The sequence below is a fragment of the Primulina tabacum genome, chromosome 3 (assembly GCF_025594145.1).
Source record: "Primulina tabacum isolate GXHZ01 chromosome 3, ASM2559414v2, whole genome shotgun sequence".
NCBI lineage: Eukaryota > Viridiplantae > Streptophyta > Magnoliopsida > Lamiales > Gesneriaceae > Primulina > Primulina tabacum.
Window position 1 is genome coordinate 28,124,873 of NC_134552.1, and position 72,089 is coordinate 28,196,961.

The 72,089-nt window shown below is 38.7% G+C and overlaps 1 protein-coding gene across 1 annotated transcript; it reads right to left on the reverse strand.

Annotated features, from left to right (window-relative positions):
• Positions 1-5,106: 5,106 nt before the first annotated feature.
• Positions 5,107-9,563, reverse strand: LOC142538634 (uncharacterized). Its single transcript, XM_075643948.1, has 6 exons — positions 7,841-9,563; positions 7,582-7,675; positions 7,140-7,207; positions 6,954-7,019; positions 6,309-6,605; positions 5,107-5,966 (listed from the first exon to the last, which is right to left on the reverse strand). Exons 1-6 carry the CDS (start codon positions 9,561-9,563, stop codon positions 5,107-5,109), a joined length of 3,108 nt encoding a protein of 1,035 aa, XP_075500063.1.
• Positions 9,564-72,089: the final 62,526 nt, after the last annotated feature.

Sequence of the window (72,089 nt, forward strand, 5' to 3'; positions counted from 1 at the left end):
ATTATCAAAAGGATTAGCAACCAAATATAACAATTCTGTTTCGATCCTCCTCTGATCATCTTACTGCTGATCAAGAATCGGTTCTGATTCATTCTTAAGTCATACATGTTTCCAATCAAATCAGATATTCAGGTAAACATGTATTTTCTAAAGTAGTAAAACATACTGAAATGCTAGCGTGCAAGAGCAGGAAAGAAAACTCAATCTACTCCGCTCACTCTTTTCTAAGTCAGTCTAAGGAACCTACTGCTCTGATACCACCTGCTGTGGGAACCCGGACGCTAATTCATCTTCTTAATCATTATTAGGATCAAATGTAACAATTAAGTAAACTGGGTCATAAATTTTTTTTTTAATGTTGAACACTATATAAACAAGTGTACAATTTCTATAACAAAGTAGGCCCATCTTATTCAAATCACATGATCAAGTTAATATCTACAACATGATCCATAAGTACAAGTCTTGTACAAAAGTAATTCATAACAAACTACTGTTCATTACTATATATCAAGTGATGGAAATCAACTCTACTTCTAGGTCCGAATCTCCACGCTAATCTCAATCTCTCATCCTCTTCTCGACCCTGATCCTGTCCCATCTATTGTCATGCACACATACAAACACAACAATAGCCGGATAACTCCGGTGAGAAATATATTCCCAGTATAAATAACGTATACATGCAATCATATAAACAGATATAAAATCATGGAACAATTATCAATAACATGTATCATAATCTGAAAGACATGAATCGATATAAAACTGTAAATCAAAATCTTGACTCATAATCTCTGACTTGACTCTTCTCTAATCTTGGGATCCCGATCGAATAAGAACGCAACATTCTCCCACCTACTCTCCAAGCTAGATGGTGGTACGTTCTTATTCCAAGACTTTGGCATTCTATATTCAATCTCTACAATAGGAGTCGATCTACTCCTAAGCACATCGATATCACCAAATGTCCAGTGACTTGGCACCTCTGCCAATGACATGGCACATCTGTCATAGACTCAATACATGCTTTACTATAAATAAATAGACTAAGCATATCAATCTCATCAATTGCAAACATCAATGCAATATAATAAAGTATGTGGTTTTGGGAAACTCAAGTCGACTCTAACTCGAGTCGTATCTTCCCGGTTTAACATTGATTTATACCTTTCTTTTTGTAGATCAATCTGATCAATGAAATCAATATCGGTCTGGATCTGATCGTTCTTCGAAGTCGTCAATACCCACTCTGGAATGACATATTCGAGAAGTACAATATCAATATACAACCTAACCAATACTGGATATAATCAGAACTCAATCTAATTCTGTTTCGACGGCATAACAACACAATCTCGATATACCCAGCAATACAATATCAGCAGATACAAATCATAACTCTTAATCAATCAACAACATAATCTGATACCAAATCTGTATATTCTCAATCAAATCAAATCTGAAAATGATAACACTTTCATACGGTATCCGTTCTTCAATCTGATTTCGATTATACAATTACTACAATCTCGGAACAGATAATATCAGTCATATCATGATTTCTTCAATATCATATTTTCAAATCATAGCGAAACATAATAAAACTTGCGAACTTCTGAAGCTCTTATCGATAGAATCACAGTACTGAACTCGGATTGAAAATCAGACAAACGGATCTTTCGCAACTTGAATTCTAGTATTAAGATAACTTGAAGCTTTCCATGGGGTTTTTTCGGTTCTTTACCTCGACATCTAAATGGAATTGAATGAATTTTATTTATATATCATGCATGTTTCAAGCCATGTGGCTTAATCTTCAAGCTGCATTTCTCGCGCATTATGCGCGACCTTCCCCGCGCATATGCGCGAGAGCTACTGGCCTCGGCATTCTGAGTTCTTCTGCTCGCGCATGTCTTGGCACTTGACAATTCTACAGGCTCGCGCATATGCGCGAGGTTCTCTGCCCTGCTCGCGCATATGCGCGCCTCGTGTCGCGCATATGCGCGAGGTGTTCTGTCCTCGCACATATAACATGCTTCCTCACTCTTGTCTCGGTGCGGTCCTTCTAATCGCAACAATTCATAATCAATAATCGCAGATTAACAGAATAAAAATCTCGGGCATTACAACCAGATGAACATGAAGAGTGCATTTCTGAACGGTCAGTTGCAGGAAGAAGTATATGTTGAACAACCACCAGGTTTTGTTAATCACTCTCTTCCTGATCATGTTTATCATTTGAACAAAGCCTTATATGGTCTTAAACAAGCTCCAAGAGCTTAGTATGAAACTCTTTCAAAATTCCTAATTGATCATGATTTTACTGTTGGATCAACTGATAAGACTTTGTTCAAATTTTCAAAGAATGATCACATTTTACTTGTGCAAATATATGTTGATGATATATTTTTGGTGAACTAACCCCAAATTATGTGTGAAATTTGCCAAGTTAATGGAGGAAAAATTCGAGATGAGTATGATGGGTGAACTGACATTTTTCCTTGGTCTGCAAGTGAAGCAACTGAAACTGTATTTTATCAGTCAGACTAAATATACTAAGGAATTGCTTAAGAAATTTGGCATGGAAACATGTTCAGCTGCAAGTACTCCCATGAATTCATCAATCAAACTAGACAATGATCAAGGGGGTATATCAGTTGAGACGACACTTTACAAAGGTTTAATAGGTTCATTATTGTATCTAACTGCTATTCGTCCTGATATTGAATTTGTTGTTTGTATGTGTGCTAGATTTCAGGCAGATCCTAAGCAATCGCATTTTTCAGCTGCCAAACACATTTTAAAATATCTTAAAGGCACACAAAATGTGGGCTTATGGTATGTTAAGGATTTTTCTTTTAATTTAGTTGGATATTCAGATGCAGACTATGCAGGATGTAAGCTAGATCGTAAAAGCACCAGTGGATCATGTCAGTTTCTAGGAGACAGACTGATTTCATGGTTCAGCAAGAAGCAAACATCCATAGCAACTTCCACAACCGAAGCATAATTGTAACAACCCCCTCTCATGACATTGAAGTTTAAAAAGAAAAACATACGCGGAAGCATTTAAAATTACACAGGAAAGAACAATAAACCATTTACATCAAAAGCATTTTAAAAAATGATTTAACATAAACATTAACTTTTGTAGTATCCCAAAAGAAATCCACAAACTAACATAAGTTTTACCCCATAATTCATTTTACAAAATATGACAATATTTAAACTTCTCATGTTCACCCAAAATAGAATAAAAGTGACATGATCAAAAGTCTTTCCCATTGACTTTTATATGACTTCTTCCCCTTGGACGATCCGCTTCAATTCCTTTTGTCACCTGCATCACATGATATTAACTGGAATGAGATAAAACTCAGTAAGCAGAAAGCTATACGTAACAAGTACATATACATGTGGTTGGTTTGAAATATAGATATCGCAATGACAATAAACAATGAAGCAATGGCAATGGACGATAAATCAATAGCAATGAACAATGAATAATACCATCTTAAATGAACAATAGGTAGCAAAGCAATATAGATGGTATTTCATGGCATGAATTATAGAAAAGGAAATGATAGTTCTGTGACCTGTGGATAGTATCTCTTTGATATATAAATATATCAAAACTGTGAGAGATACTCATAATCATGTGATTGGCCAATGACATGCATGAGTTACGATCATTCCTTGGCTTTAATCATCGGAAACTTCATTGGGACATTTTAGCAAACACTTGGTAAGCAACAATAGAGTACTAGCTCCTTATCAATGGATTCAATGATATTCTTGGCTCAATGAACAAATAACAATACATACATCAATAATCTAACAATGGAAGGAGCTAGACATCAACAAACATGGGTTATATACATATATATCACGTGAGCATTAGAAGGAAAAGCTTCTACTTACAACCAATCCAACAATATGGTGGCTATGATAAACTTGAATGATTCCTACAAACATCAACACAATAATAACCAACAATCATCAACATTAATCTAAGAAATTCATCAACACCCTTCAATCATCCAAACCCTACTTAACTCCAAAATAATAGAACCCTTACCTGGTAACTTGAAGGAATAGGTAGAAATCACTAAGAATACAACTAAAATCCTTGCACTTGGTGTAGACATTGAAGGAGAGAAAACTAGAAAGAAAATGGCATGAATCGATTTTAAGGAAAAGGGAGAAGGTTAGAATGAAGTAGAAGCCTCTAAAATCATGTTATAAGCCTTCAATCCCTTAAAAACGTGTTTTAAAAAAAACAATTTCGCATGTCTAGCGCCGCGGCGCCACTAATTGGTGTTGCGGTGCCTGCTTTACGGCGCTGGGAGCGCCGCGGTGCTGCCTAGGAAGCGCCTAGGCGCCAGGGTTACGGCCCTGGCAGCGCTGCGGCGCTGCCACCTGCACTCCACAACAGTGCTCTTCGCACAACTCCAACAAAGATTGCTTCCGAAACGACTCTTTCCTTCATAATCTGGAAAAGTGGTAAACAAGAAAGTTGTAGCTCTATGTCTTGGCTTGCATCTCCAATTAGCCTCATGTCATTTGAAGGTCTGAGTAAAATGTTATGCTCAATCTCCCAACATGTGTCAATATAGAAGCAACTGATACACATGACACAATTCGGGCAACTTTTGGCTCGTCTCCACTAATGATTTGAACAAAACTCAAAACATGAAAGTTATAGCCTTATATCTTATCTTTCCAATGAAAGTGGCCTAACATCAATTGGATCAATATACAAAACATTATGCTAAAAACCACAACTACTGCCACATTTTTCATACCGTTTCTGCGCTTCAATTTCCTATTTGGCTTAAGATCAACTTTCTATTCTACCCATCCACTTCCATAATCATCACCAACTATGAACATGATTCCAAAACAATAACCATAAACAATGACCATATAACAATCATTCCAATAAACATATTTACAACCATCACAATATCCATAACCATAACCAATAATCATTTCCACCATAACCATTAAAATATTTAAAACCATATCTTATCACCATAAATCATAAATAACACTATAAACTATAACATGACAGAAAGGTCGGGATATTATAATCTCCCCTCCTTATAAAAATTTCGTCCCCGAAATTTGCTTACCGTCGAATAAAGTTGGATAACGATGTTTCATCTCCTCTTCCGGTTCCCATGTTGCCTCTTCAATAACATGATTCCTCCAAAGAACTTTGACAAGGCCAATTTCTTTATTTCTCAACACTTTAACTTTGCGATCAAGAATTTGAACCGGCATTTCCTCATAGCTTAGGTTAGGCAAAAGATCCAATGAATCATACCGAAGGACATGAGGTGGATTAGAAAGGTACTTACGTAGCATAGAAACATGAAATACGTTGTGAACTCGATCCAAGTCCGGTGGCAATGCAAGACGATAGGCTCGGTCTCCAATCTTCTCAAGAATTTCAAATGGCCCAATATATCGAGGACTTAACTTACCTTTCTTGCCAAATCGCATAACTCCCTTGAGAGAAGCTATCTTAATAAATACATGATCACCAACCTCGAATGCTAAAGGTTGTCGTCGAACATCGGCATAACTCTTCTGTCGAGACTGAGCGGTCCTCATTCGTTCTTGGATCAATGCCACAACATCTGCTGTTTGTTGAACCAACTCCGGGCCCAACATCTTCCTTTCACCTACCTCTTCCCAAAACAAAGGAGATCGGCATTTTCTTTCATATAAAGCTTCATAAGGTGCCATGCCTATAGAAGACTGGTAGCTGTTATTATACGTGAACTCCACCAAAGGCAACTTGGAATCCCAACTTCCCGGGAAATCAATCGTACAAGCCCTTAGCATATCTTCAAGAATTTGGATAACCCTTTCTGATTGACCGTCGCTTTGAGGATGGTAGGCGGTACTAAAAGCCAATTTCGTTCCCAAGGCTCTATGCAAACTCTTCCAAAATTCTGATGTAAACCTTGGATCACGATCTGAAACTATCGATACCGGTATTCCATGAAGTTTCACAATTTCCTGAATATAAGCCTCAGCATATTGATTCATAGAATACGTCATCTTGACAGAAAGAAAATGTGATGACTTGGTCAATCGATCCACGATCACCCAAATAGAATTGAAGCCTTTCTGCGTCCTTGGTAACCCAACAACAAAATCCATAGTTATGTACTCCCACTTCCATTGCGGTATAGGCAAAGATTGCAACAATCCCACCGGTCTTTGGTGCTCAATCTTAACCTGTTGACAGGTTAGACATTCAGAAACAAATAACATGATATCTTTCTTCATACCTGGCCACCAGTAAAGACGTCGAAGGTCTTGATACATCTTGGTACTACCAGGATGTACAGAATATGGCGCTGTATGAGCTTCAAGAAGTACATCTTTTCGAATGTCATCACCTATAGGAACACATATTCTACCTCGAAAGGTCAATAACCCATCACGATTCGACCCAAACTCTGAAACTCCTGTCAGATCACTTTTTCTCTTCAAATCTAATAACTGAGTGTCCAACTGTTGTTCCTTCAAAATTCGATCAAATAAGGTTGAGTGGAGAACTAGTGCAGATAATCGAGCAACTGTACCTGAAGATACCAAATTGATCTCATTTCTTTGCAAATCAAACAACAAAGGTTTAGAAATCATGGAACCCAATAATGAACTTGATTTGCGACTCAAAGCATCAGCAACCACATTAGCTTTACCAGGATGATAGCTAATGGTGCAATCATAATCCTTTACCAGTTCCAACCATCTCCGCTGCCGCATATTCAATTCCTTCTGCGAAAATAAATAACTCAAACTTTTGTGATCTGTAAATATTTCACATTTCTCACCATAAAGGTAGTGTCGCCAAATCTTTAAAGCAAAAACCACTGCCGCCAACTCCAAGTCATGAGTGGGATAATTTTTCTCGTATTCCTTCAACTGACGAGAAGCATATGCTATCACTTTTCCACGCTGCATCAGTACTGCACCTAACCCCTGCTTTGAAGCATCTGTATATACAAAAAATATTGAGTACCACAAGGAAGTACTAATACAGGGGCAGGCGTTAACTTATCTTTCAATGTTTGAAATGATCGTTGACACTCAATGGTCCATTCGAACTTTGTTGCCTTCCTTGTCAAACTCGTTAATGGCAAAGCTATCTTCGAAAAGTCTGCTATGAAACGTCTGTAATATCCTGCCAAACAAGGAAAACTATTTACCTCTGAAACTGTCTTTGGAATGGACCATTGCTTTATGGACTCAACTTTGGATGGATCAACAGATATTCCTTCTTTCGAAATGATGTGGCCCAAAAATGCCACCTGCTCCAACCAAAACTCACATTTCTTTAACTTGGCATACAATTGCTTATCCCTCAACAGCTGCAACACAATCCTTAAATGCTCACGATGAAGTTCTCGTGTCTTTGAGTAGATCAAGATGTCATCAATGAAAACAATGACAAAAGTATCCAAATACGGCTTAAAGATACGATTCATCAAATCCATAAAAACTGACGGAGCATTGGTTAGCCCAAACGACATCACCAAAAATTCATAATGGCCATACCTCGTTCTAAACGCAGTCTTTGGTATGTCCTCCTTTTTCACTTTCAGTTGATGGTAACCGGACCGAAGGTCAATCTTTGAAAATATTGCTGCTCCTTGCAATTGATCAAAGAGATCATCAATACGTGGCAAAGAATATATGTTCTTCACGGTTACCTTGTTGAGTTCTCGGTAGTCAATACATAATCGCAATGATCCATCTTTCTTCTTTACGAACAAAACTGAAGCTCCCCATGGTGAGGAACTAGGTCGGATAAAACCTTTATCTAATAGCTCCTGAAATTGAGTCTTCAATTCTTTCATTTCAGTAGGAGCCATTCTGTATGGAGCCTTGGAAATTGGAGCTGTACTTGGAATTAAATCAATAACAAACTCCACCTCTCGATCAGGTGGTAATCCAGGCACATCATCAGCAAACACGTCAGGATAATCCTGAACCACATCAATATCCTGTAATTGAAAATTACTTTCCTTTCGCACATCAACCACTGAAGCTAGGAAACCCATACAACCTTTGTGCAACAACTTATTAGCTTGAAGGCAAGAAATAATAGGAATACCAATCGAAAAGCCTAGACCAACAAACACATCACTATCGTAGTCATCGACCAAAAACTTCACCGTCTTACCCACACAATCAATGACCGCACGATAAGCAGATAACCAATCCATCCCCAAAATAACATCAAATACAACCATCAGAATAACAATAAAATCATCAAACAGTAATCTATTACCCACTTGTACGGGACATGCCTTGATAATATTAGTGGCACAAATTTCATCCCCAGAGGGCAACACAATATTGAAGTGTAATGGCATAACAGTAGGTTCAACAGATATAGAATGCATAAACATTTCAGACATAAAAGAATGGATTGCACCAGTGTCAATCAATGTAATTGCTTCTTTTCCGTAGACTAAAATATTACCTGATACCACCGAAGAATCAGGATTAACACTTTCCTTCGTCATAGCAAAAATTCTGCCTTGGACTTTTCCTTTGCCTGAGGAGAGAGGACATTTCAATGCCGTGCGCCCCATCTCCTTGCATCTAAAACATCGTCCACTACCCACCAAACACTCACCCTTGTGTGGCTTTCCACACTTAAAACATGCCTGTCGTTCAGTATCAGAAAAAGGTACAGGAGGTTTAGAGCGCTGCTCTATCTTACCCTTACCTTTGTGGCCACCACGAACATTTGCACTTGTACCTTGTCCTCTAGCTTGGAAAGTTTGTCTTCTTAATTGCCTCTCTTTCTCTATCTCTTGCTCATCATGCTCAGCTAGCAAGGCTCTCTCCACGATATCTTGATATGTGACCACCTTGGACATATGAACATCTCTTCGAATCTCTGGTTTCAAACCCCGAAGGAAATGTTCTCCTTTATCCTTATCGTTCTCAGCAATAAAAGGAACAAAAACACATCCTTCCTCAAACTTCAACGTATATTCAGTAACAGACAAAGCATCCTGTCTCAATTCCAGGAATTCCTTCACCTTCTTGGCTTTTACTTCGCTCGAGAAATATTTGGCGTAGAATAAATCTTTAAACTCGTTCCACTTTAATTCTTGAACATTAACTGTCACCTTGGTGGCTTCCCACCAGATACGAGCAGCTTTGACCAACATAAACACAGCACAACTTACCTTTTCTTGGTCAGTGAACTTCAAATATTCGAATATGGCTTCCAACGATTTGATCCATTCAAGAGCCACTAAGGGATCAGGGCCTCCAATAAAATCAGGAGGGTTCATACGTCTGAAACGATCATAAGCACCTTCAACAGAATTTTCCGTTCTGCCTTGACCTCTTCCTTGGCCACGACCCTGGGTCGTAGTTTGCATGCTCAATAACTGTTGAATTTGTTCGCCATGGACCTTTGCTTGCTCCTTCGATAACTTACTGAATTCATCTACCACTTTTGCAGTCTTATCGGGGGTCCTATCATCCCCTTCAATATTCTTTCTCTTGGGAGGCATATCCTACACAATTGCTCACTTTAACATAGATAGGAAGAAAGGATACATCAATGGCAATGAAATGGAATCAACTCTCAATGTTAAAATCAATAGATGCAGGATCGAAAACATACCGGATTGTCCTAGGTAGAAGAAGTCATATATGGTCCGAAGAACTTTCGCTCTGATACCAATTGTAACAACCCCCTCTCATGACATTGAAATTTAAAAACAAAAACATACGCGGAAGCATTTAAAATTACACGGGAAAGAACAATAAACCATTTACATCAAAAGCATTTTCAAAAATGATTTAACATAAACATTAACTTTTGTAGTATCCCGAAAGAAATCCACAAACTAACATAAGTTTTACCCCATAATTAATTTTACAAAATATGACAATATTTAAACTTCTCATGTTCACCCAAAATAGAATAAAAGTGACATGATCAAAAGTCTTTCCCATTGACTTTTATATGACTTCTTCCCATTGGACGATCCGCTTCAATTCTTTTTGTCACCTACATCACATGATATTAACTGGAATGAGATAAAACTCAGTAAGCAGAAAGCTATACGTAACAAGTACATATACATGTGGTTGGTTTGAAATATAGATATCGCAATGGCAATAAACAATGAAGCAATGGCAATGGACGATAAATCAATAGCAATGAACAATGAATAATACCATCTTAAATGAACAATAGGTAGCAAATCAATATAGATGGTATTTCATGGCATGAATTAAAGAAAATGAAATGATAGTTCTGTGACCTGTGACCTATGACCTGTGGATAGTATCTCTTTGATATATAAATATATCAAAATTGTGAGAGATACTCATAATCATGTGATTGGCCAATGACATGCATGAATTACTATCATTCCTTGGCTTTAATCATCGGAAACTTCATTGGGACATTTTAGCAAACACTTGGTAAGCAACAATAGAGTACTAGCTCCTTATCAATGGATTCAATGATATTCTTGGCTCAATGAACAAATAACAATACATACATCAATAATCTAACAATGGAAGGAGTTAGACATCAATAAACATGGCTTATATACATATATATCATGGGAGCATTAGAAGGAAAAGCTTCTACTTACAACCAATCCAACAATATGGTGGCTATGATAAACTTGAATGATTCCTACAAACATCAACACAATAATAACCAAAAATCATCAACATTACTCTAAGAAATTCATCAACACCCTTCAATCATGCAAACCCTACTTAACTCCAAAATAATAGAACCCTTACCTGGTAACTTGAAGGAATAGGTAGAAATCACTAAGAATACAACTAAAATCTTTGCACTTGGTGTAGAGATTGAAGGAGAGAAAACTAGAAAGAAAATGGCATGAATCGATTTTAAGGAAAAGGGAGAAGGTTAGAATGAAGTAGAAGCCTCTAGAATCATGTTATAAGCCTTCAATCCCTTAAAAACGTGTTTTTAAAAAAACAATTTCGCATGTCTAGCGCCGCGGCGCCACTAATTGGCGTTGCGGTGCCTCCTTTACGGCGCTGGGAGCGCCGCGGCGCTGCTTGGAAGCGCCTAGGCGCCAGGGTTACGGCCCTGGGCGCTGCCACCTGCACTCCACAACAGTGCTCTGCGCACAGCTCCAACAAAGATTGCTTCCGAAACGACTCTTCCCTTCATAATCTGGAAAAGTGGTAAACAAGAAAGTTGTAGCTCTATGTCTTGGCTTGCATCTCCAATTAGCCTCATATCATTTGAAGGTCTGAGTAAAAAGTTATGCTCAATCTCCCAACATGTGTCAATACAGAAGCAACGATACACATGACACACTTCGGGCAACTTTTGGCTCGTCTCTTCTAATGATTTGAACAAAACTCAAAACATGAAAATTATAGCCTTATATCTTATCTTTCCAATGAAAGTGGCCTAATATCAATTGGATCAATATACAAAACACTATGCTAAAAACCACAACTACTGCCACATTTTTCATACCGTTTCTGCGCTTCAATTTCCTATTTGGCTTAAGATCAACTTTCTATTCTACCCATCCACTTCCATAATCATCACCAACTATGAACATGATTCCAAAACAATAACCATTAACAATGACCATATAACAATCATTCCAATAAACATATTTACAACCATCACAATATCCATAACCGTAACCAATAATCATTTCCACCATAACCATTAAAATATTTAAAACCATATCTTATCACCATAAATCATAAATAACACTATAAACTATAACATGACAAAAAGGTCGGGATATTATAATAATACCTTTCTGTTGGAAGCTGCTGTGCACAACTGATCTGGATTCAGCAACAACTGAAGGACTATGAAGTCATTGCTAAAGAATCACAAATATTTTGTGATAATACAGGCACGGTTGCAATTACATACAATCCAGTTCTTCACTCTAGGACCAAGCATATCGATGTCAGGAATCACTTCATCATAGATCATGCTATGAAGAAAGCAATAAGGCTGGAATACATATCAGCTGAACAACAAGCAACTGACATCTTCACCAAACCTCTACCAGAGACTAATTTTTCTCATTTTCGCAATATTCTTGGTTTAGTTGATTTGCCTTAATTATATCAATGATATTGTTGTCATGTCAGTTGTTGTTAATTTTTATTCAGTTAGTCAAATATCAGTTATTAACTATTCAGATAGCCATCATCAGTTAGTTAATTTTTTATCAACTGATATCAGTTCATATGCAGATAAGGAAAGAACCATGAATCGAAACAACCATTTTATGATAAAATCTTTCACATATTACACGATTCAGTTCTCTTTCTATGACATCTAGCCAAGAGAACATCCAACTAGACAATGCTTTACAGGAAATTCTTATGTAGTCTTCCGAGAAGATAATTTTCTCAGTGCTCTCTGCTCTTGCATCAGCATCAACTCCAACAGACCTTCATCAATAGCAAGATCTGAAGTGTGGATCACATTAATGCGTTTCTTATACTTTATCTCGGTTGCCCTCTGTTTATCAGTAGCAACAAACCCATCTCGATGCATAGCTTGGAGGTCTTGAACTTTAGTCCAAGTGGACATGACTTTCTCAAGGACATAACTCTCCATAGCTTCCTTCTGTCTTTCCAGACGACGAAGTGCAACCAGAGAAGGAGGGTTGTTGAAACTGCTTGCTCTATACATTTGTGTTTAACTATTATTATCTAATGACTTTGCTCTTATTTATAGACAGAATATTATTGAAGAAATAGAAGAAGACGAAGAGACACTAGTCAACTAAAAGCCTTCAACTAATTCAGACTAAGCTTCTCTTACCCTTTCTTTTATTGATATGCATTTATTGAGGGGGAATATCGAATATAAAAATTTAACTGAGAAGACAATAGTCAGTTGGTCTTCAACTGAAATGACTCAGCTTACAATTGATCACTCAGTTGCTGACCTAACTGATCTTCTCCAATAAGTTAACTAAAAAATCGATAAATATTCCATAATAAGTGATGTGACTAATAATTACGCATTTAATCCATGTCTTTCAATGAATAGTGTTTCAAAACGTGGCCCCTCACAGTCAATTTAAATTTTACACGTGTTTTCATCACACGCACACTCGATTTTATTCAATTTTTTTTGGACTGACACGTGTCCATAAATTTGAACAGTCAAATACATATGTACTTATCCCCGCCTCACTTCAGTTTTCTTTTACGCGCATTTCAGTTTACAGAGCAAATCAATACACAAAACTTTCTCCCTCGCAGAAAACCAATCCCCCATAAATGACAAATCAAGTTCCGGCATGCATGTTGAATCCAATGGCTATCAAATTATTGTCTAGGACGAGGACATAAAGAATATGTTTCTCAAACTAGAGACTGTTGGACTCAAGACATTTCTGGGACTTTCTTCCCAAGAAATCTATCCAAAAGAGATTCAAGATCTCTATGCAAATCTATTAATTTCCGCTGATGGCAACTTCTCTATCAACGTCGACAATCAGTTGATGATAGTAGAAGAAGACTCCTTCAACAACTTCTTTCAACTACCAACTGATGGTCTGGCCAATATCTATGATGTGAAAACTTCTGATGTAGAGGAGATGCAAACTCTCCTATCAGCTGATGGACGGAAAATCAAAGTTTCCGATCCCAAAAAGGAACTGAAGCCAAAAATCCAGTTGCTGGCGGAGCCAAAGGGCTACTTGCCAAAGCTGGATCCTTTGCGGCTCTCACTCTAGAGAAATATCAAGTCATGACTGCTATCATGGCTGGGAAAAGACTGAATTGGAAATGTATCATCTTCACCCTTCTTAAAAACATGTTTCAGTCTTCAAAACAATGAAACGGATTTGCTGTGCCGCTCAGCTATCTGCTGAAAAGCAAGGGCTTAGTGGGTGACTTCTCTGAGAGGTCATCCAAATTCAAGATATTCAATGACAAGAGTGTTCAGCTGCCGAAGCTCAGGCTGGACATTTCGCCTGAAAAATTTATTAAGGTGAAAAAGGAGATTGGGACGAAGGAGGCTCACAACCAGTGAAAAAAGCCAAGAAGATAGATCAGAAGAAGACAATCAAATGAAAACTGATTGTCAGTGAAACTGGTTCTGAAAAGACTCATTCTCCTAAGATCGCCAATGTAACGTCCGAAAAAAAAAATCAACCTACGTAAACCACATGCATGCAAAATTATTTTAATTGCTTAATTGTTTTATTTAATTGATTTTAAATGTTAGCATGATGTTTATTATATGATTAAATGTATAATTGCATGATTAAATGATTATATGACATGTTTACATGAAATTAAGGATTTTACCCGAATATTCGATAATAGGCAGGGAAAAGGAGACCGGTGACGACCAAGACAATAATATGTATTTTTATTTAAATAATGGCAAGGCTTCCTAATATGATTTAAAAATGATTTAATTTTCCTAAAAATGTTGGAGTTCGAATTATTTTACGAGTCGAGCTCGATTTTTCCCGAGAAGCCGGTTTTGGGCAAACAAAGAGTTTTAAAATGATCAAAAATATTATTTTTGAGAAACTAATTTTATAAACTTTTATGTTTTAATTAATTAAGTGTTATTGGGCCCAATTTAATTATTTAAAGAAGGCCCAATGACCTTTAAACTTGCAAGCCCAAAACAAAGCTCATTAGCATGTTAATTTATTTACAAATAAGTCACTAGGCTTTGGAATCACCACAAATTCACACCCTAGCAGCCGTGAAACACACACACACAAACTTCAGATTTTTGAAAAATAGGAGGAAAGAAAAAGCCTGTGTTCTTCGTTGTCCGGTCGTCCAACGTCGCACCCTCGCCGAATATCTTATATTCGAGCGTTATAAATGCAAAGGCACGTTCCTAAACTCTTTTAAACACCATACAAATCATAATATGCTTGATTTAATTGTTTATGCATGAAAAATATGTGGGTTCGATTATTTTACGGTAAGTTGCGTATTTTCAAAGTTTCACGATTTTACGCTTGTTTTGAAAACGACTTTTGAATCCAATGGACACGCTGCCAATACATGATAAAATATGAAGGATTTATAGCCAAAACATGACATAATAATAGAGAAAACAAGGCTGGAATTGTCGGCTAAATATCAGAGATTGGGCCGAGAGTTTTTTTTTGAATAAGTGTTTGTATGCTTGTTGGGGTTCTAGTGGTTCGTTCCTTTTGCATGAGGCTTGGGGGCTGGCCAGGGCTGGTTGGGGGCTTGGCCAGGGTCAGGTTCGAAGGCTAGGTAGGGTCCTAGGGCGGCTAGGGTTCGAGCTTGGGGCTGGGGAAGGAGTCCACGCTGGTTGGGGCTCTTCTCGAAGAGTATTTCTGGTGGCCGATAATTTCAGGGTAGTGGCTCGCTAAGGGGCTGGGCTAGGTGGTCTAGACGGTGGCCAAGGATGGTCCAAGGAGGGTTAGGAAGGGCTGGGCTCGGTGGTGGCCCGGGTAGTAGCCTCCACATGAAGTTGACAGCAGCCGCGTAAGGAAGGGAGGGGGAGGCGCACAGCTTTTTCCTGATTCAAGGGGTTCGTTGCTTGGGTTCAGGGGCTGGACTAGGCTTAGGCGGGGTCTGGGCATGGTCCAGGGTCGGTGAGGGTCCGAGGTGATCGCTGGTTAAGTGGCTAGAGGAGTCCTAGGGTGGCTAGGAGTCTTGTAGCGTGAGTGGCAACCTTGTGCAGCTTCTGTTAACTTTGGGTGGTTCGTGCGTGAGTTTAAGAGGCTGGGCTTGGCTTGGTAGGGGCTGAGCGTTGTCCAAGGGTGGTCAGGGTTGTGTGGGCTCGGTGGTGGCTCGGCTGGAAATGGCCTAGACTAGATAGGAGTCCTATTGCACCAAGGAAACTCATACACACACACATGCAGAATTTAATGCTTCTGTCCAGGAGAGTTTGAGCGACTTAGGGGCTTGTCCTTTGGGTCAGGGTTGGTCCGGAGGGTGCCTAGGTGTGTTGGCTAGGGTTTGGCTTGAGGCGGCTCGGGTGTGGCTCTAGTAAATTTAGAGATGGCTCGGGTGGTTCGATAATGGGTCAATATTTCGAATTTAATAACAAAAATAGAACCATGGGTCCACGGGTGCGGTTCATGTCTCCTAAGGGTAGAATAAATACTAAAAATGTTATGTTTAAAATTTGGGATCAAAATAATGAGTTTTGGAATTTACGAGATTTAATCGCCGCACGAAATGTTAATTAACGAATTAATTGAAACGCCTAGTTTTAAGTTTTATAAAATTATGAAAAATTAGGTTTAAGCTTAAATAATTAATAAAAGTTTAAATTTTTAATTTGGGAATTTTATATTAAGGTTTGATTTAATTCGGGATTAAAACGCGTTAATGTCTTATTTAAAGATTAATTTATCGATTTAAGCAAAATAAAAATATGAGAAAATTTATGTAAGCTTAAATAATTATTTAGAATAATCCCATGTCATTAAAAGTGAGAAAAAGATAAATTTGAGAATTTTTACGTCCAGGGGCAAAACGGTCTTTTTAGACTTTGGAAAATACGAAAACGCTTGGCAGCGTCCCGAAGGATCATAACGCATGTTTAATGATATTATATGATTTAAAATGATGATTTTGATCATAATATGTATTTTTATGATTTATGTTAAAGCTGTGCAATTTATACTGTTTAAAATGCTATTTTTGGAAAGCTGCCGTATTTTATGATTTTAAAAGAAATGAAAAAATATTTTGAGGGATGTTAATTGACTGTGACAAAAGATATTATTTATGATATATGATTTTGTGGGGATAACGTGAGGGGAAAAGGCCACAGAGGGAACCCATTTACGGGAAAAGGCCCAGAGGGAACCCATGTTTGGGAAAAGGCCCCCGAGAGAACCCATATATGGGAAAAGGCCCCCAAGGGAATCCCAATGATCGTATTTCCATGGTGGAGCCTAGTGCACACCCCTATGGGCCATGTGGAGCTAAGACTGCAGTCGACCAAAGGATAAAGGCTAGTCACTTTCAAGGATCAAACTTCACCCAAAATGATATATGATTGAAAGTTTATGATAAAAATGATTTTTGTGATATATGATTTATGATGATGATTGAAGCTATTTTTAGAATGATTTATTTATGTTTAAAGTTATTTTAAAATGATTTTACTATTTATGATTTAATTATACTTAAATAATTTTTAATGGTTTATTTATGTTCAAAAGATTATTTTAAATAAAAATATGATTTTTAAATGCATGTGAATGTATATGTATTATTTGCTATCCATGTTTAGAACGTGTTGAGTTTTTAGACTCACTAGGTTTGTATGATGCAGGATTTGATGATTTTTGGAGGCGGTGACGATTGAGTCGATCGAGTGCAGCAGTACACACCCGAGGGCCTTTATGTTTCTGCACTAGCTTATTAGATTTATGATTTAAATATTTATGTTCATGATTTTTATTAGAGATATTTTTATGATTTATTTATTGTTAGTTGATCTTTTTAAAGTCAATTTAGGAAGTTTTGGTTAGGTGATGATTTAGGATTTTGTTTTATGTATTTGAGATTTAAATTGTTAAATTAATTTATTTAGTAATTTAGAATTTATCGTTTAAAAATTTGAAAAAAAAAATCTAGGTCATTTCAGCCAAGAAGCCCAGAACTCTGAAGACAAAAACAGCAATTGCTGTGGGCACCATCCCAATTGAGAGGCTGTTACTATCTAGAGCAGAACAGCCAATCCAAGCTACTCTGTTGAGGGCAGTATCAGTTACAGCTTTAACTGAAGAATAGTTACCTCAACATGTTGCTTCTCTCAAGAAGACTATCATCGAATCCGGTGATAATAAGAAACCTACTTGAGATAAAGCTCCACTAATCACTATCTCTGGCCCAACTTCATTGCCATTTGACAGATCTAAAGGGATAGTGATTATAGAAATGATTGATGAAACCAGATCAGGACTAAATATTCCTCATGTCCTGACTGACTCAAAGGGCAAAGAAAAGATGACAGAAGAGCCCAGACCCACACACAATCCAAACCCATATTGACCTCATCTCGAAAGATGTCAATGAATTTTCTGAGACTAAGCTTAAATCTTATGATGAATGGGTAAGGTTTAGGACTGAAGTGTTTGCCAGGAAATTGCAAAAGAAATCAGTTTTGAAGAAGTTTATTGACCTGGAAACCATAGTTCTAAAAATGGTCAAAGCAGCTTCAATGGTTCAAGCTTTGCAGAGGAAGAAGTACTTCTTTGATCAAGTACGAGCAAAGAAGTTAAGACAAATGGTTGTTCAGTTACGCCAAAACTATGATCCTACCAGTCCAACTACCTTTAATGATAAAGCAATTCATGATCAGCTGGATTCGGATCTTATTTCACTGCAGATGGAGATTAAGCATTGGGAACTAGATCAAGAACTGACCAATCCAGCAGATTCCCAAGATCTTTCATCAGACGAACTAGCTGAACAATCAGTTCAAACGCAAAAGCCATCCCAGGAACCAGTTGCTGAATCTTCTGAGCAAGTAACTGCTCCTTCTTCAAAGGATGCACAACCGTCAACTACTGCTCCTCAATCCTCAACTGTAGGACTTCAGCTTTATACTGATGCTGAATTGTCATTGGAAAACATTGACGAAGTTATTAAATCAGTTGCCTCTGATATTCAACAAACTACTACAGAAGCAGTTGTAGAACTATACGAATTTGATGAGCCAGTCTCACAAGCTATTTTTCAACAGACTGAAGAGCCAGTTCAGTCGACTGCCACGACTTAACAGACAGTTTTTACAGGAACTGAAGAGGCAGTACAGTCATTTGCCATAACTGAAAAAACATTAACTGAAGAGGTGCCAGCTAAACAGCCAACCACAGTTTCAGCTGAGCAACAAACTGAAGAACTTTTTTCTGAATCAGCTGAGCAACCAACTGAAGAACCAGCTACTATTTCAGCTGATCAACTAGCTTCAGAGCCTTCTAGTTCCACTGTTGTTCCGAATCTCTTTTCTTCTCGACAGCTTCAACAGGAAGCTATACCAGAGGATACTTCAGAAATGGTCAATCTTGAAACTAGAACAACTGACAGAGCGATGGTGATCTTCAATCAAGAGAACCAGAAGCTTCTGAGGCCATGTCTCCTGGTATCTCAATAGAAACTGAATATTTGTTTGAAGAAATTAAGGCTATTCAGACCAACCTTGTCGGTGTAATGACTTCCATTTCAGACATCAAGTCAACTCAATATTTACACACTATGAGGTTCGACTCTATAAAGGAGAATACCATGGGAAAACTACAGCAAATCCAAAAGGATGTAACATCATTATTTTTCCAAATGGAAGAACTTCGAAAAGACAGAGCGTTAGCTGAAGCTCACTTCCAAACTCAAGCCTTGGTTACAAGACGTCTTGATTTTTTGGAAAACACTGTCTCTAAAAGAATGGATTTGCTGCAAGAAATCCTGTTGAATGCAGTATCAACCCTCTCCTCGGAAGTTTGTATGTTACCCAAAAAAGTTGATGGGTTTGACAAAAAGGGGGAAGAAGAAGGAAAAGAAGATCAGCTTGAGCAATCTACAAAGTTGATCAAGAAGAAATAGAAGATTATTTGGCAGATTTTGAAGATTATTTTAGTCAGTTAGAAGATTCTTAATATTCTTTTATTCTTTCATTCTTTGTACGAATCTGTACATTGAAAGAGTTGTCAATAAAAGATTATTTTATCTACAATGAGTTCAGTTGATCAGTTCTTATTTTCTAAGTTTTGTCGAAAACCAAAAAGGGGGAAATTGTTGGAAACTGAAATTCGAAAGTTTGACAAAATGAGCGTTTAATAGATTGAACTAATTGATCAAGAAGACTGAAAGAAACTGATCTAAAATATGCAAACTATCAGTTGTTCATAACTGAATATTAGTGCGCAGTTACTCGAAGATAAATGACTGATCAGTTACTGCTAGCAAACTGAACTACGCAGACAAATGACTGATCAGTTGGAACTGATCAATTACTACAATCAGTTGTAAGCTTATCAGCTGATCCTTCAGCTATACACATCATCAGTCAAGGAAAAGGACGTTCAACCAATAACTACACAAAAGCTGACTGCAACAAGTAGTGGGATAGCCGCATGTCAGAAAAGTTGCAATGTACGATTTTCAGAAGAATGTTGACGTGGGAAACAACAGATAGAAAGTTTCAAATCGGATTTAATATTACCGTTGGAGGCAAAGCCTATAAATAGCAGAGAAGAGCAGATGAGAAATATACAACACTCAGAATCTCAACTCTGAATCTGAATCAACCAAATTGATATACCGTTACTCTGCTTAAATCTTTGTTCACTCTTATTGTATACATTCATAGCATTCAAGGCTATACTTCGAGTTTACAAGCAAAAACCATTATTGTTATAATACTTATTTTTGAAGAGATCAGTTGTGCTAAGTTATTTCAGTGTAGTTGAGTACTATAAATTGTTTTATAACTAAGAGTTTCAGTTTGGCATTGTTAAGTCAAAAACTGAAGTGGGTCTGTACAACTGTCTACATTGATCAAAGCCTTTTAGTGAATATCCTATCCTTGTGATAGAAGGGGTGACGTAGGAGTGTTTGAAATCTCCGAACATCCATAAAAACTTGTGTCTTCTTTATTTCAGTTTTTATTCTATCTATCAGTCAATTTATTTCCGCACTTTTATTGTTAACTGATCGATATTGACTTACAAGATTCCCGAGTATCAGTTTATCACTAAACTGACTCACCAGTCGAAAAGGTTGTGAAAATTGTTAGTGTTAATTCAGCTCCCCCCTTCTAAACACTCTTTCACCTTTAACTGATCCTATCAAGCATCCATAGAAACTTCCAAAACTGAAGCATAATATCTAGCTGCTGGAAGATGTTTGCTCAACTACTCTTGATTCAGCAACAACTGAAGGATTATGGAGTCATTGTAGAAGAATCACCAATCTTCAATGATAATACAAGCACGATTGCAATTACATACAATCCAGTTCTTCACTCCAAAACCAAACACATTGATGTCAGACATCACTTCATCATAGACCATGCTCTAAAGAAAGCTATAAGGTTGGAGTACATTTCAACTGAACAACAAACAACTAACATCTTCACTAAACCATTACCCGAGAATAAGTTTTCTTACTTTCGTAACATTCTTGGTTTAATTGATTTGTCCTAACATTAGTCGCATTATTATGTCAGCTAGTGGTGTTAGTTAGTAGTTATTCAGTTGTTTTTAACTATTTCTCAGTTAGTATCAGTTAGGATGCATAAGTAATTAAAGCAATAAAGAATAGACAAACATTAACTGAAATAAACCTTTATTGATTAGAACGACTAGCTATTACATTGTTTATTTCAATCTCTATTGAATCTATCTATGAGGTCATCCATGCGGATAACCTGCCAGTGGCATACTTCGTAAATTCATGGGAAAAAACAATTTTTTTTCAAAATCTTCTGCTCCTTGAGAAGCATCAGGTGAAAGACACCTTCATCTGCGAAGATGTCTGAAGCCTCAGTGACGTCAGGACGCAACATATATTTAGTTTCAGTTGCCACTCACTCTCTAGTGACAACGAGTTCTTCCTCTCGGGAGGATTGCAGCTCCTGGATTTTTGTCCAGGTTGACATTGTCTTTTCAAAGACAAGATCTTCAATCTTCAGCTTTTGAGCAGCTTCAATGGATAGCTTAAACTCCTCAGCCAAATCTGGTTGTTGTGAACTACCTACTGCTTCCATTTGTTGGTGTGTTAATTTTTACTATTTGCTAAAATGTTTAACTTATATTATGACTAACCATTTCATTCTTATTTATATATAAGCTTCGAGTCATCTGAAGAGACACATTTGTTATCTCCGACGATTTAGCTTCCAAGGATAAGAATTCTCTTATTTATGCGATATGTTTAAGGCAAAATTGTTGACTTGACTTTATATTATTATTTTAGGTGAGTCAATATTGTTAGCCAACTGGTTTTCAGTTAGCTTGCGAAGAGAACATCGCATTAAAACTAATGAGTAGCAATGAACTAAAATAGAAATTTTATTGACAATATCTCTCTCCTATTACACGAGTTAATTCCATTTATACTTCATTTAGCCAATCAGATAACCAAATAGACATCTCCTCGGAAATTTTTCTAAAATCCTCTATGAAAACAATTTTTTTCCAGTACGCTATACTCTTTGATGAGCATTAGGTCGTACAGACCATCATCAGTTACTAGGTCAGAAATGTGAATGACATCCAGACGGCGCTTATACGTGATTTCAGTTGCCTTCTATTCATCAGTTGCAAATAATCTATCTCTTTGAATAGTCTATAGATCATGAACCTTTGTCCAGGTGGACGTTACTTTGTCAAAGACAAAGTCTTCAATATCCAGCTTCCATTTTTCCACAAATGACAGCCTTTCTGTAGGATTGGGCGTCTTGGAACTGCATGCTTTGTCCATTGATGATTGATTTATATTATCTATAAAAAATTTTCCGTGTCTGATAAATTTGATCTTATATATAGACAGGCTCTAATTGAAGAAACTAAAAAGATGAAGAGGCATCAGTCAAACGAATGCAATTCATCGAAGATGAGATTCTCTTACTCTCTTCACTTATATGCATCTATTGAGGGGGAATATCGATAATAAATTGGTTAAATGATAAGACAATAGTCAGTTGGTCTTCAACTGAACTGATTCAGTTTTCAACTGATCACTCAGTTATTGACCTAACTTATCTTATCCATAAGTTGACTAATTGGCGATTGAAATTTCATATTAAAATAATGGGACTGATAAGATTACGCATTTAATTATGTTTTTCATTGAATAATAATTGAATATGTGGCCCTATGTAGTCCAAGAACTTTCTATTCACGATTACACATGACGTACACACGTTTTTACATCAATTCATTTTGGACTGACACGTGTCCAAAAAAAAATTTCGAATAGTCACTAACATAAGAAATAAACCCGCTTCATTTCAGTTTCTTTACGAGCATTTCACTCTCGGAGCAAATCAAACACACGGAGTTTTTCTCCCTCGCCGATATCCAAACTTTCAGCAATGGCAAGCTAAATCTCTGCATACATCCTTAATGCTATTCCTATTGACTTCGACTCAGTCCTCTCTGTTAAGGACGAAGATGATCGAAGTGTCTTTCTAAAGCTTGAAGCGGCTGGAATAAAGAATTTTTTGTGGTTATCAACTCAAGAAATTTATCCCAAGGAGATTCAGGATATTTATGCTAATAGCTTCATTTCTGCTGACTGCAAAATCACAACAACCATCAACAACAAGTTGATGATCATTGAAGAAGACTCCTTCACCAATCTCTTCCAACTGCCTTCTGATGGCTTAGATCAATTTTTTGAAATGAAGACCTCTGATATTGAGGAGATGCAGACGTTGCTATCTGCTAATGGACGAAAAATCAAGGTTTTCGATCCAAAGAAGGAACTGAAGCCAGATATTCAGTTACTAGCTGATATGGTGGCCAAGGGTATACTCGGCAAGGAAGGCTCGTTTGCTGCCCTCACGATTGAAAAATTTCAGGTAATGACTGCCATCATGGCTGGATGGAGACTAAACTGGTCAGCTATCATTTTCACCATCTTCAAGAACATGTTTCAATCGTCCAAACAGTCCAAAGATTTTGCTGTGCCACTCAGTTACCTCCAGAAAAACAAAGGTTTGGTGGATGACTCTGCTGAAAAGTCATCCAAATTCAAGGTCTTCACTGCCAAGAATGTTCAGCAACCGAAAACCAAGATGGACATGTCTCCTGAGCAGTTTGTTAAAGTCAAGAAGGAGATTAGGATGCAACCAGCTCCCAAATCAGTCAAGAAGACCAAGGACTTGGCTTAGAAAAGGCAATCAAGAGGAAAATGATTGTTAGTCAAACTGAATTGGAGGAGAGTCCATCTCCGAAAATTATAAAGAAGCCAAGGTCCTAAAGTACCAAACCAACTGCTGCTGTGGAAGCTGTCCCAGCTGATAGATTAAAGTCAACTAGAGCTGAACAGCTTATAAGTGCTATACCAATCAGGGCAATTCCAGTTGTATCTCCAACCGAGCATCAACAACCTCCTCCAACTGCTCTCGTAAAAAAGTCTATCACCGAATCTGGTGAGAAACTTAAACAAGTTAGAGTGAAGGTACCACTGATCACTATTACCGGTCCAATTACACTACTTTTTGCAAGACCAAAGGGAGTGGTGATACGTGAGAGAGTGGATTCTACAGTTTCCGGGCTGAGCATTACTCATGCCCTTTCTGACCCAAAAGGTAAAGGCAAGATGATTGAAGAGCCTCGACCAACAACCCGATTCAGACTCATATTGATCTGATATGGGAAGAATTCAATGAGTTCTCTGAATTCAAGATGAAAACATACAATGAATGGGTCAGATTCAGAACTGAAGTGTTTGCCAATAGATTGCAGAATAAATAAGTTTTGGACAAATTCATCGCTTTGGAAACAATAGTCCTTAAGGTAGTTAAAGCTGCCTCAATCACTCAAGCGCTAGAGAGGAGGACTTACTTCTTTGATCTGATGCGTGCCAAAGAGCTAGCTCAAGTTATAGCTCAGCTATGCAAGAATTATGATTCTACCAGTCCAATTGCCTTCAATGACAAAGCAGTTTTTTATCAACTGGGCATGGATCTTTTATCATTGCAAATGAAGATCAAAGATTGGGAAATGGGACAAGAATTGGTGATTACAGCTACTTCCCAAATTCAATCTTCCGAAGAGTAGGCTAAACCTTCATCGCATCATTCAGAGCCATCCCAAGAAGCACATGATGTACAGTCCGAGCGAGCAATTGATCTTTCTTCCAAGGATGCTCAGCCTCCATCTTCTGTTCTTCCATCTTCTCCAGTAGGTCTTCAAATTTAAACTGATGCTGAGTTGTCACTGGCCAACGTTGATGAAGTAATACAATCAGTTGCCGCTAACATCTAGCTGAATGCTACAACTGATGAACTAGTTGAAGACCTGATCTATACTGAACAAACAGTCTCAGAGGCTGTAATTCGACAAGTCGTAGAACCAGTTGAGTTGCCTGCTAAACCTGAACAAGTGGTTCAAGTTGAAGATGATATGGCTCAGTTGCACTCAGAACCAACTGAAGAAGTGCCAAATGAAATATCAGCTGACAGACCAACTGAAGAGCCTACCAGCTCTACTGCTGCTCAGACTTCCACCCAATCTCAAAAACCTCAACAATAGGTAGTTGAAGAAATTATTCAAGAAATAGTTACAGCTGTGACCGAATCACCAAATAAGGCCTTGGTCATTTTCAATGAAGAAGACATAGAGAAAGAACCAAAATCGTTTGAAGCCTTGTCTCCTCAAATACCAATGGCTACTCATACTATAATATAAGATATTCAGTCCAGTCTACACAATTTAATTTCAACTATCTACGATATGAATTCAACTCAATTGCTGAACACTTTGAAGATTGATTCCATAAAGAAGAATACAATCAAAAGCCTACACCAAGTTACCAACGATATCACTTCCTTATTTCTTCAATTGGATAAATTGAAAAAGGACATAGTGACAGTTCCAGCACTTTTCATGACTCAAGACATGCTAATCAATAGAATAGATTTTATACAAACCATCATGACCAAGAGATTGGATCTGATGCAGGAACAGATGTTGAAAGCTATATCTATGGTCACCATAGAGGTCCGTACTTTATCCAGCAAGGTCGATGGGTTTGAAAAAAAAGGGGAAGAACAACTATCTAAGAAGAGATCCAGTCAACCAACTGATCAAGGATCAGCTGATAAAAGAGCAAAGAAATGAAGAAGTCCAGATCAGTTAAAAGACGACATCTTTATTCAGTTGAGAGTTTTGGCAGATTTTTCAGTCAATTATTTTTTATTCTTTGTATGAATCTGTACACTGAAAGAAGATTCATTATTCAGAAATTCTTATACTCTTTCATTCTTTTTACGAATCTTGTTAGAGTAGGTGCCCGTCGAGCCAAGTGTTGGCCGAGGGTTCACAATGAAACTCTATGTATAAACAATCTTTATTTTAATAATATTTGAAATTATTGTTTTGGCACATCTTTATCTGTATAACTATGCTAGTTGCATAGATAAAGTATTTGAATATACAAATAGTAGAAAGAATATGAGATGCTCATATGATGAGTATCATGAAACTCATATTTGCAATACTGTATATTCTAAACAGTTCCTAGTCGATTCACCCACCGCTAAGAAGGATATAGGCCGCTCGAGTTCGAGACTAGTATCTGCGATGTGAGTACCATGTTTCATTGGTAGGGGACATTGTGATGTCCGAACATGCAGATAGGTGCTCCTTGTAGAGTGCACTAAACAACCCTCCATAAAGGACTTTCCAAGTGGTTCTCACTTATCGAGGGGAAACGTCCTAGTGTATGGTTGTACACCATTAGTCCTTATGACCCGGGACAACATTGAGACTCTATATGCTAGCATTGCACTTTGACTTGTTTACCGACTCATATGGGGTCATCAGGTGGAAAGGTTGGGTGTTTTTTCGAAACATATAGGAGTCGATGCATTGTATTCGGGGATTCAACGCTTACCTTCGGGTATGGATATCCTATGTGATCACATGTATATGTAGTATGAAATCTCCGATCAGAGTATGACAGTAAATATGAAAGGGGTTTCATAGATTACACCATCGATGCAACTACGACATAACACATAGTATCGATTCTTTGACAGCTCTCGATATACCAATAGTTGTCGAATCGGTCAGGATATATGAGATGAAGAGACCGTACTGTACGCTAACCATACTTGAATGGTTCTTGCAGGCACTATCATTTGATACCTAGGGAATTATGTAAGCGATGCTACTAGGCGTTTAACATGATTGATTGGGTACTATCAGACTTGAGTTCTGACGTTCTTATTATCAAGGAGTTGATAACTAAGAATGGAGCAACTGGGGTATGCTCAAATAAGGACATGTTTTATAACGTACCGTACTTTTACTAATAAAATTTGCGGAAGAATTAATTTTTTTTTAAAATAAAACATGAGCATTAAAAATTCGATAAAATAAACTGTACATCTCAACAAAGATCTAAAATAGAGTTTGACAAAAGTATTTGAACATTTTCATAAAGACTTAAAAACATGGCGGTCCTCGGGTTTAGCCTTCCGCTCAGTCCAAGCCTGCTCGTTGGTCCCCACCTCCTGTCTCTTCATAAACATCCTCACCTGCATCGATCAAGTCTAGTGAGTCTAAAGACTCAACACTTATTGTAATGCCCGAGATTTTATTTATCGTAATCTGAGATTAATCTGAAATGATTATTGATTAATTAAGGTAAATATAGACGGAACGGATTAGACCGAGAAAAACGAGAAAAGACGCAAAAATTATGTGCGAGGGTGTGCCATTCGCGCACATGCGCGACGTGATGCGTGAGCTATGTGCGGAATGGGCAGAAGACCCCGCGCATATGCGCGGCATGAGGGCATGCATATGCGCGAGGCGTCCAGTAGCTAAAGTAAATTTCCAGAGAATGTGGCGCACATGCGCGGAAGACGAACGCGCATATGCGCGAGAAGCCAATCGCAATGTCCAGAGGACCTCGCGCATATGCGCCGAGTGAAGGCACGCATATGCGCGAGAACTGCCGAGATACACGCGCCTAGACTTTGTGTCTCGCGCATATGCGCCGATGGTGGTCGCGCATATGCGCGAGACGTGTAGCGTGAGGAAAGAGCCACCTAGCCTTCTCATGCATGATCTATATATATATTTACGAATCCTTCAGAATTTCAGAAAAGAAGAATCGAGAAAGGCTCTTGAGAACTTGTGAAAAATCCTTACGCCTTTATATTTCGATCCGTCCGTTTGATTTTGAATCTGACTTCAGTACTGTGTTCCTATCGACGCAGGCTACAACTGGACTTAAGTTTTGTTACGTTTAGACACGATTTGAAATTATGATATTGTCAGAACTGAATAAGAAATATATATGGTGTTTCTGATATAGTAGACATCGTATAATTGAAGTCAGATCGAAGAACAGACTGTGTATGTAATTGATATGATTTTCAGAACTGTTATGATAGAGATTGTACAGAATTGAGAGTATGATCTGTTATTGTTGAGAGTATGAATTATACCAATATTGATTATGAGTTCTGGTAGTATATCTGTGATGTTGAGATTGACGGGGTTATCGAGACTGCATTATTATTATACCGTCGAAATATCAGTAGATTGATATTGATCAGATTCAATATCGATTGAGATTGTATCGTACTTTGTTGACATTGATCAGACTATGTCTGGATTTGAGTATTGATCAGAACATGTCTTAAATTGAGTTGTACATTGATATTGTGCATATTTGACATTGTCATTGCCAGATTGGGTATGGAGCGATTGGAATGCGAGACTTCGTCTTCGTCAGACCGAGAAGACAAATGTATAAATCAATGTGAATCGGGAGATCGACTTAAGTCAGATTGGACTTGAGTTTCCCTAAATCACATACTTGTATGTTATTGCTTTTCATACCTTTGTATTATTTGAATGAATTTGCTTTGGTTATTGATTTATAGAACATCATAGTATAGAAAATAGCTATTGAGTGAGAGTCACTGACAGAAGGGTCAGATTAGGACAGAGTTGTTAATGGCCCATTGCACATTGTCAGAGTTAGAGTTTAGGTAGATATACCTAGTCTTTGGCAGAACAGCCAAGACACCGGATGTTTGGTCATATCGAAGTGTTTATGAGTAGAGCAACTCCTATCACAGATATTCGATATAGATAGAGCCAAAGTCCGTAAATAAGAACGTACCGCCACCACGATCGGGGAGTAGGTGGGAGATTGTTGAGTTCTTATTTAGATTGGGATCCCTAGATTAGAAATGAGTCGAGTCTGAGTCTGAGAGTCACAGAGTGTGATTCCTTATTTGATATTGAATTATGTTCCAGATTGCAGTACATATTTAAAGTATAATTGATAGTTGATATCGATTCATGTTTCTGATTTAGATACATGTTATGTATATCTGATTTATGCTTTTATATTGTTTATATGATTCCATGTATACTTGATTTATACTGGGAATTTAATTCTCACCGGAGTTATCCGGCTGTTGTCTTGTTTGTATGTGTGCATGACAACAGGTGGGACAGGATCAGGGTCAAGAAGAGAACGAGGCAGGACTAGTTAGCGTGGAGATCCGGGCTTAGAATTAAATTAGGTTTCAACACTGATATGTAGTTGAACCTAGTTGAATTATCGTAGACAATACAAGACTTGTATGTTTATGCTTAATATGTAATTCAGATTGATTTACATTACGTTTCCGCATTGTATTTAAAAAAAAAAAAATTTAGACCCTGTGTATTATAATCGATTGAATAAGTCCTAAGAATGATTAAAATTGAAATTAGCGTCCGGGTCCCCACACGTATAAACTGGGAATAACGAATAATACATAATAAAACCACATGCAGCTTAAAAATAGAACATACATACTTGAACTTGAAGTAACTTGAACATCCATACATATCATAGACGTGCCATAACGTAAAAACTTTCATAAACATGCTTGCATACTTGTACATACATAAAAATACATGGCTTCATCATTTTGCGTAGAGGATGTTTCAAAGCAAGTGACCCATAACATAATTCGCCTGATTAGACTAAACCACAGTACTGGGCTGACAGGGACGTATCCACTGCCACATACATGAGATTCCCGTTCATGCTCTAACGGGTGGATTGGTCCCCGTTCAGGCTTTAACGCTTTCCAATCCTGATCTAAACCCGTTCATGCTTTAACGGGGTGGAGAGGTACTCGGCCACGTTCACCGACTTCCAAATCCATTCATAATTTGGTCACAAGACATTTAGCATACCTCAAAAACTTGAAAATAATTACCTTGCACGTCACATACTTACTTGGCGTTGAGGGATTCGTTGGATTTCGTTTGGGGCCGCTGCTACACATACTAACATGAATTCTCATACTTAACTTGCATGACGTAGGTATTCGTGCTCACCTCGAATTCAATAAATAATTTACAGACATTCTAAAGCGCCCGGGAATTGACCTCATTAAAAATCTCGTGCTAACCCAAGACGTGAAACTCCAAGACGCAATAAAATTTTCCCAAAACAAGTACTACACGGACCCCATGCCCAGGTCCGGCTACGGGTCCGTGTAGGATCGCTAAAGGACCTACCGAAAAGATTGAAGGACACGGACCCTGTGCTAGGGTCCGTGTAGGGGTCCGGGTAGGTTCGCAAATTTGACACCGAAAAGAAACAAAGGCACGGACCCCATGCCTTGGTCCGTGTGGGGGTCCGTGTACTCTCGCAAAAAGGACAGTCAAGAAGAAACAAAGACACGGACCCCGTGCCAGGGTCCGTGTTCGGGTCCGTGTACTCTCGTTGGACGCGAACTCACGAAAATCATGTACATGCCATGCTTATCATTCTAGACTCGTTTGTACGGACCATGAACCGACACCTCGAGACTCATCCTAGCAAGCCATAACATCGAACCAAATTCGTACGAGCACCCAAAGCAACGGTTTCCACCCTACGACACATACAATTCAAAAACGTGGCAATTAACACCAAATCAATTCTTACGACTTCTAGTGCATTCGAGTACTTATCGACACTAAATGACATATCAAATAACATCCCAACATCATACTACGCATACCTAGGCGCAGCAACGATCACCCGTCGATCTCCAACGAAGCCTGCAACAATAAAATCTCAAGAACACATCAATACATAATTTTCTGAAAAATGAAGTTTGAGCAGTTCTATGAACGACGTCATAACTCACTCAATTTTCCTCCAAAAATTTCGAATTTACTGTCAAATCGAAGGTATCGGAAAGTTCTACAATTTGTGTTGAAAGTTTTCTGAAAAACGCGACCGAAACATCGCAGTATTTACAAATACAGCAAAAAAAATATTTTAGATCTTGAAATGGTTTCAAAAGTGTTCTAAATATAATTGCTCAAACTCCTACGCATCGCACATGTATCTTTACACATAAATAACAAGACAACGCATAATATGACGAGATCGATGCAGCAATAACATAATATACGTGCCTTTTGATGATTAAAAATATCGATATGACGATACCGACACGGGAAAGATTCGAGAGACGATCCGAGACGAACGTGGCACTGAATTCCTTGAAGATAACTAACGAAAATGTGCTAGGAACGAAGGGGAGGGGCGGCTGCTCTCTTGGGGAAGAACCCTAGGTTTCTCTCCTCTCAAAAATATAAAATTCTGAATAGTGAAGTGAGTGTGTGTGTTTAGGCGCTTTTTAGTGTGTGTAAAAGTGTGTTTGTGTGTGTGTAACGTGTGTGAGTGAGTAATTAGGGGAAAATTGCTTAATTAAATAATTAATCAAGCTATTTAAAAAATGCTAACTCCATTAACAAGTCAATAAAAGAAATAGTAAATCACTATCCACTCTTAATAAAATCCCTTTATAAAAAAAATAACACACACAAAATGCTAACTTTAAAAGTTTCAAACTCTTAAATCAATAAATAAATAAATTAGGCTTTAAAAATACTAAAAACTAAATAAATTGGTTAAAATGCCCCAACCTCAACTTAAAATAAAATACCACATTTAAAATCACCAAAATCGTCACCGGTCTCTTTTCTTCGATCCCGCCTCGAGTAATCGCCTGAAACATGAAACTTGAAAAAAAAAACATTTTAACGTGCATCACATAAACGTTAATAATTAAAATAATGCATTTAAATAAATCATGCATGGCTAAAACTCAATTTAAACTTAAATAAATGCTTTAATAATTAAATAAATGCAAGGGTTATACGTGTACTGAATTTGGGCACTACAGTTCCTCCCCCACTTATAAAAATTTCTTCCTCGAAATTAAACCTTACCAAACAACTCCGGGTAGCGAATCCTCATATCCGCCTCGGTCTCCCAAGTGGCTTCCTCTACTGATTGATTCAACCACTGGACTTTGTCCAGATTGGTCACCTTGTTCCGAAGTCTACGCTCCTGTCTGTCTAGGATCTGGATAGGTCTCTCCTCATAAGACAGGTCTGGAGCCAACTGTAACGGTTCATAGCTCAACACGTGTGAAGGATTAGCTAGGTACTTCCTCAGCATCGAGACGTGGAACACATTGTGTACCCCGGTCAGACTCGGCGGAAGGGCAACACGATAAGCTAGTGTCCCAACCCTGTCAAGGATCTCGAACGGCCCAATAAACCTTGGACTGAGCTTGCCTCTTTTCCCAAATCTCATAACACTTTTCATGGGTGCTATCTTTACAAAAACGTGGTCACCTACGGCAAACTCGAGGTCTCTCCTTCTCTTATCAGCATAGCTCTTCTGACGACTCTGGGCGGTCTTCATCCTGTCCCTAATTTTGACCACCACATCTGCAGTCTGCTGAACTATCTCCGGACCAAGTTCTGCTCTTTCAATGACTTCATCCCAATGAACCGGCGATCTGCACTTCCTTCCATACAATGCCTCGTAGGGAGCCATACCTATAGATGATTGGAAACTGTTGTTGTAGGTAAACTTCACTAGAGGTATCTTCGATTCCCAAGTCCCCTGGAAATTAATCATAGAGGCTCGCAATAAATCCTCCAAAATCTGAATCACTCGCTCAGACTGGCCATCTGTCTGCAGGTGAAAAGCGGTACTGAAAAGCAACTACGTCCCCATGGCTGCATGTAGACTCTTCCAGAAGGACGATGTAAATCTCGGGTACCATTCGAACACAATAGAAACTGGGATCCCATGCAATCGAACTATCTCCTTGATATAAAGCTCCGTGTACTGCGTCATGGAGAAAGTCGTCTTCACTGGCAAGAAGTGCCTGACTTAGTGAGTCGATCCACTATAACCCAGATAGAATTTGATCCCCTGACTGACCTTGGCAAACCAACCACAAAGTCCATTGTAGCATTCTCCCATTTCCACTCTGGGATGGGGAGTGGCTTAATCAATCCTGCTGGCCTCTGATGTTCTGCCTTCACCTGCTGACAAGTGAGGCATTCAGACACAAATCTGCGGATGTCTCGTTTCATCCCTGGCCACCAATACAAAATTTGCAGGTCTTTGTACGTCTTGGTACCTCCTGGGTGAATAGAATACAGAGATGCGTGTGCCTATGACAAGATATCTTCTCTGATCGAATCAACACTAGGCACCCATATTCTCCCTCTGTACCTCACAATACCATCAGACACTGTGTAGAGTACACTGCCCTTGGCTTCGTCTTTCAGCCTCCATTTCTGCAACTGCTCATCTGAAGGCTGTCCTCTACGGATTCGGTCTAGCAAATCGGATTTGACTGTCAGATTAGACAGCTTAGGAGCTCTGCCCTTAGGATAAACCTCTAACCCAAATCTTTGAATCTCTGACTGAAGAGATCTTTGTACTGACAACTGTGCTACGACTGCAACTTTACGGCTCAATGCATCTGCCACAACATTAGCTTTCCATGGATGGTAGCTAATTTCACAATCGTAGTCTTTCACCAATTCTAACCACTGTCTCTGTCTCATATTCAGCTCTTTCTGCGTGAAGAAATACTTGAGACTCTTGTGATCAGTGAATATCTGGCATTTCTCGTCGTACAAGTAATGTCTCCATATCTTCAAAGCAAAGACAACGGCGGCTAACTCAAGATCATGAGTCGGGTAGTTCTTCTCATGCACCTTCAACTGCTTGGAAGCATAAGCTATAACCCGACCATGCTGCATCAACACTGTGCCTATCCCGAGCTTAGATGCATCGGTGTATAACACAAAATCTCCTTGCCCTGATGACATGGCTAACACTGATAATGAAATAAGAGCTTGCTTCAAGGTATCAAAGCTCTTCTGACACTCATCACTCCACACAAATTTAGCATTCTTCTTTGTCAGTGAAGTGAGCGGCACTGCTATCGACGAAAACCCCTGAATAAACTTACGGTAGTAACCTGCTAAACCTAGAAAACTGCGGATCTCTGAAGCGTTCTTCGGTTCAACCCATTCTTTACTGCTGCTACCTTAGCTGGATCCACCTCGATACCACTACTAGGTACTATGTGACCCAAAAACGCTACCTTCTCCAACTAGAATTCACACTTACTAAATTTTGTAAACAACTTGTGTCTCTGCAAAATCTGCAACATTGTACTCAAATGCTCAACGTGCTCCTCATGGCTCTTCGAGTATATAAGAATGTCCTCAATGAACACTATGACAAACTGATCTAGGTAGGGCTGAAATACTCAGTTCATCAAGTCCATAAAAATAGCTGGAGCATTAGTCAGTCCAAACGGCATCACTAAAAACTCGTAATGTCCATATCTAGTCCTGAAGGTTTTCTTAGTTTTACTTTACTATGACCTCGAATTCTGACTTTTCTCACAATTTCCAATATTAGAAATGGAGATTCAAACTTATCGTATCTTACTTTCCTTATACTGTAGAACCCGTAAATCAGTAGACGTATAAGCCATGCATAATTCTAGATTTTTAAATTTAATTGACTTCATTGCATAATTATTTTAAATGCATTTATTTGAAGTTAATTATTCATTATTTCAGTTCAGTAGTTTGATTTTTAGCATTTCAGTTATTTCAGTGAGGCCGGACCGGAGTTGGAGTTTTGAGATAGAATTTAAGATTTGAGAAATATTTCCAGAAGTTAATTTAGCTAGCAAGTAAGTTCATTTAAGTTAAAAAGAAGTTTAAGGAATTATTTAAGTTAGTTGAGGATTTTAATTTAAATTATTGGAGGTGATTAAGAAATGAGCTCATTTAAGTTACTTAATTAAGGGGTTAGTTCACTAAATTAATTAAAAGATTAGTAAGGCTTTTAAGGGTTATTAAATTACTAGATAATCAATTTTCCCCCTACCATTTATCATGCATTTTTCGGCCACCCTTAGTGCTAGAAGATTCATTTTCCAACTCACCAACTTTGACCAATTCTTTGCATGTAATTAGTAGGATAATTCTAGGATTTTTGGGAGCACAATTTAATTAAATAAATGGACATATCCTAGTCTAGAATCAAGCTAAATTTCGGCCACCACCTCCTAGAAGCATCCACCAACTCATTTGATATCAATTCAAAATTCAAATTCAAAAGGGGAGTGGACTTGGTCTTGATATGATCCTTATATTGTGCACCCTTCTCCTCACCTTCATAACCACTCAATCCCTCTCCCTCTCCACCGAAATACCTCACCATTCAGATCCATTTTCAGTGTAGAAAAATCTTGAGTCTTAGCTAGAGGGAAGGCAAGAAAAATCGAGAACTAGAAAGAGCAAGAGAAGCGCTCCACCTCCTCCGTGCCGCGTCGTCGTTGTTTCGTTCGTTTTCTTTCAAAACGAAACCAGGCATGTCTAGATTTCTTTCAAACCTCAATCAAGTCATATTATCATTTATTTTTCAGTACATGATCATGTTTTAGCAAGCAAAAATCGAGAGCCATGTCAAAATATTTTGGAACACACATGCAGAATTTCGGCCCTTTCATGACAAGCTTCACGTTTTTCTGAGTTTTGTGGTTTCAGGTGATTGGTTCGATTCCAGGCTCCCAAGGCAGCTTGTATACATGTAGTAGGATGCATTAGGACCATGTTGGTCCATTCAAACCAGCCCCATGCTTGCTGGAAATTCAGAATGACAGCAAGTCCCTTAGGTGCAGAAAAATGTGGTTCGAAAATTCAGTTTCTTGTCAAGGGGTTGGATCTGATCTTGGCTGCCCCAAGGGCCTATAGCCATGGTTGGATCACTTCCCTAGCATGTCTAAGACGTGACTAAGTTGCCCTTTTGGTGGCTTGGTCCATGGTTCATCGGTTTTTAATCAAAACGTCACAACAGCCCCCTCCCCTCTCGGCCCTTCGGTTTTGACAGCACATGTACTTCGAGTTGGTTGGCTTGGTGTGGATCTTGGTTGGCCTATGGCCCTTAGCCACGGTTCATATCATGCTCCTAGATGTCTAGATCGTGCCATGGTCAATCAAATGGCCACTGGAACGACGCAAGACATCGATCATAGCATAAACACTACACACGCATGCACGTTGCTCTCGGTTGGACCCTTCGGTTAAGATTTGGTGTGATGCGGATTGTGGCTGGCCTAGGGCCCTTAGCCATGGTTCAAATTATTCCTTGGGACGTTGTGGAGAGGCTTTGGTCGGTGGTTCAAGCCCCAATGGCCAAAAGTCTCGCAAACGACGCGATGCAAGCTAGGTCGCAGCTGCTGGAAATTACAGCAAGTTGCTGTGTCGTTTAGAAGGCTTGTTTGAGTTCTTGGTTGGCTTTTAGCCCATGGCCTTGGACTGGACAGTGCCTCATTGAGTTAGGAAGGTCATGTTTTTGACCGTTTGTCATTTGGATCATTTTTGAGGTCGTACGAGAATTTACGGTGCAATGTGCCAAATTGACTCTCGAAAGAGCGTTTCGTGTTTTGGCCTCTATTCCACCTAGATTTCGACCCTATCATTTTAGGAGCATTATTTTATGATTTTTCAGCGTATTTTAATCATGACTATACGTCGGTTCGGTGTCGGTTCAGGTTGGTTCGGAGTCATGATTAAATGCGAAGTCATTAGGCGTCATAGTCGCATCTTTTGAACGTAAATTGCATAGTTGGTCATGTTTAAACTATTGCATATTTTTCATGGCACAGTTAGGTTGCAGCGAGCTTGGGAAGGATCCAATCCAATCCAGTTGGTAAAATTACAGGAATTTTCATTACGCCAGTTAATTATTTTACGTGCATTAAATAGAAAATGATTATTTTTGAGATTTATGCGATATGGCTTGTGGTTCATTCACTATGTGGGAGTGTTATTTTATACGGTCGCCAGTGACCGATCAGTTCAGTATGGTACCACCCGGTCGCCAGTGACCGGCCAGCTCAGTTCAGTTTCAGCCTCCCCGGTAGCCAGTTACCGATCAGTTCAGCTTAGTGCAGTGGCCACAGGCGTAAAACATAATCTCAACAGAAAATTTTATCAGTTATTTCAGTACAGGCTCCAAGGAGCAAATATTTTTACAGTGATTTCCAGTTCAGTTATGCACGTATTATAATTGCTCAGTACAGATTATTTTCAGTATGCCTCAGGACATGATATTTTATCACATGCATATTTTAAATTCAGATTTTTACTCGTTACCTGCGATTTATGCATGCTGAGTCTTTAGGCTCACTAGACTTGATTGTTGTAGGTACTGATGAGGCCAGGGCCGAGGGCGGGGACCAGTGAGCCAGCTTGGGTCGGCAGTAGTGGCACCCGAGGACCTCAGTGCAGCAGTTGTTATTTTCTTCGCAAACAATTTTTATCAGTTGTTGGATATTTTTAAATCGTTGTTGTTGGCAAAACTTTGATTTTCTTCCGCTGCAATATTTTGAAATATTGAACTTGATTCACCAGTGATTTTATGAATGAGGCCATTTAAGTTCTTTTAAAAAAAAAGAAAATTTTTAATTTTCCGCAAATTTTCAAGCAAGTAGTTCGAGGGCCTTCACATATACTATACCTGTAATGTTCATCGATCTATTACCTTAGCATTTATGCAGTTCAACCAAAAAAAATCTTAGCACAAAAAGTTACTGATCAACTTCTATCCGTGGTAATACACTCAAAAGTTAAACCTTATCTTAACCCCGTAATAATATTGACCTACGATCCTTGAATCGAATCTTTACCTTACGACACCAAACTTACGTAACTTAGCTATTTATAAGTACATCCCAAATAAAGATTGTTACTAATCTTAAATTTCGAGTAACGTTAATCCATAAAACCCCAAAATATACAATATCGATATTCTGCTTAGATAATAAAACCTTCCTAGCATCAAACACATGCTTAAACTATTTCCTTCCCAATTACATTATAGTTGAGGCCTAAGACACTTAAACCTTCCTCATTGGGACGAATTTCACAGTTTGACGTATCCTCAATACTTAATTCATTCTAACGTATAAAACTTAATAAGTTTCCCCCTGTTAATGATGGACTAATTCTAATAAATCAACTTCACTTATAACCCACATAATTCTAGAATCCTCATATAAAGATTTTAGATTTCTTACTCGATAAAAATCTTAATATTCGACCATTGGTAACCTATATTGAATACAACTACTTCCCTTTTGTTTTTATTCACCCAATATCCCCGTATGATCACCTATTTCATAAACTTGAAATTAAAACTTACACAACCCAAGTAGTCTTAGATAAACTAATTCCAGTACTCATATGCACTTAATCCTAAGTTTCTTAATGAATTACAAAGATTCCTCAAAACAAGGTGCATGATAGGGCCTCTTGCCACGCCTATTGACCTCAATGTCCATCTGGTCCTGCCTTGCCACCAAAGCTCTAGACACGACAACTGTATAAGTCGAAAGACCAGCAACCCTGACACCACGGTGCAAGATCGACCGCAAATAATCCATAAAATGCTTCAGATTATCCCGGGCATCGTTAACAATTAGGGGCACAAAGTAACACCCCCTCTCAAACTCCCTGACGAAGTCTGCCACGCTATTGTCTCCCTATCGCAGCGACATGAACTCCTTGGTCAGTCGGGATTGTACTTCTTCAGTGAAGTACTTGAAGTAGAAAACCTCCTTGAAGCCATGCCACGTCAGTATTTGTAAGTTCACTGACACTGACGCGCCTTCCCTCCAAAGCCTGGCGTCTCCAGTCAACAAGAAGGTGGCACATCTAACTCTGTCTGCATCCTGCAGCTCCATAAACGCAAAGATTACCTCGATAGACTTAATCCATCCTTCAGCTATCATCGGGTCAGTAGTCCCTGAGAACTCCTTAGGATTCATCCTCCTAAACCTTTCGTACACAGCTTAAAAATAGAACATACATACTTGACACTTGAACTTGAAGTAACTTGAACATCCATACATATCATAGACGTGTCATAACGTAAAAACTTTCATAAACATGCTTGCATACTTGTACATACGTAAACATACATGGCTTCATCATTTTGCGTAGAGGATATTTCAAAGCAAGTTACCCATAATATAATTCTCCTGATTAGACTAAACCACAGTACTGGGCTGACAGAGACGTATCCACTGCCACATACATGAGATCCCCATTCATTCTTTAACGGGTGGATTGGTCCCTGTTCATGCTTTAACGCTTTCCAATCCTGATCTAAACCCGTTCATGCTTGAACGGGATGGAGAGTTCCTCGGCCACGTTCACCGACTTCCAAATCCATTCATAATTTGGTCACAAGACATTTAGCATACCTCAAAAACTTGAAAATAATTACCTTGCACGTCACATACTTACTTGGCGTTGAGGGATTCTTTGGATTTCGTTTGGGGCCGCTGGTGCGCATAGTCACATGAATTCTCATACTTAACTTGCATAACTTAGACGTAGGTATTCGTGCTCACCTCGAATTCAATAAATAACTTACAGACATTCTAAAGCACCCAGGAATTGACCTCATTAAAAATCTCGTGCTAACCCAAGACGTGAAACTCCAAGACGCAATAAAATTTTCCCAAAACAAGTACTACACGGACCCCATGCCCAGGTCCGGCTACGGGTCCGTGTAGGATCGCTAAAGGACATACCGAAAAGATTGAAGGACACGGACCCCGTGCTAGGGTCTGTGTAGGGGTCCGGATAGGTTCGCAAATTTCACACCGAAAAGAAACAAAGGCACGGACCCCATGCCCTGGTCCGTGTGGGGGTCCGTGTACTCTCGTAAAAAGGACAGTCAAGAAGAAACAAAGACACGGACCCCGTGCCAGGGTCCGTGTTCGGGTCTGTGTACTCTCGTTGGACGCGAACTCACGAAAATCCTGTACATGCCATGCTTATCATTCTAGACTCGTTTGTACGGACCATGAACCGACACCTCGAGACTCATCCTAGCAAGCCATAACATCGAACCAAATTCATACGAGCGCCCAAAGCAACGGTTTCCACCCTACGACACATACAATTCAAAAACGTGGCAATTAACACCAAATCAATTCCTACGACTTCTAGTGCATTCGAGTACTTATCGACACTAAACGACATATCAAATAACATCCCAACATCATACTACGCATACCTAGGCACAGCAACGATCACCCGTCGATCTCCAACGAAGCCTGCAACAATAAAATCTCAAGAACACATCAATACATAATTTTCTGAAAAACGAAGTTTGAGCAGTTCCACGAAACACGTCATAACTCACTCAATTTTCCTCCAAAAATTTCGTATTTACTGTCAAATCGAAGGTATCGAAAAGTTCTACAATTTTTGTGTTGAATGTTTTCTCAAAAACACGACCGAAACATCGTTGTATTTACAAATACAGAAAAAACGAAATTTTAGATCTTGAAATGGTTTCAAAAGTGTTCTAAATATAATTGCTCAAACTCCTACGCATCTCACATGTATCTTTACACATAAATAACAACACAACGCATAATATGACTAGATCGATGCAGCAATAACATAATATACGTGCCTTTTGATGATTAGAAATATCGATATGACGATACCGACACGAGAAAGATTCGAGAGACGATCCGAGACGAACGTGGCACTGAATTCCTTGAAGATAACTAACGAAAATGTGCTCGGAACGAAGGGGAGGAGCGGCTGCTCTCTTGGGGAAGAACCCTAGGTTTCTCTCCTCTCAAAAATATAAAATTCTGAATAGTGAAGTGAGTGTGTGTGTTTAGGCGCTTTTTAGTGTGTGTAAAAGTGTGTTTGTGTGTGTGTAACGTGTGTGAGTGAGTAATTAGGGGAAAATTTATTAATTAAATAATTAATCAAGCTATTTAAAAAATGCTAACTCCATTAACAAGTCAATAAAAGAAATAGTAAATCACTATCCACTCTTAATAAAATCCCTTTATAAAAAAAATAACACACACAAAATGCTAACTTTAAAAGTTTCAAACTCTTAAATCAATAAATAAATTAATTAGGCTTTAAAAATACTAACAACTAAATAAAATGCCCCAACCTCAACTTAAAATAAAATACCACATTTAAAATCACCAAAATCGTCACCGGTCTCTTTTCCTCGATCCCGCCTCGAGTGATCGCCTGAAACATTAAACTTGAAAAAGAAACATTTTAACGTGCATCACATAAACGTAAATTATTAAAATAATGCATTTAAATAAATCATGCATGGCTAAAACTCAATTTAAACTTAAATAAATACTTTAATAATTAAATAAATGCAAGGGTTATACGTGTACTGAATTTGGGCACTACATGTTTTGTGGGGACCCGGACGCTAACTCATTTTCTTCAATCGATTCTACTAGGCGTTTAATATGATTGATTGGGTACTATCAGACTTGAGTTCTGACGTTCTTATTATCAAGGAGTTGATAAGTAAGAATGGAGCAACTGGGGTATGCTCAAATAAGAACATGTTTTGTGGAGACCCGGACGCTAACTCTTTTTCTTCAATCATTATTGGGATTAAATTGACCAATTAAATGCACTAGGTCGAAATTTTAATTTTATTTTTTAAAACTGAGCACCACATAACAAGTGTCCAAAATACTACAACAAGTTACTCCATTTTATTCGATTTACAAGATCAAGTTCAATATCTATAACATGATCAAAGATACAAAACTTGTTCAAAATAAAGTGTTGGAAACTAAATTTCAGTGATTTGACAAAACTAAGCATCAAATTTATTGGAATAACTGATCAAGTTACCAGGCTTCGCAAATCGACTATCACTTGCCTAACTGATGATTAATGTGCTTAATATTAAAGGCAACTGATACCAACACAACTGATTTACGCAACTGAATAAGTAGTCAACTGACTTATCAGTCATAAACCTATCAGTCGATATATTCAGCCGAAAACACTCAAGCTATTATCCTTCAGCTAATCTCTCAGTTGTACACGTCATCACTTGAGAACAAAAACCGACAAATAGTACAACAGACTGCAACTAGTAGTGGAACGCCGCATTTCAGAGATTGCAGTGTACGAATGTCAGAGAATATTGACGTGGCAATCAACAGATATATGAATTCAAACATTATTTAATATTACCGTTGAGAGGGAAGCCTATAAATAGGTGAAGAGGGCAGCTGAGAAGTATACGCAAACTACTATTCTATTCAAGCTTGCTGTTACTCTGCTAAAATCACAACTCGTATTCAAATATCGAAAGCTCACTCTTATCAGATTGATCAGTAGCAATCAAGGCTACATTTACGAGCTTGTTAGAACTTTGAAATCTTTGTTAGATTCATTTAGAAGTGTTAAATTTCAGTCACGAACTGTAAAAATCTTTGTGAACTAAGAGTTTCAGTTTTGGCAGTGTTAAGTCCAAACTGAAGTGGGTCAGTATAAATCTTGTATTCGATCAAAGTCTTTTAGTGGAAATCCTATCTTCGTGATAGAAGGGGTGACGTAGGAGTTATTCTATTCTCCGAAAATCCAGAAACAAACCATGTGTATTTTCATTTCAGTTATTACTTTCAGTTAGCTATTCTATCTCTCAGTCAGTTTACTTCCGCAACTATTTTTCTCAGTTAAACTGATTGTTATCGACTGATGAGATACCGAGCGTCAGTTTGTCACTAAACTGAACTCTATATTCGAAAAGAATACAAAATTCGTGAGTGTTTATTCAACCCCCCTTCTAAACACTTTTCACCTTATAACCGATCATTTCAAGTGATATCAGAGCGGTTGTATCTCGTCTCAGAACATTTCTACTCAAACTGATTATCATGGCATCCTTCAACAAGATCCCAATGTTTTCCAGAGAAGACTTCGATGATTGGAAAATTAGGATGCCGGCTCAGTTAGCTACACAAGACGATGATATGTGATACGTCATCACTGACGGACCAATGAAGATTCTGAAAGCCAACACAACAGTTGCAATCACCGATGGGGCACCTCATAGAATTGAAAAGCCCAGAGATGAATGGACTGCCGAGGATAAAAGAAAAGCAAATTTGGACAGTGTGGCAAAGGATATACTGTACAAAACGCTGGATAAAATAACTTTCAGCAAGATCAAAATGTGTAAGACAGCTAAAGAAATTTGGGAAAAGCTGATCCAGCTTTGTGAAGGAAATGAACAAACCAAAGAAAATAAACTTTCTGTTGCTGTTCAGAAGTTTGACAACATAAAGATGAGAGCTGGAGAATCGATGCATGAGTATGATGAAAGAGTCAGCTGTATCATCAATGAACTTAATGCACTTGGAAAAGTGTATACCAACAAAGAAGTTTCCTTAAAAGTGATCAGAGGTCTTCCCAAGGAGTGAGACGTTAAAACCATGGCAATGAGGGAATCCAAGGATCTAAACAAAGTTGAACTTCATGACCTATTTGCTGATCTGAAAACCTATGAGTTTGAGCTGCAAACTCGAGAAGGAGAACCTTCTGCTCTAGCAGCCACAACTATCTTATCTGCTGTTAGAACAGAACCAACTGGTTCAGTCGAGAAAGTTGCTGATCAACTGAGAAATGATGCTATGTCATTGTTCATCAAAAAATTTGGAAGGTTCATGAGGAAAAATCAAGGGAACTACCAGAAGCATTATCAGAGAAACAATTCTAAAGAGGAATCAAATGCTTGCTACAACTGTGGCAAACCCGATCACTTCATTGCTGAGTGTACCAAACCCAAGAAGGACAGTCAAGGCTCGAATGAAAGAAATAAGAATTCATATGAGCACAAAAGGAGATCCAAGGATGATAAGAAATCTTTCAGGAAGAAGCATGAGGTACTCTTAGCTGAAGAGAGTAAATCAAAATTGGCAGAAACTTACAACGAAGAGTCAGAGCCAGAAACCTCATGCAGTTCTAGTGATGGTGAAGAGGAAGAGAAGTGTCTAATGGCTGGTGATACAGAAGTGAAGTCAAGCAGTCAACAGGTATTTGACTTCACCTCAACTTATTTCAACTCTTCATGACATGGTTAATGAGTACCAAAAGCTTGCCTTATCTTTTGAAAAGGCCAGAGCAAAGCAAATTGATCCCATAGACAATAAAACTAAAACCGATGAATCAGTTGATGAGTTGAGTCTAAAAAGGGAGATTGCTGAGCTCAATGCTGAAAGAAGCAGGAATCAATCAATGATTCAGAAGTTGATGCTTGAAAATTCAAAGCAAACTGAGCTTATTCAGGCTTGGAACAAATCATCTGCTGCATTAAATGATATACAGAACTCTCAGAAATCAGTTACTGATAAAGCTGGTTTAGGGTTCAGTAACCAAGATTGTGGGGACCCGGACGCTAATCAAGTTCATAATTGTCATTGGGACAATTTAATCAATTATAATAAACATGGTCTAATTTTTTTTAAATGCGGAATGTAATGGAAATCATACTAGTATACATATCAGTATAAAATAAGGTACAAGTCCTGTACTGCATACATTCAATACAGACAAAGGTTCAACAACTAGTTATTAGGTGTTCAAACCCTATCTACTGCAACATTAAAGTCCGTGGTCTCCACTCTAATCATGATCTCTTGTCATCTTCTCGATCCTGATCCTGTCCCACCTGTTGTCATGCACACATACAAACACAACAATAGCCGGATAATTCCGGTGAGAATATAATCCCAGTATAAATCAACGAACATGCAATCATATAAACAATGTAAAAGCATGTAACAATTATCAGTAACATATATCAAAATCTGAAACATAATCAATATGAAATCGTAAATCAGACTCGTGACTCCACGGCTCAGACTAGACTCCATCCTAGTCTAGGAATCTCGGTTTCCAGACGTTGGCATTCCATATCGACCAACAGTAATAGAAGAAACTCCGATTCTATCCACGTCGATATAACCAAGCATCCAGTGTCTTGACCTAACCGTCACAGACTTTGGCGTTTTCACCAATTTCCTATCCTGTGACATCATGCAATGTGCCCGTGGCAATCCCACCACTATCAGCCACTTCTGTCACAAGATCACTCATCTAATACTCATCTAATACGTGCTTTCTATAAATCAATAGAACAAGCATATCAATTTAAATCAATGAACATAATAATAATAAGTATGTGATTTAGGGAAACTCAAGTATATCCCACTTGAGTCGATGTCCCAATACCACATTGACTTATACCTTTTGTTTGTAGTCTCGGTCTGAAGCAATATCAGTTCTGAACTCAAGACTATCTCTGTAAATCTGAAACGACATATCGAGAATCATAATATCAATGTTCTATTCTCAATTCAACACTGAATCTGATTAATCTGGATTTAAGTCAAATCAACAGCATAACAGCACAATCTCAGTATCCCCGTCAATATCAAATCAACAGACATCAATTACAAATCATAACTCATATCCAATACAATCTGTAATTCATTCATAATCCAAATCTGTCCGATTCCAAATCAATATGATCAGAAAATCATAGCAATTCCATAATCAATCTGTTTCTCAATCTGACTTTGATTCTACGAAGTCTAACATGCCAAGAACATCATATATGAAGTGTATTCGATTCCAACAACATCATAATTTCAAAACCTATCAAAACATAACACAACTTACGTCCAGTTGTAGCCTGCGTTGATAGGAACACAGTACTGAAGTCGGATTCAAATTATGACTGACGGATCTTTCACAAAAAGCGTAAGGATTTTCCACAACTTTCCCCTGAACCTTTCTCGGTTTTCTTGCAAAGGAAATGAAGAGAATTGCAACTTATATACATCAGTTGCATGGTAAAGCTACGTGGCCCGTCCTTTCAAAAAACACGTCTTGCCGCGGGTGCGCTTCTCTTTGGACCGCGGGTGCGCTGAGCATACTGGATCACTACCAACATTTCAGAAAGAACGACCGCGGGTGCGGTGCTTTTTGTACCGCGGGTGCGGTGCCTCTACTGTAGCAACATCGCGGGTGCGGTGACCGTTCTGTATCTCTTCATAAATTTCCTCTGAACCGCCGCGGGTGCGCGGTGCACTGTCTTTTGAACCGCGGGTGCACTGTCTATGCTGTCCCAACAATATATTTTGCAACTAAAATTGAATCGCAACGTCTCTTGTTTGGTATTCGATAAATACATCAAATCATGCATTAATAATTGTTGATTACAAGCTCACATCTCGGGCATTACATTTCTCCCCCCCTAAGATATGATTTCGTCCTCGAAATCTCAGGTAATCATATCAAATGCCATCAAATCAATACAATAAATCAGTCAAAGTAATAGAAATTAAAATAACAGACTCACATCATCAAAATAACTCTGGGAACTCCTGTCTCATGTTTGATTCAGTCTCCTAGGTAGCTTCCTCAGTGCCATGACGAGTCCACTGCACTTTCACGAGCGGAGTTGTCTTTGTTCTGAGCTGTTTTTCTTTACGATCGATAATCCGAATCGGTTTTTCGACATAACTCAATGTCTCATCCAGCTCGGTCTCGTCTTGCTGAATAATATGAGAATCATCGGGAAGATACTTCCGCAGCATAGATACATGGAAGACATCATGTATTCCTGATAATGAAGGCGGTAAGGCGCGTCGGTAGGCACGATCTCCTATCTTTTCGAGAATTTCATATGGACCCACGTATCGTGGAGACAATTTCCCTTTCTTGCCAAATCTGACAACTCCTCGGAAAGGTGAAATCTTCAGGAATACTCGATCTCCTGCCTCAAATACCAACGGTCGTCGTCGAACATTTGCATATTTGGCCTTTCGGTCCTGTGCTGCCTTCATTCTTTTCCGAATCAGCTTCACTTTCTCTGTCATATCTCTGATCATATCATGTCCAATCTCAGGAATCTCAGAGATATCATCCCAATAAAGAGGTGATCTGCATTTCTTTCCGTACAACGCTTCGAATGGAGTCATCTCAATACTCGTCTGATAGCTATTGTTGTACGAAAATTCGCACAGAGGCAAGGCATCTTGCCAATTAGTGCTAAAATCAAGCACTACAGCTCTAAGCATATCTTCCAATGTCTGAATCGTCTGGTCTGATTGTCCGTCAGTCTGTGGATGATATGCGGTACTCAGATGTAACTTTGTACCTAGAGCCTGCTGTAAACTCTGCCAGAAGTGCGAAGTAAACCGAGGATCACGGTCTGAAAAATTCGACTTCGGCACTCCGTGCAATCTAACTACCTCTCGCACATAAATATCGGCCATCTGGTCATATCTGTATGTCATTTTGTATGGAATAAAACATGCAGATTTGGTCAATCGATCAATCACGACCCAAATCGCATCACCGCCTTTGGAGGATCTCGGTAACTGCGTCACAAAATCCATGGAAATGTGATCCCATTTCCATTCAGGAATGGACAAACTCTGTAACAATCCTCCTGGTTTCTTTCTCTCGGCTTTCACCTGTTGGCATTTCAGACACTTGGCTACAAATTCAGTAATATCAGATTTCATTTGTTTCCACCAATATTGTGTCTTCAAATCATTATACATTTTCCTGCCACCAGGATGAATGCTAAAACGACTGTTGTGCGCTTCTGTCAATATTCGGTGTTTCAATTCTGAAACATTTGACACAACAATACGATTATTCACATACAAAATACCATCATGAACCTGATACTCTGATTGATGTCCAGCTCTGACCATAACAATCAAATTTTGTACGTTCTGATCAACTTTCTGTGCCTCTTTGATTCTCACTATCAATTATGGTTCAGCTCGAATTGCACATAATCTCAGAGGCTGACAATCTGTTTCAAAAGCTAATCCAGACAAACAGCAGTCTTCTATCAAATTCGAGACACCTATCGTCGATAAGGATAAGGAACATACCTTTCGATTCAGTGCATCAGCTGCTGCATTGGACTTTCCTGGGTAATATTTGATTTTACAATCGAAATCCTTCAATAAATCGAGCCATCTTCGTTGCCTCATATTCAGCTCGAACTGTGAAAATAGATACTTTAGGCTCTTGTAATCAGAATAGATCTCAAACTTTTCACCGTACAGATAATGTCGCCATATCTTCAAAGCAAAGACAATGGCCGCCAATTCAAGATCATGAATTGGGTAACGAGTCTCATGTGGTTTCAGCTGTCTCGAGGCATAAGCAATAACATGCCCTCGCTGCATCAGTATACAACCCAATCCTCGATGAGATGCATCACAATAAACCACAAAATCACCTGTACCTGATGGAATCATCAAAATCGGTGCACTGGTCAGTCTTTTCTTTAATTCAAGAAAACTGGTCTCACATTCCTCAGACCAAACAAATGGAGCATTCTTCTGAGTCAACTGTGTAATCGGTTTTGCAATACTAGAAAAATCTTTGATGAATCGACGATAATATCCTGCCAAACCCATAAAACTGCGAATCTCGGGCACTGATGTCGGTCTCGGCCAAGAAATCACTGCCTCAACCTTACTGGGATCAACAGTTATACCGTCTCCGGATATAATATGTCCCAGAAATACTACCTGTCTCAACCAAAACTCACATTTCGACAGTTTAGCATACAATTTCTCAGCCCTCAAAATTTTCAACACAGTTCTCAGATGATCAGCATGCTCAATCATATTCTTCGAATAAATCAATATGTCATCAATAAATATAATGACAAAATCGTCAAGGTATCTTTGAAAGACACGGTTCATCAACCCCATGAATACAGCCGGTGCATTCGTCAAACCAAATGGCATGACAATAAACTCATAATGTCCATACCTGGTTCTGAATGCAGTCTTCGAGATATCAGAATCCCTGACTCTCAGCTGATGGTATCCAGATCTCAGATTGATCTTGGAATATACGGATGAACCCTGAAACTGCAACAACATCATCAGGTGCATCCTGTGCCTGCTCCTCAGTCAAAGCGAACACTCTGGCCTGCTGTCTCGGAGGCTGGCTCACTGTCTGGCTTTCTCATGGCCTCTGCTGTGACTGAGTAGACGGTGCTGGCTGGAAAGAATGAACAGCAGATGGTCGTCTCCCTGTCTGAGCCACTGATCCAGATGACTCTGCACCCTGTGATCTCTGAGAATCTCTCTGAGGACAAACTCGAGCAAAATGTCTCTGCTGCCTACAGATACGGCAACTGCCAAACACTCCTCGGCACTGCTCAGTGGAATGCTTCCCTCCACAGGTGCTGCAATAGGGCCCTGTATAACTCTGGCCCTGACCAGTCTGTCTCGAGCCACTAGAACTGGAAGAACTGCTGCCAGACTTCTTGAACTGCTTTCCATTAGCTTTCAGGAAATCATTCTTTCTACTCCCACTGCCACTCTCAAATCTAAGACATGGTGGAGGCATCTGTGGTCTCGGTGCTGAAGGCACAAACGAAGCTCCTCTCTGTCTTATCAGATCAGCTTCGGCTCCCTTGGCTCGGTTCAGGGCATCAGTAAAATTATTCGGTCGCCCTGTGTTCACCAATGTAAAAATCTCAGGATTCAAACCATTGATGAACTTATCAGCAATAGCTTCTTCATTCTCGGTCACGTGTGGAGCAAATCGCAACAAAGTAGAAAACTTAGTCACATATTCCTCAATATTCAGCTGGCCCTGTCTCAAGTTTGCAAACTCCGCTCCCTTATCCTTCCTGTACGACACTGGAAAGAACCTCTGATAGAATTCAGTTCTAAAGACATTCCAGGTAATAGTCGTACCTCGATGTTCCAATGCCCGTTTTGTTGTAATCCACCAATTCTTTGCCACATCATGCAACTGGTGCCCTATCAGTTTCACTTTCCTCTCATCAGTATAGTCCAAGGACTCAAACAACATCTCAATATCGTCTAGCCAACTCTCGCAATCCACTGAATTCTCAGTACCCTTCAGAGTTGGTGGATGGAACTCTTTTCTGGTATTCTTCTCGGAGGCATGTCTGATAATCAAAAGGATTAGTGACCCCAAACAAGAATTCTATTTCAGTCCTCCTCCGATCATGTTACTGCTGATCTAGAATCGGTGCTGATTCATTCTCAATAAAACATATTACCATATCAAGTCAGATAAGCAAGTAACATGTATTAAAGCAGTAAGAAATGCTAGAATTCAAAAGCAGGAAAGAACACACATTCAGCCCCGCTCACTAGCTCCTATCTCAATCTAAAGGATCTATCGCTCTGATACCACCTGTTGTGGGGACCCGGACGCTAATCAAGTTCATAATTGTCATTGGGACAATTTAATCAATTATAATAAACAGCGTCTAATTTTTTTTTTAAAATGCGGAATGTAATGGAAATCATACAAGTATACATATCAGTATAAAATAAGGTACAAGTCCTATACATCATACATTCAATATAGACTAAGGTTCAACAACTAGTTATCAAGTGTTCAAACCCTATCTACAGCAACATTAAAGTCTGTGGTCTCCACTCTAATCATGATCTCTTGTCATCTCCTCGATCCTGATCCTGTCCCACCTGTTGTCATGCACACATACAAACACGACAACAGCCGGATAATTCCGGTGAGAATATAATCCCAGTATAAATCAACAAACATGCAATCATATAAACAATGTAAAAGCATGTAACAATTATCAGTAACATATATCAAAATCTGAAACATAATCAATATGAAATCGTAAATCAGACTCGTGACTCCACGGCTCAGACTAGACTCCATCCTAGTCTAGGGATCTCGGTTTCCAGACGTTGGCATTCCATATCGACCAACAGTAATAGAAGAAACTCCGATTCTATCCACGTCGATATAACCAAGCATCCAGTGTCTTGACCTAACCGTCACAGACTTTGGCGTTTTCACCAATTTCCTATCCTGTGACATCGTGCAATGTGCCCGTGGCGATCCCACCAATATCAGGCACTTCTGTCACAAGATCACTCGTCTAATACTCATCTAATACGTGCTTTCTATAAATCAATAGAACAAGCATATCAATTTAAATCAATGAACATAATAATAATAAGTATGTGATTTAGGGAAACTCAAGTATATCCCACTTGAGTCGATGTCCCAATACCACATTGACTTATACCTTTCGTTTGTAGTCTCGGTCTGAAGCAATATCAGTTCTGAACTCAAGACTGTCTCTGTAAATCTGAAACGACATATCGAGAATCATAATATCAATATTTTATTCTCAATTCAACACTTAATCTGATTAATCTGGATTTAAGTCAAATCAACAGCATAACAGCACAATCTCAGTATCCCCGTCAAAATCTAATCAACAGACATCAATTACAAATCATAACTCATATCCGATACAATATGTAATTCATTCATAATCCAAATCTGTCGGATTCCAAATCAATATGATCAGAAAATCATAGCAATTCCATAATCAATCTGTTTCTCAATCTGACTTTGATTCTACGAAGTCTAACATGCCAAGAACATCATATATGAAGTGTATTCGATTCCAACAACATCATAATTTCAAAACCTATCAAATCATAACACAACTTACGTCCAGTTGTAGCCTGTGTTGATAGGAACACAGTAATGAAGTCGGATTCAAATTCTGAAAGATGGATCTTTCACAAAAAGCGTAAGGATTTTTCACAACTTTCCCCTGAACCTTTCTCGGTTTTCTTGCGAAGGAAATGAAGAGAATTGCAACTTATATACATCAGTTGCATGGTAAAGCTACGTGGCCCATCCTTTCACAAAACACGTCTCGTTGCGGGTGCGCTACCCTTTGGACCACAGGTGCGCTGAGCATACTGGATCACTACCAACATTTCAGAAAGAACGACCGCGGGTGCGGTGCCTCTACTGTAGCAACACCGCGGGTGCGGTAGATTTTATGGCATGGGTGCGGTGACTGTTCTGTATCTCTTCAGAAATTTCCTATGAACCACCGCGGGTGCACTGTCTTTTGAACCGCGGGTGCACTGTCTGTGCTGTCCCAACAATATATTTTGCAACTAAAATCGAATCGCAACGTCTCTTGTTTGGTCTTCGATAAATACATCAAATCATGCATTAATAATTGTTGATTACCAGCTCACATCTCGGGCATTACAAAGATGAAATGTCTTCCAATGATACTCGACCAAAACTGAATATGGTTAAAGGGAAATACATTCACTTTGTCAAATCAGTTGTGGTACAAGAACAACCTGAGCCTAGTAAACTGGTTGAACAGCCTACTGAAAGTACGAACAAGGCAAGAAGATATGGTATTGGTTATAGCCCAAAAGTTTTAACTGACTCACGCAGTCAGTCTTCAAAAAAGATTCAGCAGGAATTATTCAAATAGCTACTCCAATTATTATAACAACCAGCCAGTTCAAAAAAGATATCAGCTGAACAATCAGTTGAACAAAGCTAAATCACATGTTGTCTCATCTGCACACTACACACCTACCACACACAAATCGAGAAAGACCATCTGGAATACATCAACTGGACAGTCAGTTAGACTAATCCAAGTCTCGATTGCTAAAGGACTAATCAGTGTAGGACCCAAATAACTAAGGGTACCAAAATTATATCTTGTGTGTGATTGCAGGTAACAGGTACAAGCAAGGAATCAATCTGGTACTTGGATAGTGGATGCTCACGACACATGACGGGAGATGCAAACTTGTTATCTCAACTGATCAAGTACACTGGACCAAACATCAGTTTCAGAGACAATTTCAAAGGTAAAACTGTGGGTAATGGTAAGCTTATCCATGATAACTTTATCATTAATGATGTTTGATTAGTTGAGAATCTCAAGTATAATCTGATTAGCATTAGTCAGTTATGCGATAATAAATTCTCAGTTCAGTTTGACAAACATTCGTGTTCAGTCAAAGACTCAACTGATGAAGTCATCCTAACTGGCAAACGGTGTGGAAACACTTACAAAGTCAGTTCGAATGATCAACCTTATGCACCAGTATGTTTTATTGCTTCAAAATCTTCTAAAAACTAGTTGTGGCATAAGAGATTAAACCACCTGAACTTTAAATCCATTGCATATCTGAGTAATCACGATCTTGTCACAAGTTTGCCCAAAATGGATTTTACCAAAGATAAAATTAGTTCAGCATGTCAGTTTGGTAAACAAGTTAAATCTTCTTTTAAAAACAAGGACAGTAAATCTTCTTCCCGATTCTTAGATCTGTTACATATGGAACTATTTGGTCCAATACCAGTCATGAGCTTAGGGTGAATGAAATACACCTTGGTGGTTGTGGATGATTTTTCAAGATTTACTTAGGTTATTTTTCTAAAATCCAAAGACCAAACTGCTGCACAACTGATCAAGCTTTTCAAAAGATTATTAAATGAGAAATCAGTTGGAATTGATAGAATCAGATCCGATCGAGGAATTGATTTCATCAATCAAATTCTTTCAAATTTTTTAGAAAATGCTGGAATTAAGCACGAGCTCTCAGCAGCTAGGACTCCTCAGCAAAATGGTGTAGCTGAGAGGAGAAATCAAACCCTCAAAGAAGCTGCTAGAACGATGCTTGCTGATTCTGGCATTTCTCAAAAGTTTTGGGCAGAGGCAGTAAACACTGCGTGTTATACTCAGAACAGATAGATGATTAATAAAAATCATTTGAAAACACCTTATGAGATCTGGCATGGACGGAAAATTGTGGTTTCTTACTTCAAAATATTCGGCTGCAGATGTTTTATTCTTGAAAATGGCAAAAATCATTTAAAAGCCTTTGATGCTAAATCTGCGGAGGGAATATTTCTGGGATATTCATCAGTCAGCAAAGTTTATAGAGTGTTTAACAAGAGCACACTAAATGTTGAAGAGTCTATACATGTTGTTTTTGATGAAATTGTACTAACTAACAAGTCAACTGATCCAGTTGAGCTAGTGGATAGATTTGCATATATAAGTTTGGAGGATGATCATGAAGAAGAAAATCACATCAATCGAAATGTCATTCAAACACATGAACCTTAAATTGTGGATCAATCAGTTGAACAGGAAGCTATTCCTGATAATCACTTGGCAGAGCCTATTGAGGATATTCTATTACCAACTGCTGATGCAGCAGCAACTGAAACTGAAGAAAACACACAGTTGCAAACTGAAGCAGTTGCTGACTTGGATACAACAAATGCTGAATACAGATGGAAGAAATCACATCCTCCAAAATTGGTAATAGGTAACCCATCTGATCCGGTGAGAACTAGAAATCAGATGCTCAATTTATTTATTCATTGAGCTTTCGTATCGCAATTGGAACTGAAGAAAACTGATGAAACTCTTTCTGATCCCAACTGGACAAATGCAATGCAAGAGGAGCTGAATCAGTTTACCCATAACAATGTCTGGAACCTAGTTCCAAGACAAGTTTCAAAAACTGTTATAGGTACAAAATGGGTGTACATGAATAAACCGAACGAAGATGGTTCAGTTGTGCGCAACAAGGCGAGACTGGTAGCACAAGGATATAGTCAAGAAGAAGGAATTGACTACGATGAAACATATGCATCAGTTGCAAGACTGGAAGCTATAAGAATATTCCTTGAATGTGCTTCATTCAAGGATTTCAAAGTCTACCAGATGGATGTAAAGAGTACTTTCCTAAATGGTCAGTTGCAAGAGGAAGTCTACGTTGAACAACCTCCAGGTTTCATCAATCACCTTTTTCCTGATCATGTCTACCATTTGAACAAAGCCTTATATGGTCTTAAACAAGCTCCAAGAGCTTGGTATGAAACTCTTTCAAAATTTCTAACTGATCACGATTTTTCTATTGGATCAGTTGATAAGACATTGTTCAAATTTTCAAAGAATGATCATATTTTACTCGTTCAAATTTATGTTGATGACATTATATTTGGGTCAACTAACCCCAAGTTATGCGACAAATTTGCTAAGTTGATGCAGGATAAATTTGAAATGAGCATGATGGGTGAACTGACATTTTTTCTTGGACTGCAAGTGAAGCAACTGGAGACAGGCACTTTTATCAGTCAGACTAAATACACGAAAGAGTTGCTGAAGAAATTTGGCATGGAACCGTGTTCAGCTGCAAGTACTCCTATGAGCTCATTAGTTAAACTAGACACTGATCAAGGGGGAATATCAGTTGAGGCGACACCTTACAGAGGTTTAATAGGTTCATTATTGTACCTAACTGCTTGTCGCCCTAATATTGTATTTGCTATCTGTATGTGTGTCAGATTTCAAGCAAACCCTAAGCAATCACATTTTTCAGCTGCCAAACATATTTTAAAATATTTGAAAGGCACTCAAAATGTTGGGTTCTGGTATTCTAAAGACTCCTCTGTCAATCTAGTTGGCTATTCAGAGGCAGATTATGCAGGATGTAAGCTTGATCAAAAAAGTACAAGTGGATCATGTCAGTTTCTAGGAGACAGACTGATCTCTTGGTTCAGCAAGAAGCAGACATCCATTGCTGCTTCCACAACTGAAGCAGAATATCTTGCTGCTGGAAGTTGCTGTGCTCAACTGCTCTAGATTCAGTAACAACTGAGAGACTATGGAGTCATTGCCAAAGAATCGCCCATATTCTGTGACAACACAAGCACGATTGCTATTACCTACAATCCTGTTCTTCGCTCTAGGACCAAGCACATAGATGTCAGGCATCACTTTATCAGAGATCATGCCTTGAAGAAGGACATAAGACTGGAATATGTCTCAACCAAACAACAAGCAGCTGACATCTTCACCAAACCGTTACCCGAGACTAAGTTTTCTCACTTTCGCAATATACTTGGATTAATTGATTTATCATAATCAGTTTTACTGCTAATATATCAGTTGTCGATTGACTTGTGTTATATATCAGTTGTTAGTTTCTAACTGATGTCAGTTTGTTATTTGTCAACTATTATGTTCAGTTCGTGATTTATTCATCAATTGTTGAGATTAACCTTTGCAGGAAGATAAAAGACAAAGATAAACTGATAAACATTTTATTCATCAAAAGAAATTAACACGGAATACATCGAAATATTCTTCTTCAACAGAAGACCTCCACTTGGTCAACCAACGGGTTAAATCTCCGGTGGAAGTCTTAAGGAAGCTATCTGAGTCCGCTATACACTCTAGGATCTTCCTTTCTTTCTGAAACATTAGCTAGTAGACATATTCATCTTCGAAGAGGTCCATCGTATCAGCAATGTGCAAGCATTCTCGATATTTCCTTATTCTTGCCAACAGTTTGGGGGTGGTAGCATCACCACAATCATAGAGGAACTGTAGTCCTTGAAGCTCCTCCCAGTATCGAAGGATTTTGTGGAAAACTTCATCTTCCATAGCAGTCTTCTTTTTCTCCAAAGCTGCGTCCATAAACGCTTTGGCCATATCTGGAGTCTTTGAGCTACCTGCACCTGCCATTTTAGCTTTTGATTGTTATTCGCTGATATGATTGAAACTAACCAAGTTATTCTTACTTATAGCCCAGGGTCAAGGAAGATAAAAGGACAAAGTCATTACGGCAGACGATTAACTTTCTAAGCATAAGATTTTATTTGATTCGTCTTGCTTAAATTTTCGTAATCTTTATATGCATTAATTAAGGGGGAATATTGGTTTAAAAGGTTAACTGAGAAGACAGCAGTTAGTAAATCTTCAACTGAAGAGACACAATTTTACAACTGATCCTTCAGCTGATTATTTGACTAATCTTATCACATAAGTTAACACATTAACCATTTTTTTTATTCCAAATTTAGTGACGTGACTGATTATCAAAGCATTAAATGCTATCTTTCAACAAATGATAGGTTGAGACGTGGATCCTTTTTATCCATGCATTTTCAGCACACGCTTTTACCACACGTACACACGTCTTTTAAATCAAAACTTTCTGGACTAACACGTGTCCAAGAATTTAAACAGTCACGTACATAAGTACTTTGCCCGCTCTATTTCAGTTCTTCTTCCTTACGCTTACCTACAATTCTCAGAGCAAAAGCAAATTCAAGCTTTCTTTTTCGCAGGAAATCATTCAGTTCTAATGGCAAATCAAATTCCTGCTCACATGTTGAATGCTATGGCTATCAATTTTGAATCAGTTCTATCAGTCGGCGAAGACGATGTCAAGAACGTCTTTCTGAAGCTAGAATCAGCTGGGTTGAGGACATTTTTGGGGCATACTTCACAGGAGATCTACCCGAAGGAACTTCAGGATTTATACTCTAATGGGAATATCAAATTTGATTGAAGCATCATCACTACTGTCAATGGTCAGTTGTTGACCATTTCTGAAGAATCGTTTGGAGAAATGTTCTTATTGCCTTCTGATGGGCTGGCAAACCTTGCTGACGTTAAGGCATCTGATGTCAAAGAGATGCAAACTCTACTTTCTGCTGATGGACGGAAAAGCAAAGTTTCCGATCCAAAGAAAGAACTGAAGCACGAAGTTCAGTTTCTGGCTGATATTGTAGCCAAAGAGCTATTAGCAAAGGCAGGATCATTTGCTGCACTAACCTTGGAGAAATTTCAAGCCATCACTGTTATTATGGCTGGTCAAAGAATGAAGTAGAAGCACCTTATCTTCAATATCTTGAAGAATATATTTCAATCCACCAAGCAGTCCAAAGGATTCGCAGTACAACTACGCTATTTGATGAAAGTCAAAGGACTGGTGACTGATGATTCAGAGAGATCATCAAAATTCAAAGTCTTCAACGCCAAGAATGTTCAGCCAACCAAAACTAAAATGGACATCTTTCTTGATCAGTTTGTGAAGATCAAAAAGGAGATTGGGACGCAGCAGGATGCTCCCAAGTCAGTAAAGAACGGAAGAAGTTTGGCTCAACAGAAAACAATCAAGAGAAAACTGATTGTCAGTGGATCAGATTCTGAGGAAACACCTATTCAGTTGATTACAAAGAAACAAAGGACACAGAAAACAAAGCCAGTAGCAATGTTGGCATCTTTCCCAGCTGATAGATTGAAGCAATCAGACGCTCAACAGTCTATTCAGGCTATTCCTTTAAAAACCGTTCCAGCTGATGTTTCAGCTAAAGATCAGTTACCTCCACCAACTGATCCATCCAAAAAGGTCATCAGTACAACTCGTAAAAAGAAGGAAACAGAAAAAGTTTCAGCTCCTTTGATCAATATTAATCAACCTACAATCCTTGCTCCTGCTCGACCCAAAGGAATAATTATTTAGGAACAAGTGAACGCTACTCATTCTGGACTGAACATTCCACACATTCTTTTTGATGAGAAAGGCAAGGGCAAGTTGATCGAAAAGCCCAGGCCATCAAATGCAATTCAGACTCACATTGACCTTATATGGGAACATATCAACGTCTTTGCTGAATCCAAACTGAAAGTTTATAATGCTTAAACGAATTTCAGAACACATACTTTTGCCAAACAATTGAAAAAGAAGTCTAAACTGAATACATTCATCAAATTGGAAGCAACTGTTCTCAAAATGGTCAAATGTGCTACAATTGTTCAGGCATTGGAGAGAAAGAATTATTTCTTTGATCAAATAAGAGCCAAAAAGTTGGGCCAACTGATTGACAAGCTCAAAAGCAACTATATTCCTACAAGTCCAACTGCTTATAATGATCGTGCTGTCCTCACTCAGTTGGACACTGATCTTATTGCTCTGCAATCGCTAAAGTTTTGGGAAATAGATCAGGAATTGGTCATTTATGAAGGCTCTTCCGAAGATGAAGAAGATGAATCGCTTCTCAGCACAAAGAGCCATCACCAAAACAAGCTGCTACTACAACAGTAGAGCCAATTCAAGATGTGCCACCATCTTTTTCTGTTGCTGATCCTCAACCTTACCCGGACGCTGACTTGAAACTTGCTGATATAGATGAAATCATTCAGTCAGTAGCCCGAGAATTTCAAACAAATGTGCCTTCAACTGAATCAGTTGATCTTCCAACAGATCAAGCAGCTACAGATGCTCATATCCCTGTCTCTGCTGAACAAGATGTTCAAAGTGATGTGCAAATTCACTCAACTATTGAACTAAATGTAGAAAATGTGGTCACTAAGGAGGCTCAGTTGCATGTTGATGAACCGCAAAAAGTTTCAGTTGACCTACAATCAGAACCACCTGTCACTGATCCTCCAATTGAAACTTCCACAGATCATCAATCAATCAGCAGGACAGTCCATCTGCTGATCCAAATCAATCTTCTTCTCCTCCTATTCAACAAGAAGTCAGTATACAAGACGTTACAGAGCTGACACATGCTGAAACTGAGGTTTCTGACCGGACTTTGGTGATATTTGATCAATCTACCAAGGAACAAGAACAAGGGTCATCTGGACCTGTATCTCCTCATCCATCCTCAGACATGGATTTAGTCCTCGAAGAGATTCAGGACATTCAGAATAACATGTCATAAATAATGAAAGAAATCAAGGGAATTCAAAGCACTCAACTTGCTCACTCTCTGAAGCTGAACTCCTCTAGTGAATTCAATTCAGAAAAATTGAAATCTATTCAAACAGCTGTGACCTCCATCTCTTTTGTGATCGATGAGCTAAAAAAGAACAGAGGCTTAGCTGAGAGTCTCTCCCTTACTCAAGACTCAATCAGCAAGCGATTAGAATCTATGGAGACATCTGTCTCAAAGAAAATCGACTTGGCGCAAACCACTGTGTTGACTGTTGTCAAAGATATTGCAGCTGATGTTAGGATTTTATCTCTCAAAATCGACGTGCTTGACAAAAAGGGGAAAACAGCTAAATTGATGAAGGAATAAAAGAAGATACCAGTTATTAGTTGAAGATTATTTGTTTTCTTTGTACGAATCTGTACACTAGAAAAATTATTTTATCTACAATGATTCTCTTTACTTCAGCTGATCAGTTTATTAAATTCCAAGTTTTGTCAATCACCAAAAAGGGGGAAATTGTTGGAAACTAAATTTCACTGATTTGACAAAACTAAGCATCGAATTTATTGGACTAACTGATCAAGTTACCAGGATTCGCAAATCGACTATCACTTGCCTAACTGATGATTAATGTGCTTAATATTAAAGGCAACTGATACCAACGCAACTGATTTATGCAACTGAATGAGCAGTTAACTGACTGATCAGTCTTAAACCTATCAGTCGATATATTCAGCCGAAAACACTCAAACTATTATCCTTCAGCTAATCTCTCAGTTGTACACGTCATCAGTTGAGAACGACAACCGACAAATAATACAACAGACTGCAACTAGTAGTGGAACGCCGCATTTCAGTGATTGCAGTGTATGAATGTCAGAGAATATTGACGTGGCAATCAACGGATATATGAATTCAAACGTTATTTAATATTACCGTTGAGAGGGAAGCCTATGAATAGGTGAAGAGGGCATCTGAGAAGTATACGCGAACTACTATTCTATTCAAGATTGATGTTACTCTGCTAAAATCAGAACTCGTATTCAAATATCGAAAGCTCACTCTTATAAGATTGATCAGTAGCAATCAAGTCTACATTTACGAGCCTGTTAGCACTTTGAAATCTTTGTTAGATTCATTCAGTCATGTTAAATTTCAGTCACGCACTATAAAAATCTTTGTGAACTAAGAGTTTCACTTTTGGCAGTGTTTAGTCCAAACTGAAGTGGGTTAGTACAAATCTTGTATTCGATCAAAGTCTTTTAGTGGAAATGCTATCTTCGTGATAGAAGGGGTGACGTAGGAGTTATTCTATTCTCCGAACATCCAGAAACAAACCGTGTGCATTTTCATTTCAGTTATTACTTTCAGTTAGCTGTTCTATCTCTCAGTCACTTTACTTCCGCAACTGTTTTTCTCAGTTAAACTGATTGTTATCGACTGACGAGATACCGAGCGTCAGTTTGTCACTAAACTGAACTCTATATTCGAAAAGAATACAAAATTCGTAAGTGTTTATTCAACCCCCCTTCTAAACACTTATCACCTTATAACCGATCCTTTCATAACGTTATAACAAACTAGTGTTTATCAACCACATGTCAAGTGTTAAACAACCAGTTCTACATCTAATCCCGGATCACCATTATAATCTCGATCTTTCATCCTCTTCTCGACCCTGATCATGTCCCACCTGTTGTCATGCACACATACAAACACAACAACAGCCGGATAACTTCGGCGAGAAACATATTTCTCAGTATAAATAACGTATACATGCATTTCATACAAGCATATACAAAAGCATAAATTCTTTATCAAACAACATGTATCATAGTCTGAGAAAACAAAAATCAATATAAACCTTTAAAGCAAACTCTTTAACTCTTAATCTTTGACTCGACACTTATCTAGGGATCTCGGTTTGAATAAGAACGTAACAAGTCTCCCACCTACTCTCCCATTCGAGGTGGTGGTACGTCCCTATTCCCAGACTTCGGCACACCATATCGAGTGTCTACAATAGGAGTCGATCTTTTTCCTAAGCGCATCGATATAAACCAAACGTCCAGTGACTTGGAGATACGAATCCTCGAACGAATGAGAAGCAAACACGATTAATTAGAATCGCGCCCTCAATTCAATAACGAACAAGGATCGATTTTGTTGTCCCGATCTTTTGAAACTAGTAACGATTTGTGATATTCACCTCATACCGATTAATACTTAGCAACAAATATCAACGATAATAACAATCGAATTTCATACGAACCTTCAAAGAACTTGTTTTGACAATCCGTGCGAAAAACAATCGACAAACGCCACAAAGATGCAATCTTTGATAAGTTTGATTTTGTGAAGAACAAAGCTAAAATAGCCTTGAATATTGAGAGAAATCTCCAATAATGTGTTTAAAAGTCTGAATATCTCGTTCATAGGTTGATACAATGCATATATATTCAATAAAATAAGAAAAAGTAGTGTAAAAATTCATCAAAAGAGTTGGCAACAAAGTTTTACACGGAACTGCGCGCGGTAGTGCGTGATCTTGCGCGGTTGCACGCGAGTTTATGCACTTAGACACCCTCGGACGCGCGGTGACGCGGGTTTACGTGGGAGGGGGGGGCGCCATGTTTTGCACTTCTCCAGCCCAATGCGCGCGGCAGCGCCAAAACACGTGCGATGGCGCGTGCGGAGCGCGCGGCTGCGCCTTTTCATGCACGCATGCGTGCGCGCCGCTGCACCGCTTCTGGCACGGGGGCGCGCGTGCTGCTGTCCTCATGGTCTTTTAGCACTTGAATTACATTCCAAACACTTCCATCATTGTGTCCATGTTCCTCAAGCTCCTCTAATTTAAACACCCCAATTGTTGAACTTCCTTAGTAGTTCACCATGAATCCTTGAAGCGCTTCTTTAAACTTCTTGCTACGGCCCCTCGTTATAGGTCCTTCGGGCAACTCCAACGACTCCCATGCCTTTTTTGGTGCTTGAACAACCATGTTTGCATCATCCTCCCTTTTTTGAAAAAGATTTGTCCTCAAATCTTGATCATCTCCTACATCAAACAACGAAAGATCATTACATTAAAAGTTGAACTAGCGTTGTACTCACCTGGTAAATCTAGTTTGTAGACATTGTCGTTAATCTTTTCAAGCACTTGAAATGGTCCATCACCACTAGGTAGGAGCTTCGAACGTCGCTTCTCTGGAAATATTTCCTTCCTTAAGTGCAACCACACCCAATCTCCCTTTTCAAAAACCATCTTCTTCCACCCTTTGTTGGCTTGCTTCGTGTATTGTAAGATTTCTTCTCGATGTTAGCCTTGACCTTCTCATGCAAACTCCTAATAAATTCAGCCTTCTTCTTACCATCCATGTTCAACCTTTCCCTCACAGGCAAAGAAATCAAATCCAAAGGAGTTAAAGGGTTAAAACCATAAACAATCTCAAATGGTGAATAATTCGTAGTAGAATGCAAGCTACGATTATAAGCAAACTCAACAAATGACAAGCAATCTTCCCAATTTTTCAAGTTCTTTTTAAGTATAACACGCAAAAGTGTTCCTAGAGTCCTATTAACAACTTCATTTTGTCCATCCGTTTGAGGATGACATGTAGTAGAAAACAATAGTTTTGTGCCAAGTTTAGCTCACAAAGTTTTCGAGAAATAACTCAAAAATTTAACATCACGGTCAGATACAATAGTCCTAGGCATACCATGCAACCTAACGACTTCCTTAAAAAACAAATCCGCAGTATTTGATGCATCATCGGTTTTATGACAAGCAATAAAATGTACCATCTTAGAGAATCTATCGACAACAACGAATATTGAATCCCTCCCCTTCTTAGTCCTAGGCAACCCCAAAACAAAATCCATAGAAATATCAACACAAGGTTCACTAGGAACAGGAAGTGGTGTATACAATCCATGTGGTTGTGTTTTCGACTTAGCTTGTCTACAAGTTATGCACTTTTCACAAACACGTTCAACATCACGTTTCATATGTGGCCAATTAAAATGTTCATGCAAAGAACTTAAAGTTTTAGCCACACCAAAGTGCCCCATCAAACCACCTCCATGTGCCTCCCTCACAAGTAATTCACGAATTGATGACTTAGGAATGCACAATCTATCTTCTCTAAATAAAAACCCATTATGCAAATAAAATTCATCATGTGGACTATGCATGCATTTTTCAAATATCTCCTTAAGATCCTCATCCAACAAATACAACTCTTTCACATGCTCAAACCCCAAAATTTTCGACTCCAAGGTAGAGATTAGTACTTACCTCCGTGATAGTGCGTCGGCCACTACATTTTCCTTACCTTGTTTGTACTTGATTATGTAGGGGAATGTTCCTATGAACGCCACCCACTTGGCATGCCGCTTGTTCAGTTTCTGTTGTCCCCTAAGGTACTTTAGAGACTCATGATCCTTATGGATCGCAAACTCCTTAGGCCTCAAGTAGTGTTGCCACATCTCCAAAGTCCTCACAAGCGCGTACAACTCTTTGTCATACGTTGGATAGTTCAGCGCTGCTCCATTGAGTTTCTCACTAAAATACGCCACTGGTCGTCCTCCTTGCATCAAAACCCCACCAATACCTATACCTGAAGCATCACATTCAATTTCAAAAGTATTAGAAAAATCCGGCAAAACAAGTAAAGGAGCATTAATTAATTTTTGTTTAATAATATTAAAAGACTTCTCTTGCTCCTCGCCCTAATAGAATGGAACATTTTTTTTAATCACCGCTGTCAGCGGTGCTGCCAGTGTGCTGAAATCCTTTACAAACCTCCTATAGAAGCCTGCAAGACCATGAAAACTTCGAACTTGACCAATAGTAGCAGGAGTTTGCAAATCTCGAATAGCACTTAGCTTTATCTTCATCCACTTGTATTCCCTGTGAACTTACCACAAAACCAAGAAAGACAAGCTTGCTTGTACAAAAATCACATTTCTTTAAGTTAGCATACAAATTTTCAGCCCTCACTGTGATTAGCACAAGTCTCAAGTGGTTAACATGCTCATCCAAGTTTTTGCTATATACTAGGATATCATCAAAATAAACCACCACAAACTTTCCTATGTGTGTACGCAAAACATGATTATTAACCTCATAAAGGTGCTAGGAGCGTTAGTTAAGCCAAAGGGCATGACCATACAGTCATATAACCCGTATTTTGTTCCTTCTCTCATTCTAATTTGATGATAACCACTCTTCAAATCAATTTTGCTAAAGTTACAAGCACCATGCAATTCATTTAACATATCATCTAGTCTAGTTATGGGATGCCTATACTTAATGGTTATGTTATTGATTGCTCTACAATCTACACACATACGCCATGAGCCATTTTTCTTAGGAACTAGTAAAACAGGTACAGCACAAGGTGACATGGACTCACGCAAAAAACCTCTATCTAACAATTCACTTACATGCCGCTAAAGTTCCTTAGTCTCCTCCGGATTGCTCCTATAAGCTGGACGATTTGGCAATGTACTCCCGGGCACCAAATCAATTTGGTGCTCAATCCCCCTCAATGGTGGTAGTCCTTGAGGTAGCTCCTCCGGAAATATATCATCAAATTCCTGCAAAAGTGAAACAACAATGCTCGGAAGGAACCCGGCTATGTCACTTGTGTTAAGGAGAATCTCCTTGTAAAGAATCAACACAAGTAGTTCTTGTGTGTGCATTAAATGTTTCAACTCATCTTTTTGGGCCATATATGTTTTCTTTTTGGCCTCTTTCCTCTCAATTTCTTTTCTCTCTTTTTTGTTGTGTATGGCTATCTCACTTTTTTGATCTCTCTTTCTTTCAGCCATCTCATCTTTTCTTTCAAGGGCCATCTCACTTTTGTTCTCACTCTTTTTTTCGGCCTCTTCTCTCTTCTTTTTTTTTCAATTGGTCCTCCAACACTTGCTTTGGGGACAAAGAAAGTAAAACAATGGGATCTTTCTTGAGAACAAAAGAATATCTATTCCTAAACCCATCATGTGTCACTTGTCTATCATATTGCCATGGTCTCCCTAACAAAATATGACAATCATGCATTGGCACCACATCACACAAAACTTCATCAACATACTTCCCAATTGAAAAAGAAACCAACACTTGTTTTGTCACCTTCGCTTCCGCACAATCATTCAACCATTGAAGCCTATATGGTTGAGGATGCTTTAACGTAGGTATACCCAACTTTTCTACCATCTCACTACTAGCCACATTGGTGCAACTTCCTCCATCTATAATAATGTTGCAAACCTTGCCACTGACAAAACATCTAGTATGGAACAAGTTTTCCCGCTGATTCGTCTCCTCTTCTTTGACTTGGGCACTCATGATACGCCTAGTCACGAATGCCTCACCCACAACTCCTTCATATCCCTCATCAAGATCCTCTAATGCAGGCATCTCATCTTCATCCTCTCCATCATCTCCCTCACTATGATATTCATACTCGCCATAAGTATTCAATACCATCACCCTTTTATTGGGACATTGGCTGGCAATATGTCCAACTCCTTGACACCTAAAACATTTGATATCTCTAGAACGATTAATAGGAGTTTCAGGTTTACCTTGCACTACCTGCTTAGGCGCCTCCTGTTTAATGTCAACTTTGGACTTGGTCACAACCTTGCCTTCTTCTCGTTTAACAACGTTGGAACGCCAAGGTGTTGATGTATTCCCCACTTGATTAGTGCGACCAACTCCTCTCCTCTTGAGTTGTTGCTCCACTTTTATCGCCATCTGCACCATCTCATCTATATCCAAGTAGTGGTTAAGCTCCACTTGGTCTTGAATTTCCCTATTTAAACCACACAGAAAACGATCCATAGTAGCCTCACTATCCTCCTCTATGTTTGCTCTAATCATGACTACTTCCAACTCTTTATAGTAGTCCTCAACACTCTTCACACCCTGTCTCAAAGTTTGTAACTTCTTAAACATTTCTCTATAGTAGTGATTTGGTACAAACCTCTTCCTCATTACGCTCTTCATCTCAGCCCAAGTTTCTATAGGCCTTTCATTGCATCTTCTCTTAGTGGTCAATAATTGATCCCACCAAATAAGTGCATAATCAACAAACTCAACCACGGCCAACCTAACCTTTTTGAATTCAGAATAGTGGTGACAATCAAAAACAAATTTAACTCGCTTTTCCCATTCTAAATAAGCCTCTTGGTCTGACTTACCATGCAACGACGAAATTTTCATCTTAATGCTACATATGTTACTATTTTCCTTATTCCCATCATCGTACCTACCCCGTACAGCTTCTCTTCTTCCCCTACCAAATCCTCTACCTCTTCCGCTTCTACCCCAGTTCTCGTTTTGACTCCCCTCTTCTCCTTCCAAATCATAATCATACTTTTCTTCTTCGCCTCTACCCAAACCTTTAGGCTTAGATTTATTTTCACTAGTACTAACCTCAAGCCTATCCAACCTCTCATGTAAAGGATCCAACTCGGCCCTCATCATCCTACTGAAATGCCCAAATAACGCCTCCATTTGAACCTTAGACAACCCCTGATTCGAACTATCTCCTACCTCCCTCTCCATTTTACTTTCAGATTTTGTACCTGCAAGAAAATGTTAGTAGAAATAAAAGATGTTCCTCACCCAAATTCTCACGATCACTCCAAAGAAATAACGCTCGCACTCAAATGTTTTCACTCGAATGTGATAGTTTTCTCGAAAGTGTGATCAATCATTATATTTGTATATCAAACTAACAAGATTCAACTCGTGGACACTTGCAACTGTCTCACTTGGATTGCACAAAACAAAGAACACTAAAATAACGCAGATCTTACAACAAAGGATAACACGGATCTGAAAACAGAATCAAAATTTTAGAACTTGAATAAAAACGAAAAGATAACACAGATCTGAGAACGGAACGAAATTTTTTTTTTTGACAGATCTGAAAATAGCAACGAAAGGATAACAGATCTGAGAACAGAACGAATTTTTAAACAGATCTGAAAATAGCAACGATAACTTACTTGAATCAAGGAGAACCAAAAGCTCTGATACCAAATGATACGTGTAAAAGCCAAGCTTGGTGAACGGTACGGTTTAAGATTTCATATGTTTATGGACTACTTGGTTAAGTTTAAGTATAGTTTTGATGTTAAGAGTTGTGATCTATAATTTATGGTGTTGTGACTATAGATGATGTGTGGTGATATTGTAGCGTCGTTGCGATTAAATTCATGATAATTTGTATGTTGAGCCAATTGGTATGAGGCCAATTGGAGTGGTTAGATAAGACATAGAGATGCAACTTTCATGTTGAGAGCGTTGCCGAAATATGAGGAGAAACGACGTTGCGATTCGATTTTTAGTTGCAAAGTTTATTGTTGGCTTCAGCTGACAGTGCACCCACACTGATAAAGCTACCGCACCCGCGGTGATGGGACAGTATGGTTAGTGCACCCACGGTATAAAACTTAGTGCACTTGCGGTATAAAAGTTGGTGCACCCGCGGTCGACTGTTTCGGATTTTTGGATGAGGTGCAGTAGGCATAGCGCACCCGCGGTACAAGGACTAGCGCACCCGCGGTGCGTGAACAGTAAAGTCGTGTTTTGGAGTTTTTAGTTATTAAATACAAGAGTTGGTTCACTTCTCTCTCATTTCTCTCCTCTACTTCTCGATTTTTCAGCTCAAGGGAAGCTAGGGTTCTCAATTTCTTTCTTTTATCCCTTTGATTCAAGCTTATTGTTGAATTATTGAAGTGAGAACAAGGTTCTTGTGGGTTCAAGGAGCTAAGGTAAGCTTATGGTGTAGTTATTCTTTGGATTTTGGTGTTGGGGAGAAATAATGGGTTTGTTGATTTTGTTGGTTTTATGGTATGTGTTTGTGATTATTAAGTTTTTGATGGTTCAATACATGGTTTAATGTTGTAGGATTTGTACCAAGAGATTAGAATCAAGGTTTTCATTGGTAATAAGTGGAATTCATTCCTTGTGCTCACATGAAGTATATGTATTGTATTCAATGGTTTTAACATTCTATTCCCTTCTACTTGATTCATGTTATGTATTGATATACTTTGTTGTATAATAGAGGCAATTGTATGTCTCAATTATGTCAAAGGGAATACAAAAGAGAAGAGTCTTCAAAGTGTTTGTTTTAATGGCAAAGAGAGAGTTCAAATTGATTTATTGGATTGATAAAGAGATAGTAAGAGATTGCATGCAATTAGTTGATCAACAACCATAGGCTTATATCCCAACAGAGTATCGATTTATATCGATGGGATATAGGTACAGAGACACAGATACTATTTAAATGTCAATCCACCAGAGAAACGAGAAATACCATCGTTATTGTTATGCTATACCATGTTATTCATGTTTCAAGAGTTGGATGGTATTTAATGATTTCAAAGTCATGTTTTACAGAGTATGATATGTATCTATTGTTATGTAAGAGTTCCACTTGCTGAGTTTTATACTCATTTCAGTTATTCATGTGATGCAGATAAGAGCGACGAGCTAGGACGTTGATTGGAGCCGGGGTCATATGCATACAAGAGATGGAAGGAAGAAGATATTTTGCTAGCATTTTGACATGATCAAAATGATATTTTGTATTTTGATGCAACACTTGTGATGCAAACGTGGTTGGTCAAGCACCAAAGAAGGCATGGGAGTCATTGGAGTTGCCCGAAGGACCTATAACGAGGGGCCGTAGCAAGAAGTTTAAAGAAGCACTTCAAAGATTCATGGTGAACTACCAAGGAAGTTCAATAAATGGGGTGTCTGAATTAGAGAAACTTGAGGAATATGGACACAATGATGGAAGTGTTTGGAATGTAATTCAAGTGCTAAAAGACCATGTGGACAGCAGCACGCGCGCCCCCGCGCCAGAAGCGGCGCAGCCTCGCGCGCGTATGAGCACATGAATCGGCGCAGCCGCGCGCCATAGCGCGTGTTTTGGCGCTGCCCCGCGCACGGGAAGAACAAGGCACGCCCCCGCGCGTGTTTCGGCGCTGCCGCGCGCACGGGCAGAACAAGGCGCGCCCCCGCGCTTGTTTCGGCGCTGCCGCGCGCCGTGCCCCCTCGCGTGTTTTAAGGCTACCGCGCGCACCCGGCTGGAACGTGCAGAACATGGCGCGCCACCGCGCGTAATCCCGTGCCACCGCGCGACCTTCCGTGTCAAAATTTTTATCTACTTTTATTAAGCCTTTTCACACAACTTTTCTTGTATTTTATTGTATTTTTATGCATTGTATCAATGAAGGAACGGATCATTCAGACTTTAAACATCTTATTGGAGATTTCTCTCAATATTCAAGGCATTTGGCTTTGATCTTCAACACAAATCAAACTTATCAAAGATTGTATCTTTGTGGCGTTTGTCGATTGTTTTTCGCACGGATTGTCAAAACAAGTTCTTTGAAGGTTCGTTTTAAATTCGATTGTTTTTATCGTTGATATTTGTTGCTAAGTTATAATCGCTTAGAGGTGAATATCACAAGTCGTTACTTGTTTCAAAAGATCGGGACAACATAAACGATTCTTGTTCGTTATTGAATTGAGGGCTCGATTTCAATAATCGTGTTTTCTTTCATTCGTACGAGGATTCGCATCATTTGGTATCAGAGCTTCTGGTTCTGTTTGATTCAAGTAAGTTATCGTCGTTGTTGTTATTTTCAGATCTGTCTAAAATTTCGTTCCGATCTCAGATCTGTGGTATCCTTTCATTTCTATTGTCAAATCATTCTAAATATAAAAAATATATATATAAGAAAAGAAAAACATAAATTTCGTTCTGTTATCAGATCTGTGTTATTCCTTCGTTTCTGTTTTCAGATCTGTGTTATCCTTTGTTATGTTTTCAAATCTGTGTTATTCTAGTGTTCTTGGCTTTGTGCAATCCAAGTGAGACAGTTGCAAGTGTTCACTAGTTAAATCTTGTTAGTTTGATAAAAATATATATATATATATATAAAGATTGATCACATCTTTGAGAGAACTATCACATTCGAGTGAAAATATTTGAGTGCGAGTGCTATTTCTTTGGATTGATTGTGACAATTTGGGTGAGGAACATCTTTTATTTCTACTAACATTTTCTTGCAGGTACAAAATCTGAAAGTAAAATAGAGAGGGAGGTAGGAGAGAGTTCGAATCAGGGGTTGTCTAAGGTTCAAATGGAGGCGTTATTTGGGCATTTTAGTAGAATGATGAGGGCCGAGTTGGATCCTTTATATGAGAGGTTGGATAGGCTTGAGGTTAGTACGAGTAAAAATAAATCTAAGCCTAAATGTTTAGGTAGAGAGGAAGAAAAATAGGATGATTATGATTTGGAAGGAGAAGTGGAGAGTCAAAACGAGAATTGAGGTAGAAGCGGAAGAGGTAGAGGATTTGGTAGGGGAAGAAGATAAGCCGTACGGGGTAGGTACGATGATGGGAATAAGGAAGATAGTAACATAGGTAGTATTAAGATGATAATTCCGTCGTTCCATGGTAAGTCAGACCCAGAGGCTTATTTAGAATGGGAAAAGCGAGTTGAATTTGTTTTTGATTGTCACCACTATTCTGAACTCAAAAAGATTAGGTTGGCCGTGGTTGAATTTTTTGATTATGCACTTATTTGGTGGGATCAATTAGTGACCACTAAGAGAAGATGCAATGAGAGGCCTATAGAAACTTGGGCTGAGATGAAAAGCGTAATGAGGAAGAGGTTTGTACCAAATCACTACTATAGAGAAATGTTTAAAAAGTTACAAACTTTGAGACAGGGTGTGAAGAGTGTTGAGGACTACTATAAAGAGTTGGAAGTAGTCATGATTAGAACAAACATAGAGGAGGATAGTGAGGCTACTATGGCTCGTTTTCTCTGTGGTTTGAACAGGGAAATTCAAGACCAAGTGGAGCTTAGACACTATTTGGATCTAGATGAAATGGTGCAGATGGCGATAAAAGTAGAGCAACAACTCAAGAGGAGAGGAGTTGGTCGCACTAATCAAGTGGGGAATACATCAACACCTTGGCGTTCCAACGTTGTTAAACGAGAAGAAGGCAAGGTTGTGACCAAGTCCAAAGTTGACATTAAACAGGAGGCGCCTATGCAGGTAGTGCAAGGTAAACCTGAAACTACTATTAGTCGTTCTAGAGATATTAAATGTTTTAGGTGTCAAGGAGTTGGCCATATTGCTAGCCAATGTCCCAATAAAAGAGTGATGGTGTTGAATACTTATGGAGAGTATGAATCTCATAGTGAGGGAGATGATGGAGAGGATGAAGATGAGATGCCTGCATTAGAAGATCCTGATGAGGGATATGAGGCAGTTGTGGGTGAGGCGTTAGTGACTAGGCGTATCATGAATGCCCAAGTCAAAGAAGAGGAGACTAACCAGCGGAAAAACTTTTTCCATACTAGATGTTTTGTCAGTGGCAAAGTTTACAATATTATTATAGATGGAGGGAGTTGTACCAATGTTTCTAGTCTTGAGATGGTGGAAAAATTGAGCTTGCCTACTTTGAAACATCCTCAACCATATAGGCTACAGTGGTTGAATGACTGTGCTGAAGTGAAAGTGAACAAACAAGTTTTTGTAGCGTTTTCTATTGGGAAGTATGTTGATGAGGTGTTGTGTGATGTGGTGCCAATGCATGTTTGTCATATTTTGTTAGGGAGACCATGGCAATATGATAGGCAAGTGACACATGATGGGTTTAGAAATAAATATTCTTTTGTACTCAAGAAAGAACCCATT

Coding starts and splice junctions, on each gene's coding strand:
- LOC142538634 (XM_075643948.1), bottom strand. CDS start 9,563: ATGCCTCCCAAGAGAAAGAATATTGAAGGGGATGATAGGACCCCCGAT. Junction 7,676..7,840: donor TCAGGAGCTATTAGATAAAG/GTTTTATCCGAC, acceptor ATCAATTGCAAG/GAGCAGCAATATTTTCAAAG. Junction 6,606..6,953: donor AGTGATAGCATATGCTTCTC/GTCAGTTGAAGG, acceptor TGGTATCTTCAG/GTACAGTTGCTCGATTATCT.